The sequence below is a fragment of the Panthera uncia genome, chromosome F1 (genome assembly GCF_023721935.1).
Source record: "Panthera uncia isolate 11264 chromosome F1, Puncia_PCG_1.0, whole genome shotgun sequence".
Classification (NCBI taxonomy): Eukaryota; Metazoa; Chordata; class Mammalia; order Carnivora; family Felidae; genus Panthera; species Panthera uncia.
Window position 1 is genome coordinate 42,290,900 of NC_064813.1, and position 68,811 is coordinate 42,359,710.

Genomic DNA, 68,811 nt, shown 5'->3' on the forward strand with positions numbered 1-68,811 from the left:
ATAAACTGAGCAGGAGAAGTGGCCCTAAGCAGCTGAGGGCAACTCTCAGGAAGAGGGGTCATGAGATTTCAGCAGCCAGCCCACCCAGCAGAGGAGGGGGCAGAGAGGGTGGCAGGGGGCACACTGGGCCATGGAAGGAAATCTGGGCCGAGCACCAAAACAGCATCCATGGACACACTCTGGACGGGGTATACTCCTCTGTCTGTGTCTTTGGTTTCCCCACTGGGTCATGGGCTTCTGTGTCATTATAGCCCAGTTTGTAGCACGGGGCTTGGCAACTAATAGGCTGTCTGTAAATTTCAGCAGAATGATTCACTGGAGGCAAATTGCCCCTGCTTTCAAAGAGGCAGACGATAGTTTATCTGAAAAAAAAAATGGCCAGCTAAGTGAGGTATCACTGGGCTTAAGGTCACGCTGGACCACAAGGGAAGACAGACAGAAGACTCGTTGAATACGAGGCGGCAAACTTCCATCATGAGCCAGGTTTGCTGAGGATGCAGATCTATTCATCTGAGCAGTACTGCTCCCCCACTTTGGGAGGGCATATCACATCAAAAAGAACCTTTTGATGGCTTCTCAGAAGCAGGAGCCATATGTGCTGTCACTGAGAATTAATTGTAGAAATCCTAGCCTAAGGAAATGCCCACATTTCTCCTTTTTGCTACCGGATTTGGTATAAGCAAGAAGTAGACTGGCAGATGATTAGTGATGTGTTTCCTACACCTCTCCAAATGGCCTACTTTTGCAGGCAACGTCCCACCTTTAAATAAAGCTGCTGGCAAATGCAGAAAGCCGCCTGTGTTCTTTTGCCAAGTTGCAGTACTGGAGTTATAAGTGAAATACAGTACAGGAAATCTCTAGAATCTGCATGGCCGCCACTACTCCGATAAAGAGAAACCCCTTGACCCTGGGATCTCGCATCCTGGGATGCACTTTCACTTTGCACACTTGTCAAAAGTCAAGCAAGATGCATGATACTGTCCGACTCCTAAATACGGCTACGAGAATGGATGCCGGAGACCGTGGGCAAGTTGATTGGTTTTGAAACAAAAATCAAGAGATAGAAGCATTGAGAAGGGAACTGTTAAGGACTATGTCACCAGGTCTCCATTAAAACAAAGCAAAGTAAGGGTGACCATTAGTGGAATTTGGGGGATGAAAGTGACTTTGGGGCTAGAAAATGCACGAGGACCATAGATTTCAGATGGGCTCTCTAGAATCACCACGATGTTGATGCGAGCGCACCTGCCTGTTAAGTGTGCCTAAGCATGCTCTTCCCGTTCTGGCGCGTTCTGGTTGGGGTCTGATGGGCACAAGGGGGAAAGTCGAGAGGCTTATCCAGGTACAGCTTGTCTGGGCCACAACCTGTCGTTGAGAGAGAAGGGGTGGGATGCTGGCAAAGAAAGAAGAAAAGGACACCAACTGATACAAACTGGCACTTACACAGAGGGAGAAGGCTGGAGGTCCATAAGGAGAATGTAAACGATACATGTATTTCATTTTGTTGCCTTTTTTTTTTTTTTTTTTTTTTACAAATTTTGAATGTGTTGCCAATTTGAAGAATTCAGAGGTTTCACCTAAATATCCTAAATGTTTGTTTTTCTTGAAAAATCTAACATGGCAAATCTTGGCTAGGCTGGCGAACACTTGTCCCCTCTGGCGTGATGTGAGCTCTGCACTTTGCTGGGCCCACACCTCCCTTTATACACCTTGCGTGGCCCTGGTGGGTGTGTGAGTTTGAGACCCCCAAGACTGTGAGCAAATGCTGTGGATAATTGCTTTGTTTCTTTTTTCTTTTTACTATTTTTTTTTAAAGTTTATTTATTTATTTTGAGGGAAGGGAGGGGCAGAGAGAAAGAGAGAGAGAATCCCAAGCAGGCCCTGAGCTGTCAGCACAGAGCCTGATGCGGGGCTTGAACTCAGGAACCCCGAGATCATGATCTGAGCAGAAATCAAGAGTCAGACACTTAACCGACTGAGCTACCCAGGCACCCCTCCTTTTTCTTTTTTAAAAAATGTAGTAAAGTATACATCAAATTTACCATTTGCACCATTTTTCAGTGTGCAGTTCAGTGACTAAGCACACCCACATCACTATGCGACCATCAACCCCATCCATCCCCCAGAATGCCTTTCATCCTCCCGAACAGAAACTCTGTACCCACGACACAACTCTCCACTCCCCCTTGGCAACCACCAATCTACTTTCGGTCTCTGTGAATTTGACTCTTCTAGGTACCTCCCGGAAGGAAGTCCTACAGTGTTTGTCCTTTGGTGACAGGCCCATTTCACCTCACACAATGTCTTCAAGGCTCACCATTGCTTGGTTTCTGGTTCAAAATTCTGGTGCTCAGGGGCGCCTGGGTGGCGCAGTCGGTTAAGCGTCCGACTTCAGCCAGGTCACGATCTCGCGGTCGGTGAGTTCGAGCCCCGCGTCAGGCTCTGGGCTGATGGCTCGGAGCCTGGAGCCTGTTTCCGATTCTGTGTCTCCCTCTCTCTCTGCCCCTCCCCCGTTCATGCTCTGTCTCTCTCTGTCCCAAAAATAAATAAAAAAGGTTGAAAAAAAAATTAAAAAAAAAAAAAATTCTGGTGCTCAGTTTATGGTTGAAACTGAAGCCCCAGGAAAGCCCTCCATTCCTACAAGCGGCTGGGGGCAGAGCCGGGATTGGAACCCGGACCCTCTCAGTCCTGCTCAGGGCACTTTCCTCCACGTTGATCTTCTTAGACCAGATTTCCACTCCCCAGTAGTATAAGTGGGAAAGACGTGTTCTTCATAGCAGCAGGGTGAACCTTATTCACACGGGCGTGAACTTGCCCTTCTCCTGGCTTGCCCCTCGGAGGGGTTGCTCCGTATCAGTCTTGTGGAAGGGGAAAGCCCTCTAATCAGGACGGTGATGGACATTAATAGCCCAGCCCCCTCCTAAGGGTCTTAACACAGTCACAACCAGAAAAGAAAAAAAGAAAAAAAAAAAAAAAGACAAACTCACTCTGTCCCCTCCACGTACTTTTAGCGAATCCTTGAACTCCAAAGAGGATTTTAACAATGGCTCTCTAGGAAACTGTAGCTGTCACACCGTTCTCGTTGCCAGGAAATGAGAAGAGCCACCCTCATTCGTGTCTGAGTGTTTCTAGAATAACCCCCTTCTGGCTCTCTGGAGATTGATTCATTAGGTTACCTCCCCCCCGCAGCCCTCCACACACATGAGAACATTCGCGGGAGCCATTATTTCACAGCGAATGTGGTCCTGTAATGCCAAGAGAGAGCTCCCAGTGACAATACTAATTAGCACGTATATTTTCTCCAGCTCCACCCCTGCAGCACCTCCCCGTATTTTTCCCTGCTCTCACCTGCTTTGCCAAAACGCACCGGAAGGAAGCGTGAGCATCCTGCCTACACAGGCGGCCTGGGAGCCCTGGCGTTCTGTGCCCTCTTAACAGGTTCATTTCTTCTTGGGCAAGCTTGTTAAAAGTTACAGGGGGCTGAACGCAAGCTAACTGGCTTCTTTTTCATTTTCTGCCATCCAGGTTTCTTTGGGGAATCTTCCTCAGGATCAAATGCTACGTTGGTTAGGCACGCTCTTATTTTAGTCTTGAGATCATTTCTTGCTTCAGGACAGAGTAGAGTTTAATTTTAAAAACATCAGCCCCTTCACATTACTCTCATCGATGACTTTTCTTGGCTGGGGGTGGGGGTGTGGCTTGGGGAGAGAAGGAAAGAGAGAGGGGAAAGGAAAAAAAAAAAAAAAGGCAAGAAAAGGCAACCTCCCAAACGTCAATAATCCTTTTCCCTGCATGAGGAATTATCATCAGCCGCTATGGATGTGAATAATGTGGTCTAGCACTTCTTTATTTATGACTGTGGCAATGAAAATAACTTGGTACTTAACCAATTATTTTTAAGAGGTGGTAGCACAGTGTTTCTTTGTCGAGAACCAGAAATAGAACCTTTAAGAATTTCTTCCATCTGCCAGCTTGGATGTTGGCTGCGTAGAGATTTTAACAGCACACATGTGATAGAAGGGCCTCGTTGCCCCATATGCAGAACACAGCCCTGCAACCCAGCGCCCCGTGTGACATACAATTAGCTGAATTCTGCTTCGCCAGCCAGTGCTCCGTCAACAGCTCACCAGTGGGGTGGGGGGAGAGCCTCCCCTTCCTGGGAGGTAGGTCGTGACATTTACAGGAAGGAGCACTGTGATGCTCTGGGAGTGGCAGCCTGTTACGGGGGTAAACACTGCATAATGAGGTTGATTGGGAATGCCTTTTAGCAGCAGCTTGCTCATTTTAGGAGCTTCGCTCAGGGATAAGGAGGAGGCCAAATCTGGGGTATGGGTTTTGTGGTTTCACGTGCCTATTTGGGTTGGAAACGGCTTAAAAAGGAAGCGGGCTCATTCTGCATCCAGTGAAGCCGGCACTTTGAGAAGAGATCCAGAGATGATGAAGATACAACCCAAGGAGCCCCAGGATTTGCAGGGAAGGCAGACGAGCCGTGAGGGTTGGAAAACAACAACATCCTGATGGCTGGGAGTTTGCTCTCAATAAGAGGAGAATAGATCTCTAGACAGAGCCCCTTCCCATTTCTGAGACTAGCTGGGGAGGGAATCCTGCCTGGGAATTTGAGCTGGCCCAAGGTCAGGAACATCTCAATGTCATGGCTTCTGCTGGATCTGTGTGGAGCTGGAGGTGGGGTGGGGGCAGGTAGGTGGGAAAGGCACCCAGAGAGGCTCCGTTCTCTCCTGCCCACATCTTAGCTTCCTCGTTATGTCTGAAATTTCAGAAAAGCCTGTCACACAGCTTGTGTAATTCTCCATCATGGAGAACGTGGGGACAGGGCAGCAACAGGGAAAGTGGCCTTCTCCACTCCAGCCCTCTGCTGAAGTCAACTTGGTGGCTTGGTGGCTTGGTGGCAGTTTCCTAGTGAGGACCCTGGTCCGGGGAGGACAGTCAGCCCCACTCCCCAGACGCACTTTCCCCAGATTACCACGGGGAGGTGAGCCTTCCAGAGAGGGTCATGAACTACTCAGGTCACATCATAAATATTCACAAAACAGGGCAAGTGCCTTTTCAGTGGTTTTAACTGGTTCCTTTCATCCCCCACCCTATTTGCTCTGGGCAACCGTGGTCACTCCTTCTCTCCCTGGGCGTCCCATGAAGGTGCCCCACATCAGCTTGCCATGAGCACACACAGTTGTCTCCCGATGTCTGCTCGGCCGTCCTTGCTCCCATTAACATTGCTAAGTTTGCTCCCTCGGCTCGAGCACATGCGGTGAAACGCATGTCACAGTGTGCCGCCTCTCACGAACACTGGGCCACCTGCTCTTGGTGGGGCCAGGGCCCAACATAGGGGTTTGGACAAATGGCTCCTTTGGTTGGGCCGCCTCTTTAAGAAGCGCTCTGTCCCTAGCTCTCAAGGGAAGGCAGGGAAGCCTTGGGAACCAACTGGGTTGGTCCAACCAACTGGTTGGACAATCAGGGAGGCAGGGATTGTTAGTTCTTAGAGGCTCTCCTCTTGTCTGGATTTAGCCTCAGGAGTAAAGTGCAGACTCCTCAGTATGGTCCCTAAGACCCTCCGTGATTTGAATCCTGCCTTCCCTCTGGCCCCATTTCTCACCACGCCCCTCATTTTCCTTGGGGTTCCTCAGACTTGCCTGCTGTCTCTCACATACTAATTTCCCCTTGGCCTGAAGGCATTTTCCTTTAGCCTCAGCCACTTTTCTCTCCCTTCTTTGGACTGCCTCCTATGCTCATCTGGGATTCGGTGATGATATTTCTCCAGAGAGGTACCCACGGCCACTGCCAACATCTGAGAACGTTGCCCTCTCACGTGCTTTCGAGGCACCCTGTCCTTAACTCTGTAATAGCCAGACCGCATATGCCTGGAGAACAGGGAAATTCTTTATATTGATTTTATTTGTCATTCTATTGAAAGTATGCACGAGGTGCTAAATAAATTGCTGAATGAATGAGTAGTGAAACACTTCCTGGAATTAAACTTGTGTGCCTGCGTCTCTTCCTTTTAGACGAATTTTTCCCAAAGGGGGAAACCAGTCCTCAGAGTGCATAGGTTCCGAAGGGACCTGCCACACGGGTCCTCTGGCCTGACCCTTCGGATCAGCCTGACTGAGGTTTGAATTTGGATTCTTCCTACGTAAGCATCTGATGGGGATGGGCCGCAGGAGTGCTTCTTAAACCTTAATATGCATGGGAATCCTGGGATCCTGTGAAAATGCAGGTTCCAGCTTGGTAGGTGAGGGTAGGCCTGAGATGCTAATGCTGTTGGTCGGGGACCCACATCTTGGCACTAACCAGGTGCCCTGTGCTGTCTCTGTGAGTGATTCCAGGATTCTGATCTATAAACACTGGCGAAACCAGAACGTACTGAAGCAGCCTTTCTAGAAGATGTTTATTTGGTTTTTATAATGCTTAATTATATTAAGAACAGAAGTGTCTTTTGGGGGGCATCTAGGTGGCCTAGATAGCTAAGCGTCCAATTCTTGATTTGGGTTCAGGTCATGACCTTGCGGTTCTTGGAATCGAGCCCCGAGTCGGGCTCCGTGCTGATAGTGCAGAGCCTGCTTGGAATTCCCTCTCTCCCTCTCTCTCTCTGCCCTTCCCCTGCAGGCACACTCTTGCTCTTTGTCTCAAAATAAATAAATTAAATTAAATTCAAAAAGAAGTGTCCTTTTTTAAGCGCATGTGACCATCACTGTGGGTTGCTCCCTTCTATTCTTCTAGCCAATTCTCTTCTCCCTTGTCTGTCTCATATAGAGACCGCTAAACCTTCACATCCTCACTGTCTCGGCCTCCTTTAGTGTTCTGGATGAAATACAGAACACAGATGCTATGTGGTTAGCCCTTGAGTTCTGCCTCAATACCAAAGCAATGGCGGGAACTGCAGGACTACTTTCCCAAGTTCAAAGATGGCAGGCCAACGCCTCTGTGGTTCTCTCAGGCTTCCTCTCATGCTTTTGATCTCATGGTCACAGAATAGCTGCTGCTGCTCAATAAGATCAAATCTTTCTCTCTCTCTCTCTTGTTAAGTAATCTCTATACCCAGCGTGGGGTTCAAACTCATGACCCTTAGATCAAGAGTTACATGCTCTACCTTCTGAGCCAGCCAGGCAGCCCCACACATCTTTTAGTATCATTGAATATCTAGTCAGTTTCAAGCTTTTTTGTTTGTTTTGTTTGTAGAGAGAGAGCACACGAGCTGGGGAGAGGGGCAAAGGGGGAGAGAGAGAGAGAGAGAGAGAGAGAGAGAGAGAGAGAGAATCTTAAGCAGGCTCCCTGCTCAGCAAGGAGCCTGACTCTGGGTTCCATCCCATGACGCTGGGATCATGACCTGAGCCAAAATCAAAAGTCAGATGCTCAAAGACTGAGCCCCCCAAGCTGAGCCACCCAGGCACCCCTCAGATTTTTTGGATCATAATTTTTTCTACAGTCGGTTTATTTGAATCAGAATCATATTACATTTGGTTATTTTTAACAATACTACACGTCTTAAGCTCCAAATTTCTTTCTATGAGATAAAAATAAAATTCTTACTTGTTTAAGCCCCCTCACCAGAGTTTTATGTTGCTTGCAGTTGAAATGTAGAACGGTATTACCATTTTTAAATATTAAAATTTATTCTCTCTCATTAGCTTGCTTATAGAAATCTTTAGATATGTGGAAAAGGAGGAATCAGGAAAAGGGAATCAGAGTCGGAGAATCCTATCATTGAAGTACTATTAACATTTTCAAGTATTTTCTTCTGATGTTTTTTATACAGTTGTGATAACACGGTAATAACAAACCTGTGTCTTTTTTTGTGTGCCATCAGAAAAAAAAGTAAGTTTAGGGGTGCCTGGCTGGCTCAGTCAGTGAAGTGTGTGACTCTTGATCCTGGGGTTGTGTGTTCAAGCCCCACGTAGGGTGTGGAGATTACTTATCTTTTAAAATCTTTTAAAGAAATCAATCTTTTAAAAATAAAAGATAAATAAAATCTTTAAAAAATAAATAAAATCTTTAAAAAAAAGAAAAGAAAAAGAAAAAACGAATTAAAAAATATTTTTCTTTAATTTTAAGAAAATTACAGGTGGGACATCTGACTGGCTCAGTCAGTAGAGCATGTAACCCTTGACCTTGGGATCAGGAGTTTGAGCTCCATGTTGGGCATAGAGTTTACTTAAAAAAAAAAAAGAAGTAAATTAGCAGCGATGAAAATATTCTAAATATGAATATATTAAAAATCATTGTACGCTTTAGGTGAATTGTATGGCATATAAATTATATCTCAATGAAGTTGTTATTAAATTTTTATAAATAAGCATATTCTGTTGTGATAAATTCATTGTTAGTATTTTTAATTATTATATAATTATCTATCAAGAGGATGTACCTCAATTTATCAGACTATTCCCCTATTGTTGGATATATGGGCTGGTTCTACATTTTGGTTACCATAAAAATTGCTACAGTCAACTTCTTTGTACTTAAGACTTCTCTAGGGACACCTGGCTGGCTCAGTCAGTACAGCATGTGACTCTTAATCTCGGGGTCATGAGTTCGAGCCCCACAGTGCATGTAGACTTCACTTAAAAAAAAAAAAGTACTTCTCACTCTTAACTATAGAAATCAAACTGATGGGTGGGGAGATGGGTAAAATGGGTGATGGGGATTAAGGAGTGCACTTGGGATGAGGACTGGGTGTTGCATGGAAATATTGAATCACTGTATTGTACTCCTGAAACTAATATTGCACTGTATATTAACTGGAATTTAAATTAAAAACATTTTTCTAATGTTTATTTATTTTTGAGAGAGAGGGAAAGACAGAGCATGAGCGGGGGAGGGGCAGAGAGAGAGGGAGACAGAGACTCAGAAGCAGGCTCCAGGCTCTGAGCTGTCAGCACAGAGCCCGATGCGGGGCTTGAACCCATGAACCATGAGATCATGACCTGAGCAGAAGCTGGATGCCTAACTGACGGAGCCACCCAGGCTCCCCTAAATAAAAACTTTTAAACAGGGAGGGAAAAGACTTGTCTGTATCTAGAATTAGCTCCTCCAGGGAGTAGAAATATTGTCCCAAAGTGAACATTGCTTGAGCATTTCTTGAAGGCTTACTACCAATCAGTTGTGGACCACACTAAGTACTTTGTATGCATTATTTCTTCACATTCTTCATCCCCCTAAGAGGTCTATTCTATCCCTATCTTCAGAAGTTGAAACTAAAGCTCACAGCTTTGTGGGTTTGAGCCCCGCATCAGGTTCTGTGCTGACAGCTCAAAGCCAGGAGCCTGCTTCAGATTCTGTGTCTCCCTCTTTCTCTGCCCCACCCCTGCTTGTGCTCTGTCTCTTTTGTCCCTCGAAAAAGAATGAGCGTTAAAAAAAAATAAAAAATAAATAAAGAGTCTGAAAGTCTTTAAAAAAAGAAAGAAAGAAAGAAAGAAAGAAAGAAGGAGAGAAAGAAAGAAAGAAAGAAAGAAAGAAAAAGAAAGAAAAAGAAAACTAAAGTTCAGACAACTAACTCACCCAGGGTCACAGAGCCAATAAACAGAAGAGCCAGGTACCTACCCAGCCCTGCCCTTCTCCCAGAGGCCACGATCATAACATTCCCTCATCGGGCATTAATTTTTTCAAATCTTGCTACGTTCCAATGGCGGAAAAGCTGTCTTGTTCTAAACCGTTTGATGTTTGCCAAACCAGACACATTTCCTTTTTTGTTAATTACCTGTTGTGGCCTTTGGAATCAAGTGGGACCTATGGCTTATCACCATAGCTGAAAAGAAAAACACCAGGGGCGCCTGGGTGGCTCAGTCGGTTAAGCGTCCAACTTCGGATCAGGTCATGATCTCGCGGTCCGTGAGTTCGAGCCCCGCATCGGGCCCTGTGCTGACAGCTCAGAGCCTGGAGCCTGCTTCCGATTCTGTGTCTCCCTCTCTCTCTGCCCCTCCCCACGCATGCTCTGTCTCTCTCTGTCTTAAAAATAAATAAAACATTAAACAACAACACCAGGCACAGTTTCCTCTTTAGAAGTATGCCAACTGTGGAAGCATTTAATGATGGCCATCATCGGGGAAGTCCCTGTCATTACGCTTTTTCACACAAGTGCCTGGTTCTCTCCCTCCTCCCTTCCCAGCCTTGGATTCGGGTCTCCGTTCATTGTGACTTTTCGCACTTCCCTCAACCTCTCTGGCCTGTTTCCTTCTCTTGAAACATAAGTGATGAACTAGAGAGTACATAAGTCCCCTTCAGCTTTGAAATGATAAGCCTGGGTGCAGATCTGTGAGGGCACCATAGCGCAAGGCTAGCGGGCCATGGGGCCTGGCGTCCCCCTTTGGAGACGTCTTTCCTTTCCGATACTCAGGTGCTCACTCGTTGTTCTGTTCCTAAAGCACTTAACCAAAGAACGGTTTCCTTTCCACCGTTATGTAGACAAATAACACAATGATGAAGATGCCAAACACAGCAAGCCTCAAGGCCACCGGAAACATTTCTACGTTCCAGAACTCAATAATGTTGTCCACTGTGCAGTAATCTGTCTCTCGGGGGCTTCTCCATTCTTTGAATCTGGTGCTTGATGCTCTTCTCGTAAGCCTGCAAAAACATTAGTGGGCTTAGGGTTGTGGCTGGCTAGGACTGGAGCACCCCCTTAAAGTATCTGGCCCTTGGGCCCCAAGGGAGAACCATGGTGGGGCTTTCGGGAGCAGCCCTCTACTCATTTAAAACCTCTGCAGATTTCAACAAGGGATCACAGGGATGTGAGCTCGCTAAAATCCAAAAGGGCGTTTATTAATTATTATTATCACCCACCTGCATAACATCTTTCAGGGCTGGCCCAAGGCCTGACTCAGGGACTTACAGGGTCGAGATGGGATGTGCTTTTGAAATCTGCTAATGTCATGTTTAAAAGGACAAGATGGTGCTCTCTGAAATCTTTCAGCGAGAGTCTTATGTAGCCACTTGTCTAATCCTGGAAATCTGCCTCACTTTATTAGAAGTTAGGGAACTTTCCAGAAGACTTTACTCTCTGACCAACAAATAAAATGGCCCGTTTGGGGCTTTTATTTCAACTGCCTACTTCTTTTTTTCGCTCCGTTTTTTCAAGACGCAAAGAGGAATAAATGTCCCCAAAGACTACAAATCGAGACACTTGGATTCTGGTCTCAGTTCAGTTTGACTTTTGTCACCCTCCTCAACCTCCCTGGCCTCTTTCCTTATCTCCAAACATACGTGGTGAACTGGACAGTATACAAGGTCCCTTCAGCCTTGAAAGGTCCTTCAAGGTCCCTCTAGCCTTGAAATTATGAAATAATCCTTCTTTCTCCACAGATTCTTTTCAGCCTCAAGCCCTTCACAAAAATCCGAACAACAAAACTTTTTCCAGGAGTTATATATAAGACAACAATATGCTAAGAAAAGCATTACCTTATTCCCTCAGAATGCTTATAAGCCAGGCAGCAGCTATCTAGAGCTTTTGGTCTCATGGTGAAAGCCTCAGGTCTCTAATGAACAGAAAACAAGAATTTATTGTTGTTCTCTAATCAACAAGAATTTACTGTGTCCAATGTCTTCTACAAAGGACTTTCTTTTTTGATTCTAGAAAAAGTTGTATCATCTGAGAACTGATAGAAGTTTTGGTACCTCAGGTATTCATTACCTCAGAACACAAACTTTTAAGTTTGCCTTTCCTCAGTAGTTAGCAAAAACATCCAAGTTCCACGGCATAATATTTTGCTCGAGTGACTCACACTTTAACAATAGACACACCAGTAACTAGGGTCGCATGATGCAAGCAGCATTCTGGTCTTAAATATCAACTCTCTATTTTGTTCTTATCTGGACTTTTTTTTTTTTTTTATTGCTTGGAGCTTTTTTTATGAGCATGCACCAGTTTTATAAAAAGACTAAAGTTATTTTAAAACACAGGTCGGTGGGGCAGCACCTGGCTGGCTCAGCCGGGAGAGCATGTGACTCGATCTCGGGGTCATGGGTTCCCACGTTAAGTGTAGAGCTTATTAAAAAAATAATAGTAATAAAATAAACAAAAAGCAAGCTGACTGTGAACAAAAAGTGATCTCGGAAAATGATAATGTTCGGTGAGAGGGATAGAAGTCGGGGTAATCATGTTTTCTTTTATTTTCCCCAAAGTTTCTTTCATGTGGTTATTTTTCCAAACAAAGTGAAAAGCTATAGCTCTCTATGCCTTTGTTTCCTCCCTGTGAAATCGACTTGTAAAGATTAAGTGACTTAATATATGCAAAATGATTCAAAGCTCCCCTGGCACGGCGTAAGCATCCAATAAATGTTAGCAACGATGATTATGATCATGGTAATTATTATTAATTGCGTGTTGCTGGTTTTCCTCATATGTCTGGTTTTCCTTGACTGTCCATTCCCCAATTATGATTCAGGCCTCAGCATCCTCGAATTTCTGCAGTGTCCAGGCCGGGTGTCTTCGGCAGGTCCGACGGTCTCAGCCCAAGGTGGGGCGGGCAGGGCATGGCCTGTTGTACCATCACCTATGGCTGGTCACTCCCTTCCCAGTCCAGGCCACGGATGATGAAACAGCCGCAGCCTGCACCCCATGCCTCCACTCCCTGCCTCACCTTCTAGAAGATGATGTTCTTAACAGCGGTTTAATGATACCCAAGCGGGGCCTCTGTGGATGGTGGGAAGCTGTGGGTAGCGCGAGATGTCACATCCAAGGAAGCGCTGTGCCCAGCGTAGACGCTGCAGGTGTGCAAACCCCTACAACTGCCTGGAAGAGGGGGGCTGTTGAGGAAAAGGGGCTTTGAAAATTCTCACCAAGTTGCCACGGGGGCTAGTGGCGGTTTGCTCACCAAGAGACACTTCAAACTATTTCCAAGGGCGAAGGGAAAATCGTTTATAAGCACATTCTTTTTTTCAACCTTTTTAATTACAGAAAGTTTTGAGCGTATACAAGAGGAGACGATGGGATAATGAGCCTCTATGTACCCGTCACATGCGACTTCTTTTTAATTCTCTTAAATGTAAAAATAGATCTGTTAAAGAAAACATTTGGGGCAGAAGTCTTTTGCAAAATCAAATTATAGGATTTCACAGCTCTTAGGCAATCAAATACTCGTCCCCTCCTCTTCCCTCCTGCCATAACGAGATTTAAGTCTTGATTGCCTTTTCTTTTATCATTTCTTTACTATCACTCACATGTGGGGTTCTCCGACAGCATGTAACACGTGGGCATTTTGATTTTCAAAAACGGAATAATTATGGCCTCTCGACTGTGCAGCCGTCGATAATAATAATTATAAGGTCAGGGGAAAAGGTTATTGATCCCAATAAACAGAGTATAAAATTGTATGTATACAATGGCCACTGGGTAAACACACACCGAAACAAACAGAGTATAAAATTGTATGTATACAATGGCCACTGGGTAAACACACACCGAAACAAACATTAGAGGAAAATGGAAGCGATGAAATAAATCAGTTTTTGTGTCTGTAGCATGATTCATTTTTCATTAAAAAAAAAAAAACCTTTAATGTCGTTAAAATATGGTTTTCACTATAAACAGCATTTACAGTGGAACTGAAAAATACCGGTGTTCATTAAAGCAATGGCTGAGTGGGGGCGCGTGGCCCCCATGGGGGATGTAATGTTCCTTTCTCCCTTCGCCCAGAGCAAGAAACTGCAAAGCTGGCTTCTTTCGGCGCGCTCACAGAAGAGGGCCACGAGGGAATGCGTGCCCTCTTCGCTACAGTCCTGGCATTCGATTCAGAAAGTGACACCCATCCGCCTATTATCGATCACAGCTGTCATTAGGATGTAAGCAACTCTGAGATGTGCCAATGCAATCGACGATGAGTGTCTTATTATAATCCCAGCGGACGCTTCTATAGTATTTCTGTGCGCCGGGCACCGCTCTGAGCATTTTACCTCAACAAACTCATTTCAGTCTCAATACCACCCTGTGAAGGTGTTTTCGTTATGCCCATTTCGCAGGTGACAAAACCGAGGCGTGGAGGGTTTAAATCCTCGGTCACACAGCTGGGGAGTCAACCCAGGTAAGTGTAGCCTCAGAGTCCCTGCTCAGAATCACCCTGCTGTCCTCCAGAGTGGTAGATAATGCTGTTTTACTAGAAAAGAATCAGAAATACCGTGTTCTGCTCGTCTGTTATCTTGGCCATTCGACATGCCCCAGTCCATGGAATCTTCCTAACAACTCTGTAGTGACCATTTTACAGATGAGAACACGGGTTTATGGAGCGAAATTATTTGCCCAGGTTACACAATTAGTGAAAGGCACAACTATACTTAAACCCAGATAGTCTGGCTCTGATGCCCTGTGTTTTGGTTTTGTCATATTTCTATTGGGGAAACTCATCCTTTAAAATAGAGCAAAAACATATGTCTAAAATGAGGTTTTCGTTAATTAATAAGTGATCAAATCATTCATTAATTTCCCATGGAAGTAACACTTGTAGCCATCTGATCGCTTCTTAAATATTGTAGATAAATTGGTTTTTTAGCAAGATTTTTCTTGGTAGGCTAATTTTGTGCTCATTCTGGCCTACTTATTACATCCATTGAATCTGCAAGCGGATTGTGAATGAGATATTATGTCATACTGTATTATAGCGACTACAAAACGCGGGGCTAATATCCAGAACCGGAAGAACAATGATCAACAATCTCTTTAAGTCATTACTCATCACAACATGTATTTGGTTTTTGAAAAATGATCTACCTTGACGGAAGCCATTCATTTTTGTGCATAAGGAAACGCAAGCTTGTTTGCATTTCCGCGAGATGTATATTTTCCAGGGTAGACCCGAACCTGGCCAGAAATGTGCTAGCCTGACACCTACAGTGACAGGCAGGCAGAGGAGGGCGCCGGGCTGAGTGCTGGGTGCCTTTCCACTCCTTTCTCTTACTGTTCCAGGACTTCTTCCTGCCGGCCTCGGGGGAGTCAGGAGGCAGTGCCGCTCCTGGAGGTGGGGAGGTGACATCTTCTCCTAACTGCGATGTATTACACTTTCCAACGGCTCTCTTTCATGGATGCGGTTTTTCTAAAATGGCCTATCTGTAGAACCAGACATTTGTATCAACAACTTGGCAAACTGTCAGTTGTGACCCTACTCACGGGCAGAAAAAATCCTTTTGATTTAGAGCTCTTGAAAATTGAGTTAACCTCAAATCCCTTTGTTGACTAAACATGATTCCGTTCATAAAAGATCCTACAATAATTTTAGACTCTTACTTCATTGTCTATACGTCAACCTTGATTTAATAGAGCTCTCATTTTCAACATTGTGTTCCTTTAACCTAAGTCGCGATTTTGAGTTAATTAAAAGCCTTCTAAAATAATCTGTAGCACGTTAACGAAAGAAGGGTTAAAAACCTTATGATCATCTCCATTCCTGATTTTTTTTTAAAAAAGGCATCTTCTAGCAAATCAGAAATAGAACGGGAACTTCTTTAACTTGATAAAAAGTGTCTTCCACCCTACGACCCAGCAAGTGCACTACTAGGTATTTATCCACGGGATACAGGTGTGCTGTTTTGAAGGGACACATGCACCACCATGTTTATAGCAGCACTATCGACAATAGCCAAAGTATGGAAAGAGCCCAAATGTCCATCAGCAGATGAATGGATAAAGAAGATGTGGTATATATATACACACACACACACACACACACACACACACAATGGAGTATTACTCAGCAATCAAAAAGAATGAAATCTTGCCATTTGCAACAATGTGGAATGGAACTAGAGGGTATTATGCTAAGCGAAATTAGTCAGTCAAAGACAAATATCATATGACTTCACTCATATGAGGAACTTAAGATACAAAACAGATGACCATAAGGGAAGGGAAGGAAAAATAATATAAGAACAGGGAGGGGGCAAAACATAAGAGATTCTTAAATATAGAGAACAAACTGAGGGTCGCTGGAGGTGTTGTGTGTGTGGGGGGATGGGCTAAATAGGGAAGGGTCATTAAGGAGGATACTTGTTGGGATGAGCACTGGTATTAAATGTAGGGGACGAATCACCGTATTCTACTGAAATCATTATTGCACTATATGCTAACTAACTTGGATGCAAATTAAAAAATAAATAAATAAGTTATTTTTAAAAAATGACTTCCAACACCTACACTCAAAGGTAAAATACTAAAAACATTTCCTTTAAAATCAGAACCAAAGAAAGAATTCTTATTATCACTCTTACTTAACACTGTAATAAAGGGGTCTTAGGCGGCGTAGTAAAACAAACACAAAAATTAAAAGTCTACAAACTGGGCTAAAAAAAAAATCTACAGAAAAATTATAATTGCAATGAGTCATTATTAAAAGATCAATATGCAAAAGTCAATTATATTTCTATATGCTAGCAACAGGCCATTTAAAACATAATTTTTACAAAGATACTATTCCCAATAGCAACAAAAATTAAAAGTTTAGGCAATATAGCTACCTACGAAAGCTAACAAAAGATAAGCATGACCTACAGTGAGAAAATTATAAAATCTTACCAAAGAACATTAAAGAAAGTTTGCATAATGTAAAGAATGTGAACAGGAAGACTCAACAGAGTAAAGTGTAGTTCTTTCCAAATTAATGTATAAAGCCAGTAAAAATTTCAGTCAAAATTCCAATCTGAATTTTTCATGGAACTTGGTAAGCTTATTCTGAAATTTACATGGAAGGGCAAAAGGACAAGGAAAATAAAGGCACTGTTTCAAAACAACAAGAAGAGGGACGCCTGGCTGGCTCAGTTGGTTGCGTCTGATTCTTGATTTCAGCTCATGTCATGGTCTCATGGTTTGTGAGTTCGAGCCCCACGTCGGGCTCTGTGCTGACAGTGCGGAGCCTGCTTGGGATTCTCTGTCTCCCTCTCTTTCTGCCCCTCCCCCATCCTCTCTGTCAGAAGCTCTCTCTGTCTCTCAAAAAGTAAACTTAAAGAAAAGAAATAAAAGAAATAAAACAACAAGGAGGTTGGGGGCTTGCGAAGGTAATTGAAACATTCTGCTATCAGCACAGGCTAGACAAATTGATCAGAATAGAGACCGTGTTGTTCTCATGGCTTTTGTTTTCTGGGGTTTATGATGCTTTAACGTCGTCAGGTGATCAGAGCCTTGCTAATGCATGTGAGCAAGCCTTTCCTGGGCAAGCCAACCAACCCAAAACCCATAATCCCAACCACTTCCTTTTTCCTCCACATACTAAGCCAATACTTCCTTTGCTCTGGTTCAGTCCAGGGCCAGATACTGGCCAACTAGGAACCACCTTTGTAGCCTGGAGCCCACCGAAATCATTCAAATTAGCCAGTCCTAAAATGCTTACCTTGCCTGATCGATTTCTTCCTGCAAAACCCACAATAAAGTTGGGTGCCCATACTTTCCCCTCACTCTCATTCCCTGCTTGACCTTCATAATTCCCCATGCGACTCTGCATGGCATGAATTGGGAATAATAGGTAATAAACTCCCCTTTCAGGGTGCCTGGGTGGCTCAGTCAGTTAAGCACCCGACTCAATGACAGCTCAGGTCATGACCCCAGGGTCATGGGATCTATCCCCACATTGGGCTCTGCACTGACAGTGTGGGGCCTGCTTGAGATTCTCTCTTTGCCTCTCTCTCTTTCTCTCTCCTTCTCTCAAAATAAATAAATAAACATTAAAAAAAAAACCCTGAGATGACACAAATATTGGAATTATCTGACCAGGATTTTAAAGCAGCCTTCATAAAATGCTTCAAGGAACAATATGAAAAGGTTTGTAGCAAACAACAACAACAAAAAATTAACGACTTACAAAGAAGTAGAATATGTAGAGAAGAACCAACATATAGAATAGAATATAAGAGTAGAATATATAGAGAAGAGTAAATTTAGAAGTGAAAAAAATGCAACAGCTAAAATTAAAAAAAAAAACTCACTAGATAGGCTTGGCTTGACAGAAAAATTGAGAAGACAGAGGAAAGAATCAATCTACTTGAAGAAAAAACTGCATAAATCGCCCAAAACAAAACACAGAGAGAAAACAGAGCAAGCAAACAAACCAAACCAAAACAAAACAAATGAGGTCAGGCTGAAAAAGGCATTTGAAGAAATAATGGCTGAAAATATCCCAAATTTGGCAACAGCCACAAATGTACAGATTCAAGAAGCTGAGTGAATTCCACACAGGACAAACGCAAAAAAAATCCATGCCAAATACACGTCATAGTCAAACTTCTGAAGATCTTTGTGCACCAAGAGATATCATCAAGAAAGTGAAAAGGCAACCCACAGAATGAGAAAAAATATTTGCAAATCTCATATCTGATAAAAGCTTGGCATTCAGAACATACAAGAACGCTTACAACTCAACAATAAAAAGGCAAGCAACCCGGTCAAAAAATGGACAACGGGCCGGACTAGACATTTCTCCAAAGAAGATATAAAAATGGCCAATAAGCACATGAAAAGATGCTCCACATCGTTAGCCGTTAGGAAAATGCAAATCAAAACCACACTGAGGTACCAGTTCACGTCCTCCAGGATGGCTTCTAAAAACAACGTGGCGTAGAACGACAAGTGTTGGCAAGGATACGGTGCTACTGAAACCCTCAGACATTAGCGGGAATGCAACGTGCCCCAGCTATTGCGGAAAATGGTTTAGCCATTCCTCAAAATGTTAAACACAGAGCTACCTGATGACCCGGCAATTCCACTCCTAGGTGTATATCTAAAGGAATCGAAAACAAGTATTCAAAGACTTGTCCTTGAATTTTTATAGTATCACTTCTCCCAATATGCACGGGGTGGAAACAATCCAAATGTCCATCAACAGGAGAATGAATAAATAAGCAGCGGTGTATTCATATAATGGAACATTAGTCACTTGAGTGTCAATACAGATACAGGCTGTAATGTGGATGCACCTTGAAAACCTTAAGCTAAATGAAAGAGGCCAGCCACAAAATATCACATCCTGAGTGTGCCATTTATAGGAAATATCTAGCAGAAGTAAATCCATTGAAACAGAAAGCAGATTAGTAGTTGCCAGGAAGGAGTTGGGGAGTTACTGCTTAATGAGGACTGAGTGTTATTTTGAGGTGATGAAATGTTTTGAAACTAGATAGTGGTGGTTTCATAGCATTATGAATGCTCTAAAGGCCAGTGGATTGTGCACTTTAAAATAGTAAATTTTATGTGAATTTAATCCTAATAGAAAAATGTATGATTCTTGTCACTGTAGTATGAATATCCTTATCCTTTAGTCTAAGGACATACATAATGAGGTTTTGGGGAGGGAGTAAAAGATCATGATGTGTACAATTTAGTCCAAGAAAAAGATAGATAAAATTATAAAAAAAAAATGGTAAAATGTTAAAAATTGGTAAATCTGGGTGAAGGCCATATAAAACTCTTTGTTAGGAAGAGACACCTGAGTGGCTTAGTGGGTTGAGTGTCTGACTCAGGTCATGATCTCAGGGTTGTGAAATCGAGCCCCGAGTTGGGCTCTGTGCTGAGCATGGACCCTGCTTGGGATTCTCTCTCTCTCTCTCTCTCTCTCTCTCTCTCTCTCTTTGCCCCTCTCCCCTGTGAGCGTGCTCTCTCTGTAAAATAAAAATAAATTAATCCATTTTAAAAAAGAATTATTTGTTAAAACTTTCTTGGGATCCTTGGGTGGCTCAGTCAGTTGAGCATCCAACTGTTGATCTTAGCTCAAGTCATGATCTCACAGTTTGTGGGATCAAGCCCCCATTGGGCTCTGCGTTGACAGCATGGAACCTGCTTGGGATTCTCTCTGCTTCTCTCTCTGCCCCTCCCCTGCTTAAGTGTGCATGTGTGCTCTCTCTCTCAAAATAAATAAATAAACCTTAAAAAAAAAAAAAGAAAGAAACTTTCTGTACTTCCTGTAAGTTTGAAACTATCTTTTTTGTTACTTTTTTTAAAAGACACCAAGGAGAGAGTGAAAAGATAAGCCCACTGGTGGAGGATGTTTATAATGGGGGAAGCTATGCATGTGTGGGGTCAGGGAGTAGATGAGAAATCTCTGCACTTTCCTCTCAATTTTGCTGTGAACTCCAAACTGCTGTAAAAACAAAAGATAAGCCCAGATTACTAGAAGATGTGTGCTATAATTATGACTGACAAAGGATTAGTATCCAAAATATATAAAGAGATCCTGTAAATTAACAAGAAAAAGATAACCTAATAGAAAAATGGGCAAAAGACACGAACAGGCATTTCACAGATCAGAAAACACAAATGAGCAACAAACGTGTGGGAAGATGGTCAACCTTATTAACAACAATAAGCAAATTGTAGTTTTAGTGAAATACAATCTTACACCCACCACTTTGACAAACATTACATCCGGCAGTACTAAATTTTAAAGAAGACTGAAAACGACGGATCTCTTAATATGTTGTTGGTAGGAATGTAAGCTGGTGCAGTCCCTTTGTAGAGTGATTTCACATGATCTCTAAAGTTAAAGAGGTCTGTGTGCTGGACTATTGTAGCAATTCCATTCCTAGGTGTATTCATGCAATTAGAAAAAAATTCTTGCACGTGTACACAATGGATCCTGTATCACAATGTTTGCAGCAGCTCGTATCAGAAAAGCTTGGAAACAATCCAAATGTCCAATAAATAAGGAGTGGATCGATATATATTTATAATAACTACACAACAGTGAAAATGAATGAACTAGGGCTACAAATATTGCAAGAAGCCCAGGACATAATGCTGAATGACAAAGGGAAGTTATTCAGAAATACTTACGTGATGATATCATTTAAATAAAATGTAAAATCAGGAGACACTAAAGTTTGTGGATACTATAAAGAAAAGGAAAAGAAAGAAAAGTAGAGAATTCAGGGTAGTGGTTACCTTGGGGGCAAGGGAGGAAGGAGGGCTATATTGGAGTCTTGGAGTCTTCAACAGAATTGACTTATTTTTTCGATCTCTGGAGTGGGAATCTAACTGCTCATTATGTAATTCTTTTTTACCCTTTTAGATGCATAAGACATATTAGGATAAAATGTCAAAAATATTTTCAGGTTTGAGGGTTTTTTTCTGTCCACTTGGGCAAATCCGTCTGCATATGTGTCAACCCATTTGAACTGTGCTGATTTCTGCACCACAGCTTTTACGTGTGAATGAAAGTGTCACCAAAAAATGCCTCATAGGGACTCTCATTACAAAGCAATCATCGGAAAGTAAGCCTCTGTTTCCACGGGTGAACAGATGTCCAGGAGTCCTTCTGCGACACTGCGAGAAGAGACACTGGGGGGAGCTGTTTCACTACTCAGGTGCCTGGTTGGTTTTCCTCCCCTTTGGCAGCCTGATACAACAGAAAGGGCAACAGAATAGAAATTAGGAGGCTGGAATTCTTTTCCAGTTTTTCTGCTACCTCTCCGTGTGGTCTCTGTGGTCTTGGGCAAGTCATATCCACTCTCTGCCTTGTTTCCTCATCTGTAAGATGAGCCATGTAGCCTCCTTCAAGAAGCCTTTCAAGATAGGAAATCCCATGATCAATAATTATAATAAATCATGCCTGGGCTCATGAACAGTGATAAATAGTGCCTGGTGCTTACAAAACCTTAACAAGTTCCAGGGGATTAAAATAATCTGGGGTTCTCGTACGGGAGGTACAACAGGAAACCCCTCTCCCTAAAATAGCTATACCCCAAAAGCAAATTATAAATTAGCTCAAGTCAGTAAGGCTATATTCTGACCATCTTTTTTTTTTTTTTTTTTTTTTTTTAAATTTTATTTTTGGGACAGAGAGAGACAGAGCATGAACGGGGGAGGGTCAGAGAGAGAGGGAGACACAGAATCGGAAACAGGCTCCAGGCTCTGAGCCATCAGCCCAGAGCCTGACGTGGGGCTCGAACTCACGGACCGCGAGATCGTGACCTGGCTGAAGTCGGACGCTTAACCGACTGCGCCACCCAGGCGCCCCAGTAAGGCTATATTCTGAAATGAAAAAGAAAAGCTGAACTTTCTAAGTAAATTCATATTTTCTTTAGAAAGGGAACACTACTGCTCATAATTCAGTTTTATGAAAATAAATTACCTTTGTTATCACACTAGAAGCACTGTAACTAGAGTTTGGTTTCACTATCTCTTCCTGGGGCTCTTATGCCTCAAAAACTGGGTTCCGGTACACAGAAAGAATCAGCATATAATCAATAAGATAAAGACACATTGATCATTAAGCATAGTTAAGCATATCTACTAGGAGGTCAGCATTTTTATAGGGAGAATGTTAAATTACATTCCTTGTAAAGACAGCATTTATTCCCATTAGCACATGTTACAGGTAAGAACAAAGGGCTTATTAAGTAGTTATAGAATGTGTAATTTACTCTTCACTTTGACCCAACTAGAATATACAACTACTAGTGGGAATAGGGATGTTTTTCAATTAACTAAGAAATTATTATAGCGATGTTTAATGTCAGCTCTCCTAAAAACTTTACCTGCAACTCAACTGCACGCTTAATATATATTCCCTTTAATACATATTCCCTTGGCACACTGGGCCTTCTGATTGCAGCATTTGGGGTAGGCGATACACAGGCTAATTATAGGCTTACAAAGTATCTTATCAGCAATAATAGCAATGGAGACACAGAGAGTAAAAATCCTATTGAAGTCTTGGCACAAAGATATGGAAACAGACCTCAGAACAGGAAGCAAAAGGAGACCTGAAGCTTTCCTTACCTCTCTTCCCCTCTGCACTGTGTTCTGCACTGGTGGTAAGGCAAAGGGGACATAGACACAGACTGTCAGCATGTCCAGAGGCCAAAGAAATGGAGGTCAGGGGGCTGTGCATGTAGAGGGGAGGTACTGAGGTGCTCGGTGGTTGAAGAATGGGAGGGGCAGGAGAGGGGACAGCATGGAGGCATTAGTGTGACCTGTGCCTTGTGACCAGGGAAGAGAGACATGGCTGGCATGTCTAGTGGGCAAGGAAGTGGTGATGGGGGTTATGCAGAACTGGTGGCGGCTGTTATGACGGGAGATTTGGTCACACTGAGAAAAATTTTAAAAATTGAGCAAAAATGTAGATATAGGGGCGCCTGGGAGGCACAGTCAGTTAAGTGCCCGACTCTTGATCTCAGCTCAGGTCATGATCTCGGGGTCATGAGTTCAAGCTCCACATGGGGCTCTGTGCTGGGCAGGAAGCCTACTTAAAAAAAATTTAGGGGCGCCTGGATGGCTCAGTTGGTTGAGCATCCAACTCTTGATTTCAGCTCAGGTCACTATCCCAGGGTCATGGGATCAAGTCGTGAGTTGAGCTCCATGCTGAGCATGGAGCCTGCTTGAGATTCTCTCTCTCTCTCTCTCTCTCTCTCTCTCTCTGCCCCTCTCCTGCACTGGTGTGTTCTCCCTCTCTCTCTCTAAAATACATTTTTTTAATGTAGATATATTGAGGATAATGAAAGCCAGGTGTCTCACTGTCATAGGAAGGGGAAAGGTTATAAGGAACACTAAAATGTTGGATTGGAACTGGAGATCAACATGAACTCATGGCTTTTTAATTTTATATATATATATATATATATATATATATATATATATATACGCACACACATATACACGTATATGTGTATACATATATACATATATATATGTGTATATATACGTATATACATATATGTGTATATGTGTGTATATATATGCATATATATACATATATATATATACATACAGAGAGAGAGAGAGATGAAAATAGTTTTAGATGTGTATGTGTATGTGTACATATATATACATTTATTTTTTAGCTCTATTCACTGAGAGGGCCTGGAAGCAATGACTCCCCAGTAGCAATGAGCTCCCTAAAGTCCTAGATTTTGGTTTCCAAATACCATCCTGCAGTAAAAGGAACCAAGGCTCCTTGGGCAGAAAAAGCGCAAGAAGGGTCTGAAACATCTTGTGCCAGAGATTAAGAAAACCCTCAAGGAATAATGAGGACATGTTAAAAGGGCACAGTATCCATTTTGAAGGGGCTCCCACTAGCCAAATCTGGAACAACTTGAGCATTAAAATGATATCAATGAATACAACCTACTGAATCAAAAGGAATCAATGAGTCCATACTAATATATATGAATGAATGGATAAATGAGAAGGGGAGATCTTCCTTACAGTAGAATGTCAACTAATAAGTATAGAAGGAAGGATAGAAATAGAAAATCTTTGGGGCACCTGGGGGGCTCAGTCAGTTAAGCATCCGACTCGACTCTTGATTTCGGCTCAGTCATGATGTCACGGTTCATGAGATCGTGCCCCACGTTGAGCTCTGGGCTGACAGTGGGGAACCTGCTTGGGATTTCTTTCTCTTCTCTCTCTCTCTGCCTCTCCCCCTGGTCATTCTCTCTCTCTCTCTCTCTCTGTGTGTCTCTCTTTCTCTTCCAGAATAAATATACATTAAAACAAAGGAATAGAAAATCTTTTTCTTTTTCTTTTTAATTTTTTAAAGTAATTTCTCTGCCCAATATGGGGCTTGAACTCATGACCCCGAGATCAAGAGTCCCATGACCTACCAAGTGAGCCAGCCAGGCACCCCTAGAAATAAAAAATTTTAATGGGCCATCGTCGTAATGGAAGTTGAATCAGGCAGTCATCATGGGTGCTAGGGCTACGGATGAGATTTGATGAGGAACGTTATGTTGGCGTCATTTCAGAATATTTCCCCACAAAATACGGTTCCATTACAAAGGGAAAATGATGGTCTTTTGGAGAAACCTGACAAACACCAACTTTTCCAGGTGATTAAGGTTACCCTCATCACTGGGGAACAGGGTGACATGTTCCCCGGAGTGATGCTCCGAGAACAGCACAGCATCATGTCTGAGGAATTTCTGCCCAGAAAGCGAGGCCTCTATGAATAGTCAAAAGGAAAAATCAGGCAGAAAAATCACCCTACAGAATGAAAGGCCTGTACTTTTTAAAAATAGTCAAGGGCATGAGTGACAGGGAAAGACTGAGGCACGGCTCATCCAGACGGAAGGAGGCTGCAGAGAAGCCATGTGCATTTTTGGATTGCTCATGGATCGGAAAGCAAACGGGCGGTTTCGGGACAATTGGTGAAATTTGAATGGGGTCTGAAGATTAGACAGTAGCATGGAATCAATGTGAACGTCCTTATATGGAGCATCACGTGGTGGTTACGTAGGCATGCGTCCTTTGGGGGTGGGCGGAGACATGGCGGGGAGCTAGGGGAGGGACTTCCTGTCTCCAGTTTGCTCTCAACCGGTTCAAGGACGCGATGGCAGGGCGCGCGCGTGCGCACACAGAGAGCAAGTGTGGTAAAGCTAACACCCTGGACAATCTGGGTGAAGGCAATATGGGAGTTCTTTATACCTTGTATTAATCTCGCCACTGTCCCTACGTTTGAAGTTATTTCAAAATAAATTATTTTTCAATGTTTCAAAAGGCAGGGGAAGGATTATCATAAGGTGAAGAAGCGGCCTAGGAGGGCACATATGACGTTTTTTGTTTTTTTTTTTAAGGTTGGTCTGAGAGCAGTCTTTAATTCTATCTGTATATTTAATTATGTGAACATATCCGCAGGCACTCCGATATATCATTCTGCAGCACTTAGGAGTTCAATACTGAGGACTCGCTTGCCATTATATTATTTCTCATTAGGTATTTTGCTTTGTTTTGTGGATAATTAAATATCATGCTTTGTACATAGTATTGATAAGAGAGCCTGCATGGCTCAGTCGGTTGAGTGTCCGACTTCGGCTCAGGTCATGATCTCGCAGTTTGTGAGTTCGAGCCCCGCGGCGGCTCTGTGCTGACAGCCCGGAGCCTGGAGCCTGCTTGGGAGTCTCTGTCTCCCTCTCTCTCTGCTCCTCCCCTCCTTGCACCCTCTCTCTCAAAATAAATAAATAAACATTCAAAAATAGTATTGATGAGAGTAGTTCTTATTGTACTTACATAGCTCCTCTCGCATGCCGTCAGTACTCTGTTTTATATTTTGTAACTTAATCCTCGCCACGCCCTGCGAAGTTGAGTCCGTTATTAATTATCCTGATGTGTAGGTGAGGAAACTGACAGGTCAAGTGTCTTGTCCAACTGGGTGGCAGAGCTGGGATTTGAACCCAGGCCGTCTGGCTCTGGCGTCCGTATTTTGGATACACATACTTTTTGTCTCCCGAGCTCATTTTTAAGTTTCTTGGGGACGGGGACTGTGGCTCCTGTTACACCTCTTCTCTTCCTCAGAAAGGTCTAGCACAACGCCCAGTATAGATAAATAGTTGTTAACTCACAGGCTGAGACTCAGGGGTGGAAGTTCTCTTGCGACCATTCCCTGGGTGGTCATCAATTCACTGTGAGCTAAGCGTTGTCTCTCAGGAGAATACATTAAGGTATGTCTAAGATACAAAGGAGGTGGTACAGAATAGGAGGTCAGAGAGAGGGAGATCACCAACATCGGTGCACAACAAAGGCTCCCTTCGCCTCAGCCAACAAAGACTGGGTAACTCCCTCTCCCTCCCCCCGTATGCCTGCCATTGAATGCAATGCAGAGGATTCAAAGACATACGTTTTCACCCTCAGCGTTTTACACGCGAAGCAAAAGCTCTTAGGAGGAGGGTGGGAGTTGGGGCTGACTGAAAAGGCCGCCTGCGAGGTGCAGACCGAGGGAACACATTTTTAGAAGCTCCTAGTGGAATGTGTAGGCTAGGTGACAAGAGAGAAGAGAATCTTCCAGGCTGGGAGGACTGAGTGAACTGGGGTTCCGGCAGGAAAGAGCATGTTGTGTCTGGGAGGGAACAAGGAGATGCCCAAAGGGGCCAGGAGCTCTGGAAGCCTACCTCCCGGGGTCAGCTGCCCTCTGGGTATCCAGTCCTCGAGTTAGTCTGCGCATGCCAACACCTTCACCCAAGGAAACGTGCCTGAGCCAGGGCGTCCATATGCCCTGGTTCGCCAGGACAGTCCTGCTTGACTCCTGGTATTCCCAAGTCCCTTCTGGAAGCGTCCCCTTTCATTCTCAAGAGCATCTTGTTGGGGATGTAAATGACATGGTCACCTTACTCAAAGGCCACTTCATGCAACGTGACATTGTAGATTATTCTGCCTCCCTAACACCGCAAATCCCATTTTCCCCTCTTTAGTAGAAGGGACTTAGAGCCTGTGTTACACACACGGGCTCTATTGACTACTCTACCACGGGAAGCACTGGAAGGTGTGCCTGGAGTCCATGGGACAAAAAAAGTCCCCAGTTAAAAAAACATATATTGCCCTGGGGCGCCTGGGTGGCTCAGTCAGGTGAGTGTCCCACTTGGGCTCAGGTCATGATCTCACAGTCCCTGAGTTTGAGCCCTGTGTAGGACTCTGTGCTGACAGCTTGGAGCCTGGAGCCTGCTTCAGATTCTGTGTCTCTCCCTCTCTCTCTCTGCCCCTCCCCCACTAATGCACGCTCTCTCTCTCTCTCTCTCTCTCTCTCAAAAACAAACATTAAAAAATTTTTTTTAATTAGGAAAAATTATTGGCCTGGGGTGCCTGGGTGGCTCAGTAGGTTGAGCGTCCGACTTGGGCTCAGGTCATGACCTCACAGTCCGTGAGTTCGAGCCCCCCATCGGGCTCTGTGCTGACAGCTCGGAGCCTGGAGCCTGCTTCGGATTCTGTGTCTCCCTCTCTCTCTGCTCCTCCCCGGCTTGCACGCTCTGTCTCAGAACTATTTATTAAAAAATTTTTTTTGAAATATTGGCCTGACTTTCTGAGTGGTCTTAACCACCAGAGCAGTGGGGCTGCATACATGATTTGATACAAGACACACATACAGTATCACAAAGCTTCCAGAAGTTGACATAATCCAAATCTCAAAGTGGTTTGTATGCCACTGGAAGCCTAGGATGGGAGAGGAAAATAGGTGTTCATTTGTGTTTCAAAGAAATGCGGAAATACTACCTTTCCAGGTACTTAGAAGACTGTTAGGCACAGACCACTGCTCTTAAGTAGTTAAAGCCTATGGTGTTAGACAAGTATCTCAATAAACACACTTTTACCACCTTTTATGTGGAAATTTAAATGCTTATTTACATTTACTTTAGAATTTAAAGTTGAACAGATGTCTTGAGGCCCTTCTGAGAATCCAAGTGGCTAATATAAATCCTCCAGGGTCAAAACGTTTCATGCCATCACAGACTTTCTGCTTAATTCTATTGCCAATTCAAAATATTGATGTGGTTTTATTTCAGGTTTATGTAAAGCAAGGACTGAAGGGCATTGGTCCCATCCGATGCATTTTAAATACTCTGGTTGTTTTTCCCCCCTCCATGTCTTTGCCGGAACTATTACAAAGGGTGTGTGTGTGTGTGTGTGTGTGTGTGTGTGTGTGTGGAAATGAGGTTTTCTGAATGGAAAAGATTCCTTTGATGAACCATTTGGAAGATCTTAAAAATTCTTTTAGAAAACCTGATAAGATATCAGAATTACTTCATCAAATTTGAGTTATGTTCAAATGGGAAGCTAAAGCTTATGGCATACTACCAGAATATTTACTTGGGGGCTTCCTTTTCATTTGTTGAAATGCAGCAAGTAGTTTAAATATGAGACCAGGGGCGCCTGGGTAGCTCAGTCAGGTGAGTGTCTGACTTCGGCTCAGGTCATGATCTCGCGGTGGTCCCTGAGTTCGAGCCCCGCGTCGGGCTCTGTGCTGACAGCTCAGAGCGTGGAGTCTGCTGCGGATTCTGTCTGTCTCTCTCTCTCTCTCTCTCTCTGCCCCTCCCACGCTCATGCTCTTCCCCCCTCTCAAAAATTAAAATACTAAAAACATTAAAAAATTTTTTTAGAAGAATTACTAGACCATATTTGCAAACTAACCTATTTGTCACTAGAGCTGCCATGGCAGACTTGATGAGGTGAGCTTCGGGCTCCTAGTTTGTGCAAGAGCCTGTGACAGCTATTGAAGGGGATAAATGGCAATTTTAAGGGGAGGCCCAGGCATGGCCTTTGAGATCGTCCTTAAACCATCACAGGATTTTAACCAGAACAAAAATGGCGGGGGTGGCGGGAGGGGGGGGGTGGGGGTGGTGGTAATAAGGCATCAGATGAAGTTATGGGACCTTCATCGTGTGTGGGAAGTTTGCGTCTTGTTTCCAGGCATGATTCAGTCTCTGCTTGTAGATCTGAACTAGAGTCAGGAAAGACCAGAGGCCCAGGACACTTAGGAGGATATTACAATTGTTGAAATAAAATTAAAAAAAAAAAAAGTAATACGGTGCAAGTTAGGATGTAGCAGAAAGAAAGGATGGATTTTCTTCCTTTTTTTTTTTTTTTTTCCCCTCCAGTAGGCTCCACACCCAACGTGGGGCTTGAACTCAAGATGCTGAGATCAAGAGTCACGCGCATGCGCTCTACCTACTGAGCCAGCCAGGCACCCCTGGGGGCTGGATCTTTAAAACTCATGACTGAAATCCATAGGATTGGCAAGTGTTTACATGTGAGGGGCCATGGGGAGTGGGGGTTCCAAGATGACTCTTGAGGCTTTGAGCCTGGATGGGAAGGTGGTAAAACCATGAAGGTTTTACACTTATGTAAATACACTTATGTAATCCACGAAATGTTCATGATTATAAAATTTGTTGCGTGAATGCAGGACAGAGGGGAGGGATGAAAGGACAAGGAAGAGGAGGGGGCTTTCCAGGAAGTGGCTGGTTAGGCAGGCCTACGCCTCAGGGGAATGGGAGGCCAAGGGAAATGATGCAGAGCAGGAGGGGAGGGGGGCCTGCAGACCGATCTCCTTTAGAGGCCAAAAGACGAGTCAGAATGGGCACAGAGGTACAGAACCAAGAACTGGGCGAGCATGGTGTTGTTACAATTGAAGGAGGCGGGCGTCTCTAAATACAGAGGGACCATGGTCAGAGGACTGAGAGCTAAGTCCCTGGAGTTGACATCTTGGAGTTCATTATATGAACTAATTATGTGCCTCGTTCTAGCGCTTTCCCTGCACAGCCTTTCACTTGACACCCACCCTGTGAGGTAGGCAGTGCTTTCACGGAGGGGCTGGAGGACCGTGCTACTGGGGGGGTGGGGCGGGGAGAGGGTCTTGAGCCAGAACATGGAAGTCGTTTCACAAAACAGAAACCTGCATTCAAAGGAGCCTCTTTAAGCGAGGATCCTACCCGTCACAGAATGTAGCAACTTGCTATTTCCTTTCTTAATACGTGCGAAGAGTGCTAGTTCCTATATTTAATATATGGGTAAAAGTATTCATGCATTAGAATTGGACATACTTTTTTGGGTCCCTTGTGTTTTTCTGATGAGAGAAGGATATTTCCTTTCAAAATGATAGTGGTCTTAAGCTCTGGATCACGGGAAACAAAAGGAAAACAGGGCCATGAGAACATACGAGCGAGCAAAGGAAATAAACACCAATCGTCGGGGTGAATTCTCTCAAGGGGAAGAAAATTCACTTTGCCCTTCTGAGGGAAAAGAGCGTCTCTGCGGTGGCCTTTGTGCGATGCGCTGAGGCCTTCCCCCGGGCGGGGGGGGGGGGGGGACACCGCGGGGGCTCCTGACAGGAAGGCTGTCATAGGTGTATGTCTCCGAGAAAAACACATTGCTGCGTGCAAGCTGGCTGCTCCTCTGGACGGCTCTTTTCAGTCTAGTCAGTGCCCCTTCAAACTAGCTGCAAGCCTCATACATCCCTGAATATCAAGACAGGGCAGGAGGAGTTTCTCCTTCTGTGTCCAAAGAAGCCCCCCGCCCCCCTCCCCAGGAGGGAAGGCCAAATCTTGGCTAAAAGGCTTCAAAATCAGGGAAACTGCCAGGGGAAGGAAAGGTGGTTGGTTGTTCATCAACCCTTGGCTTCAGCCCGTGGAGAAGCATTTTGATAAACCTGGAGCGATCGTGTGCCACTGCACGTTCAGCAGAACCGTTGGAGGGGATTTTAAATGAGCTCTCCAACTCAAAAATATTTGGGAAGCTTGAAAAGAGGTGCAGTCGTTAAAGCTATGCCCACTGGGGGCCAAAACAATGAGGGGCAACGAGGAAAATCAAACCTAGCCAGGTTGTTTGGATAACCTAATGCCTAGCCTCAGGTCGTCACTGCCCCCTGCCGCACACTCCCCTCAGCAACCCTGCCCCGGGGTTAGGTGTTTCTGTGAAATGCCCAAGACGGAATCTCCCCGGGAACTTAGCAGATCTGCATCACCCCCTTCATTTGAATGGCACCAGGGTCTACGAGGCTCCTCCAGTGAGGGAATTCAAATGTCTGATTCAGACCTGACCCGGAGAAGCAGTCATTTCGTACTTGACCTAATCACCATCCACTGACACAACAGAATTGCATTACAAGGGTAGGAATGAACCAGAGCTCCCACCTCTGACCGGATCGCCTGCAGCCAGCTAACAGCAGGTGGACACAGTCTACGAAGCAATGGCAAAGCTTACAAACCGAAGGGCCCGTTTTCTCCTCGCCTGGGCGTAAATGCCCCTCCACGGAGGGCTGCGTGCCGGGAACCAGGAGAGCTTGGCCTGAGGCCACAACAGCTTGGCCGTGCAGCTTTGACCTGCAGCACTGGGCGGCTGTGAGCTGTGAGTACACAAGCCTTCCTTTCTGGAATCTTGCACGCTGGCACTGCATTTCATCAAAGGGCTGATGGAGTCCCTCCGGCTCCTGTCGAGGGCAGGAAACACAAGCAGTCCCAGGTCCGGGATAGGACTCAGGACACATTGCACATCCAGAAAGGGTCTGGGGTAGCCACTTGCCCTGCGGCACCCTGGTGCTAACTGTCCCACTCTGGGGTCGGTGGGGTCCGTCTCCAAGCCCTGCTGCTCTTTCAGATGAGGCCAGCCATGCCGGACTTAGGGAAAACCTTTAGAACCTGCACCTCTTCCAGTACCAGGCATCACAGGGGATTTTTCAGAAGGCCCAGGCACTTATCTTATTTGTTAAACTATTCCATTTGAACTGTTTGAAATTGCCTTTTTTTTTGTAGATCAAACGTGGTCAAAAACACAATGTGCTCATCCTCACGGTAGAAATTGTGGAGAGAGACGGGGCGCCTGGGTGGCGCAGTCGGTTAAGTGTCCGACTTCAGCCAGGTCACGATCTCGCGGTCCGTGAGTTCGAGCCCCGCGTCAGGCTCTGGGCTGATGGCTCAGAGCCTGGAGCCTGTTTCCGATTCTGTGTCTCCCTCTCTCTCTGCCCCTCCCCCGTTCATGCTCCGTCTCTCTCTGTCCCAAAAATAAAAAAACGTTGAAAAGAAATTGTGGAGAGAGTGTAAGGCACGTGGTAGAAGGAGCCCGACGATGAGAACCAGACCTGGATTCAAACGTCGGTTCTGTCACCCTCTTTCAACAAACATTTCCTGAATTCATGCTATGTGCTTAGTACTAGTAGTACTAAGCACCTAGTACTTCCAGGATCTGGACGTGTAGTGGCGACAGAGACAACGGACCTTGCTCTTCATGGCCCACTCTGGGGCTGCCTCCTAGCTATTTGATGTTGGGCCGGTCACTTGGCCTCTCTGGACTTCAGCTAGAAGCGTGGGGGTTGAATGAGATATTGCGCATTAGAACAGAGATGCATTGGTGGCCTTCAGTACATGGTAGTTCTATTATTTGACTGTGGCTCATAGAGGACTCCTAATAACTCTTTATCGAATGAAACAGCCTTGGAGTTGATCGTAGGAGTCTTCAAGCCCACCCCCTACGATTTCAAGCCAGACGCCCCTACAGAAGAATGCTGCACATGGGGCAGGGGCCACTGGAATGGGAGCCCCGGGATCCCAGAGACCACAGCTCTCCACCTCCCCTGGGGCCCGGAAGAGACCAGCTGTGGTCAGCGCCTACAAAGTCGGGAAGGCAGTAGGCATAGGAATTCAGGAAGGTACAGTTGGCTTCATCTTTCTGAATGCACTTGAAATCATTTAATGCGAACAAAATCATTGCCAAATGTATTGATTGAGGCAAAGCAGAGGTTGAGACCTCAAAGGAGACGGGAAAACTACCTGTAGGAACTTCTGGTTTTAGAAATCAAACCCAGATTTGGTTCTGGTTAATAAGAGGACAGTGCCTCCCCTCCGGCTTTCCTCCAGTGGGGTCACCGGCATGGACAATGGAGTATTGGGTTCCTTTGGCAGCCCAGGGGCCTAGTCTCCAGGCTCCGTGTGAAAACGGGCCATATGGATATTTCGCAGGCCACCCTGCCGCATAGATCATACCAGACAAGGTTCGAATAAGTACACAGTCGCTCTCTAACAGCGCAGCTTCCGACGGTACCTTTAGCGTCATCATCCTGAGCTCTGTCCAGCTCTCTGGGTCCATTCATCACAGGTGATGCACTGGGAGGTGAGACCAAGAGTTGCACCAACTTTTTTTCATACGCTTTTCTGGTGGAAGCTGAAGAAGAATGCAGAGAACACAGTCAGTTGTCCTGTTTGTGTATACGATCTCACTGCGTTCAAGGTCTTTCACAGAGAAGGCGCTTATTCTTGTACCTTACGTTGTTGGTGAATCATGGCTTTTACAATCGGGTGGACCCCACAGCTGCTCTCCTTTCCTTCCACAAACACTTAAGGTGGGGCCTCTGTGGATTAGCCACGGAGGCAGGCATTGGACACATCCGAAAGTAAGACTGACAAAACCGTACATCCTATCTATGGGGAATACGAACAATAAATACACAAAAAGCTAACATGGCACACATACTAGAAATGAAACAAACAAACAAACAAAACCCCACCCAACAGGGTGATATCATCAAGAGTAACTTGTTTTTCCTTGTTGGAAAAAAACAATCCTTTTTCTCTGCCTCCCTATTTAGTAATCCATACGTAGCATTGGGACGTATTTATCACCTCTTCCCTGTTTATGGTTTTTTGTTATAAAAATTTGTTTTGTATTTCCATTTTGAGGGCTTTTATTGCATATGTTCCTTCCATTGTAAATGATTTTAAATCTCTGGAGGTAGTTTGTAAGTGATAAACGACTAGTCTCTAATATTTGCTGCGTACGTACGTAATATCGGGCCAGGTGAATATCCAAGCTTATTAAGTTCATTCTGTAACTCATAGTCACTCAGACACTTCACATCCACCATGGTGATAGATGTTTGGTCTCTCAGACAGTGGAATCTTTGAAAGAGGAAAACATTAAATTCATGAAGACAACTTCCAAATAAGCACGAAAACTTTACCGAAAGTCCACAAAAGCGCTTCAACCCAACGTCTCCAGGCTTGGAGGCACAGAGGCAAGAAAGCAAAAATCACCGTTTTCCGCCATAAATCTCTCTTGGGTTCAATTGCCTCGATGCGAAGCTTTGGGTAGGTGTCACTTTCCCCAATGCCTTTGGGGTTCAATCATTTCTAACTTTGCTACTCAACTCATGTGAGAGAAGTCTTCTGCACAAAATGAGCAGACGAACAAATGTTTCCATTCCTAGTTAGGAACTCTGAGTAAGACTCACGCTCTGAGAAGACAAGAAGTTAATTAAATCCGAAAGAGCTGAGAGAGATTTTTTTAGTGAGTTAAATAAAAGTTATTTATCCCTGCCCTCCTTTTGATGAGAGTACAGAGAGTCCAGAGCATTCAGTTCCTGCTAACAGTAGTAGTTTTCACACTTGTAATTTAACTCTGAACGTAACGAGATGGTAGTTTTTAATTAACCGCCAACAGACTTGGTAATTGCTGAATTGGCATTTGGAAAAAGTCAGCTATTCATTCTCTGGCACATAAATTGATTTATATAGGTTTACCCAAGTCTTGATTGGCTTTCCAGACCTACACTAGCCTCAAGTTCAATCACGTTTATTCACTTGATCCCTTCATTCCCACCCCCCCCACCCCCCCACCCCCCGCCCGAAGGACCCCTCCACCTACTTAACAAAATCCTGAAACAGATACGTCTGTCAAACCTTTTAACAGAGATTTATAATTTAGGAGCTTGTTTATTGTACCTCACTTCTATCATGTTTCTATGCTTTTTAATACTGCAGTGAAAATGACTCAAGACAATTACTCAGCACAAGAGGATCTGGACCAATTTTAAGTAATGACTTTGCCTTTATTGGTGATCAATCAATGTCCAATTAGGAAGAACATTGTATACAAGCTAGAAGAAGCTGTGAATTGTCATGTACATCAGGGTTGTCTGAGAATGCCTAGTTTTCCAGTTTTCCACTTTAAAACTATACTTTTGACCAGAGTCACATTCTGGCACCACAGTAGGTGCTTCGTAAATGGGAGTTTTCTTTTCTATGTGTTGGGGAAGCTGAATTAAAAATTTTGGCTACCAGTAAACAACCTAATATAGAAAGGAAAAGGACAATGCGCCCCAGACTTTTTTTTTTTTTTTTTTACTAGAAGCTAGCTTAGGCAGATCCTGTGACACTTGTTCCCAAGAACAGCTGTCTGTTGTTTCACCAACTTCCCCAAAATAACCTCCAAAAGAACCCTCATCAATTTCAAGTGACACTAGACAATTGCCTAGAGGGAACACACATATGGAAGAAAAATATTCAAATGGAATCCAACTGGATGATTAATTCACTTACCCCTTTACATGGTTGTCTAAAGTCTATGCAGTTGGGTTGGTTACTAAAGCCGGGTGAGTTTCACCCAAGGGTTTCTACTAGCAACCAACCCCTTTTTGCCTGTTAGATATCATGGTGATCATAATACAGACAGTGTGACATCAGTCAACCCCATAGCAACAGACTGATGTGGAAGTCAGATGATTAATTTAACCTGAGTTCAGACAGAAGGAGGCACTGGTTGATTTTATGGGCAGCCTGCCACGATGAAATGTCAAGAGATGCAGAGAAGTTATCATTATGTACAGGAAGTGAAGGGAAGGAGATACTATGGCACCAAACAGTGCCAGGAAACTGGGAAGATAAAGGAAATATCAAACAAACTCAGGTGCCAAGGTCATCATCAAAAGATCGACAGTAGTGGATGGGTGATTTGGCCATGTACTCTAGGGAAACTGAGAAAGTGGGAGAAGCTATATTAACTTGTCAAAGAATCCCTCATTTAAGAATGAGGAGATCCTTCAGACCATTAGATTGAGTCTTTTTAAAAAGACCGCTGAGACTTTAAAAACAATTATGTAAGATGAAATGTAAGTACGGGAAAACACACTGTCTTAATTAAATGCCAGGAGTGGGAGGGAGTCACCTGAAAGGGTTACACGGACAGCGAACCAGCCTGTCTGGAGTCAAATCCCGGCTTTGCCTCTTACCAGCGGGGTGACATCAGGTGAGATAAGTTACTAACCTCATTATGTCTCCTTTGCCACCTCTGTAATGGGGATGACAACAGACCCACCTTACGAGGTTGTTACTGGACGTCAAGGAGTGTACAATACACAAGATATGCCTAGCACATAGTAAGTCCTGTCTAAATGTTTCCCATTGTTCTAATTATTCGTGAGCCATATCCTCAAAGTTTCCACACCCAGTCCCTTCCTCAGGAGGCGCCATCCCATTTACACTCGCCCATGGGACTCTACCATTTCAACACCATCCGGATTCTGGGAAAAGATTAAGCAATTTTGCGTGTATTGTCAGGGAGGCTCATTGAATGATTCCAGGCTGTGGTTCTGAGGGCTACAGCTCCAGAGTTTCTGAATAGAGCATCAGTTTCCAAACAAACATGTAATGCAAACATTTGCCAACATCCAAACATTGGATTCACCAAACAAAGACTTGGAAAATTGACACATTTGTTTCAATCAAAGCAAATAAATGATAGGCTTGGGTTATTAGGATGCATACGCATTTTGTTTACATTTCCCGGAATTGCTTTCGACAAAAAAGCAGCCAGCAGGTGGAACTGCTTCCATTTAAACAGTTAGACTATTAGGATGAAACAGGCATTTCTAGAATATTTTCTTAGACCTCTGCGGTTTCAAAGAAGCTAGGTTGACAAAGGATTCAATCAGATGATCTGATTGGGTTGAGCCTCCTATTATGCACAAACTATTCTGTCTGAAATTATTCCCCTGTAGATCCCACCCAGCATATCCGTGATTCTATTCTCAGCATTATTCTGTTTAAGAAATCCTGTACTCTGCAGTATCCGGAAATACTCGGTTTTGATGGTTGCGGCACCCATTTCTCTTGGTTTTATCTGTGAAGTCCCGGGCATTAGCTTGTTTTTTTGTTTATTATTCCTCCCATGGCTGTAAAGATATTTTATTCCATTTCTTGAGGGAAACAAGTTTTAATTGCCAATTGACGAGGTATTCAACATGATAAGGTATCTAAACCCCGAGAGCTTCCTCTTTTCATTAAAATGTAGATCCAATTTCTTTTCCCTTAATGCCACATGCTGTTATTAAACTGAAATAACGGAAATAGTAAAAGCCAGATGTCACTTCGGTCTCAGGTTTGACGTGGGGCACAATTTCCTCTCCTCAAGTTTAATCTGCCGTTATTTACTAACCCCATCCTTTGGAAGAATGCACAATTTAAATGTAAATGCAATTTACATAGGGGAGCAGATAGTAGATTTGCAGTTTCAATTGCCAATAACCATTTGCAAAGGGGGAAATCAACTAAAGCAAAGATCAGCAGCTGTCAGGCTGAAGTCTGCATCACTTGCCATTATCCTAGACTTTCCTCCTGAAGACACCTGCCTCTGAGCCTCAGCTAGGCGGGCAGAAGGAAGTGGAGAACCGAGGCATTTCCCCAGATATTTCAAACTGCATCTACTATTGACTAGGGGAGAAAAGAGGACGTTTGGGTTTCAATGTGCAAATTCAATTGGCATCATCATTGGAGTCATTAACTGAGTCATCTCTTTCAACAAATATTTATTGATCATCTCCTGTAGGACAGACAACATGCTTGGCCTAAATTAGAAAATGGTAGAGGGGCGCCTGGGTGGCTCCGTCAGCTGAGTGTCCGATTCTTGATTTCAGCTCAGGTCATGATCTCACGGTTGTGTGATCGAGCCCCGTGTTGGGCCCCGCGCTCAGTGTGGAGCCTGCTTAAGTCTCTCTCTCTCTCTCTCTCTGTCTCTCTCTCTCTCTGCCCCTCCCCTGCTCACTCTCAAAATAAATAAATAAATAAATAAATAAATAACGTTAAAAAAAGAGAAACTGGTATAAGAGAAGACAAAGATACAGCCCTTCATTTAAAGAGCTCATTGTCTCCTTCAAGAGAAACAAATGATTTCGAGAAAATAAGGTAAGCTGTTAACAGAGTGCTCCTGTAAACCCAGATTTGGAAGCCCTTAGGGTTGAAAGATTCATTTAGACTGAGACTTCCAGAATGATCGGTCGTTTGCCCTATAACAAGGGGGCTGAGGACAGCCTGTTCTAAGAGTGTGGTGATAGAAGAGACAAGAAGAAAATGAGTGGGGGGTGGGGGGGGCCGGTAGGGGAGCGGATGGGTCAGGGCCAGCTTCTGAGCCGTGCTGAGGAGTTAACCCTTCACCTCTAGGCACATTTGGAAGTTTGTAAGTAGGACTTGGCAAGATTACATTTGTTGGACGCTGGCTGTAGGGCTCTGTGTTTATGCATCCGATACGATTTAGGGTGGGTTCGGAGTGGATGTGAGTTGATAGTGCAGAGTCTGGAGGCTATTGGGAGAATTCTTACAACAGTCCAGAAAAGAGTGGATTCAGACTTGGACCAGGCCAGTGTGGGGGAGGGCGGCAGAGGAAGTCACATGACTCATGAATGATTTAGGAGCTGGAAGAGCCAGGGCAGGGTGTCTTTTTGGATGTTTCGCCCCTTGACCTCACTCTTACAGGCACGAACTCCATCTCAATCTTTTGTCTCAGCCATGAGCCCACTTGGAGTTTGGTCTACACAGCACTGATGCTTTAATTATTCTGTATTCATCTAGTCAGTGCTTGATTATCCACACTACTTGAAGGCAGCAGCGTTGCAGACAACCCATAACTCTTCTATTTGGCTTCGGAATTAATGGCACCTTTTAGAGCAAATTTGCCTTCCTAATTAATCTTTCTTAGGCTAATATTAAAATTAACTAAGGGGCACCTGGGTGACTCAGTCGGTTAAGCGTTCAGCTTCGGCTCAGGTCACGATCTTACGGTTTGTGAGTTCAAGCCCCGCATCGGGCTCTGTGCTGCCAGCTGGGAGCCCGGAGCCTGCTTCGGATTCTGTGTTACCCCTACACACACACCCTCTCTCTGCCCCTCCCCCGCTTGTGCTGTCTCAAAACTAAACATTAACAAAATTTTTAATGAAAAAAAATCAAATGAACTAATACTCCCCAAGCCCAAAACAGCTGGGCAGGGGAAGGGGCGAGCAGGGCTGAACAGCAGGAGAAAGCCACTTCACCTTAAAATTCAGGGTGAATCATCCACAGGGGCCATGAGCTGGGTCTAGCTCATTGAGAGGTGGCCATATAACTAGAGACTTCAGTGCTTTGGGGGTTCGGTTGCCAAGCACCTACTATGCACTGAGCACCTGGCTGAGCCTGAAGATGGGAAGATAAACACAGCGAAGTCTCTGCTGTTAAGGAGCTGCCTGTTTAACGGGGACAACGGAGGAGTAAACAGATCGTTTAATCAAATGCAGTCAGGGCTCTGGCAGAAGCATCTTCTCAAGAGAATAAGGCATGAGCAAGGTTAATGGAGAAAAAACAAAAACAAAGTTGTATGAAACAAAGGGGGGTGGGGCGCCTGGGTGGCTCAGTCGGTTAAGCGTCCGACTTCAGCTCAGACTTCAGCTCAGGTCGTGATCTCGTGGTCCATGAGTTCGAGCCCCAAGTTGGGCTCTGTGCTGACAGCTCAGAGCCTGGAGCCCGTTTCAGATTCTGTGTCTCCCTCTCTCTGACCCTCCCCCATTCATGCTCTGTCTCTCTCGGTCTCAAAAATAAATAAACATTAAAAAAAAATTTTTTTTTAAAAACAAAGGGGGGAAAAGTTGCCTAATTGCTGTTTTATAAACACACTAGCAAATATGCTTTTAATAAAATGTGTGCATGTAGTTTCTTCTTCCAGTAACTCAAGTTTGCAAATTTTGGTGTGATCTTCCCTAGTGATTAAAAAAAAAAAAAAAAAAAAAGTTTACTTCTTTTGAGAGAGGGAGGGAGGGGCAGAGAGAGAGGGAGACAGATAACCCCACATAGGCTCTTCACAGGGCTCAATCTCACGAACTGTGAGATCATGACCTGAACAGAAATCGAGATGCTTAACCCACTGAGCCACCCAGGCGTCCCTTCCCTAGTGATTTTTAATTATACTATTTCAGCACCAAGATTCCCTCCAAGCTGCCATGGAGGGGTGGGGGCACAGAGCAGCCCCACTCAAGGGCAGCCAGGACAACTCCACCCCTGCCTGCTTTACATGTTGAGCTCCTGTGAGGACTACCTTTAAAGGAAGAGAAAATGGCCCTAGACCCAACATAGGTCTAGCCTCTAGCCCTGTTACGAAGACAAAGCAAACCTTGGATACTGACAAATCATGATCCGGAGGGCTCCCTTCCTGGTGTCCTGTAAGTCCTGCCTACAGAGATTTATTGTGCATAAACCTGAAAGAAATAATCTGTGGGTGACAGAGGGATAACTGAAATGTGTTTTTCGTCCTCAAAGGGATCAAGTTCTAGGTGGAAAAACCAAAAACACGCAAGGGAAAAGGTAAATCAAAGTTCATAATCGAATACCAACACAGTGGTACCCATGGGTGCCCCAGGAGTTCGGAAGCAGAGAAGAAAATCACCATTGGTTGGGGGGTGGTAGGCGTTCAGGGAAAGCTTCCTGGAGGAGGTGGAATTCAGAGTGCAAGCTAACGCGTAGGCAAGGTCTAGGTAGGCAGGAAGCACGAGGATGGGCATCCTAGGCGAAGACACATCGTGAACAAAGGAAAATGGAGAAGGAACGGAGTAGGCTGGCCACCGCAAAGGATTGCTTTGAGAAGTGGATAGATACAGTTGAACCAGAGAGCCCTAAGATTTCATAGTAAGGTGTAGGCCCCCAGGACCCTTCTTCCTCCAGGATCCTCCCATTCTGGGGCCCGCTGATGCCAATGATGGGTTGCCCCTCGAGGCCGCTGACAGAGGGCGCTCAGTGATGACAGCAGGGCCATCAGGAAGACGAGCCTGACAGTGCAGGCCAAGATGCATTTTGGAAGAAGAGACACCCGCAGGGAGGGAGATGCTGTGGGTTCTTGGCCCTAGTCTCTCCATGAAATGGTCATGAACAGTAGTGAAGGGAAGGCAAGGAGCCCTGGGAGTGCCAGAGTCCCAACTAGGAGCTCAGAGGCCACCAGAGGACCTTGAGAGGTAAATGCAGAGTGGTCAGGAGTGTAGACTCTCCGGTCAGACTGCCTCTGTGCCCTGGACCTGCCACTTACTATAAGCTCTGTTCCCCCGGGCCCTGGCTTTCACGTCGATAAAGTGGAAATATAATAATAGTACCTTCTTCACAGAATTATTGAGGACTGAATTAGTGCATCTCAAGTGTTTAAAACACTATTTTCACTAAGTGCCCACGGGTAAGTGCTCCAAAGTGTGAGTTGTAAGTAAAGCCCTGTTACTATGCCAAGGCATTAGGGTCCTATCCCAGGGCTCTTGGTGGGGAGGGGACACAGGTGTGACAGTGTCCCAACCTCATTCAGCGTCCTAGCCCACCTTTCCTCTGGAAGCCAGAGAAACGGAAAGCAGCTTGTCCTACTGTAAAGAACCATCAGGGATCTGCTCTTCCTCCAAGGAACACTTGAGAGAGAACGAGAACATGCTGGAGGGGATGGGCTTACAGCTCAGGAGGGGGAGAGGGTTCATTCAGCACCAGGAACACTCACTAAGGAGCAGCCACAGTTAATAAAAGACAAGACAAACCGGGTGGAGAGGGCATGGTTGGAGATCCAGTCCTCTCCCTCAAACCCAGGAAAGGTCAATACCCGTGGCTTAAAGGAGGCTCTGCAGGAGTTTAGGACAGCACAGAAAGATAATCAAGGTGGAAGCAAAAGAAGAAAGAACAAGCAGGAACATAAAACAGAGCAAAGCACGAGGCTAAGGGAGAAGGGAGCCCTAATGGCCTGTATACACGTTTATCGTATCTGCAGGAGGGTTTCTAATTTGACCTAGCTTTCTAGCAGCCACGCAAAAATTGTCCATTCCATACTCATAAAATAAAAACAAAATAACTGTTCCAGAGAATTCTATCTGTTCCTGGTACTAAGAAGCGTAGATGTTTCCTGGGGATCCTCTGAGTGTGCAGAGCAATGGGGTGACGGCTGCGGGGCAAGGCTGCAGGTTGGCAGGGGTGGGGGGCGCTCAGCGAAGGGCCCCGGAGGCATCAGGAGCTCTCAGCTTTATCCTGAGGACAGCGTGGGCCAATTTTTATTTCCATAATTTTTAAACCCAATTAATTTTAAACAGTTTCAAGCAGAAGGAAATTATAAGCAAATATAAAGTGAAAATATAATGAAAGTCACACATACCCTTCACTCTGCTTCAATAGCTGTGAACGCTTTGCCTGTCACCAAAGGGCTTTGAGCAGGGGAGTGACATGATGACATTTATGTCTGAGAGAAATGCCTCCAGAAGCTTTGGAGAGAAAGACAGGAGTGGTGCAGGACTGGACATGGGTGTCATTAGGTTGAGGCTGCAGCGAACGTTCATTCATTCATTCGTTCATGCATGCATTCATTCATTCATCCAACAAATATTTCCTGAGTCCTACCACATGCCTGGCAGTGTTCTCAGTGCTGTGGATTTAAAGGTAAATAAAGTAACGGGGTTCCTGCCCTCCTAGAGCTTATGTCCTAGGAGGAGAAAGCAGACAAGCAAGTGAAGCGAACAAGAAAATTTCGGAGTGTGACAATGAGACAGACTGATGTGACAGAGAAGGTCTTGGGGGGGGCGGGGGACTAATTCAGCCTGGGTGGTCAGGGAGGGTCAGGCTTGCGTTCCCGCAACAGGAAAGCCAGCTGGCTGCAAGAGTGGGGGAGAGAGGAGACCAGAGGGGCAGGGCGAGAAGGGGTGATGGCTTGGACTGAGGTGGTGGCAGTGGAGGTACAGAGAAGTGCATTTGGGGGGACAGTTAGGAGGGAGAGCCAACAGGACTTGGCGATGGATCAAATGCAGGGGTGTCAGGAATCACTCTCTGGCTCCAATTGAAGGATGATTCCCGGCTCCAATATGTAGGCAGACAAGGGTGCCCTTTACTGAGACAGAGAAGAGGGGTAATGGGCAGAGCTCGGATCCCCAGGGGACCCCCTCACAGCCTTTCAAAGTGAGAGTCTGACAAAGCGAAGCCATTTCTATCACCAGCTCCAGTCAAGAGATCGATTATCCATGCAGCTTCTGGATCAGACGGTTGCCTCAGGAAATTCCACGGGATCACCACCGTCACCCCTAACCCTCCAAAGCTGGTAGTAAGCCACCGCCACTTCCGATCACATAGAGAGTATGGAAGGCTGCTTGCCTGGGCAGTGGACAAGGTGATGGAGATACCACAGCCTCTGGGGGAGGGTGGGAACATTGAGCTGAACCAGAGGGCTATGGTCTCCATGGTGATGTTTCTATCATGATAGCAGGGGTCCTGTGAAGCCACGTCTGTGTCTCACGCCATTTTGGGGCTTGGCTGATCTCAATGCCCCCCATCTCAGGCGGCTATGAGGGCTGAGATTCAAAAGGAGCAGGGTTTTGCTGCTTTTGGAATATGCAGGACTACGCAGGTCTGGCTACAGGGAAGCCCAGCATTAGAATTTCAATCCTGTGACTTTTGCATGGTGCACAGATTAGAAGGGACACAAAAGGTGGCCTGTGAAGACAGTCGGGGCAGGGAGGAGAAAGATGCCCCCCAAAGCAATCTAGACAGGAGACCACCGTGGCTAGGCGGGTGTCTGTTTCTGGAAATGACTCCTCCAACTCTCCTTCGCCCCATTTTTAGCTATTATCAGTCCTTGCAACACCTTGCCCTAGAAGGGCATTTTTTTTTTCAGCTGTCTATTTTTGGGGGGAGGGCAGGGACGGGCATTCGGAGTCATTGTCTGGGAATGAATCCTGGACAGCAGGAGGTTGCTGCTCTCACTCCTCGTCCCCATCACCCCATCATCTGTCACCCAGCGAGGGCCGCGGGCAGCTGGGCTGCGGACTGCCTAATGAAGACAGAGAGGTGGTTCCGGCTGTGCACAGGTGCCGCTTCCCCATTACCAGAGGTGACATTCCGAAACACTCCTCATTACAGAGCAGACATTGGACAGGGCTGGGACACATATTGATGGCAGCAGGGCCAGCCAGCGTCTGTCTCAAATCCCACTGCCCCTGAGAGAGCAAGCGAGAGAGCCAGAAAGGGGCGTCATGAGTGTCAAACGCACAGGCCCCTCACTTTGCAGAGAGAAATTCATTCTTGCGCGCGTTTAGGGCTAAGTCCTTCTCGCCGCTGCCCGCACACCCAAGGGTCCCTATCTTCAGGCACCCCCAGCGCCGGCCAGCTCCTGAAGAACCTTCAGCTCCTTGCGTTCTGGGAAAGGCTGGTGGTGGGAATGGCTGTGGGTGGGTGGGGGCTGGTGCTCGGAATCAGACCTGGATGTGGAATGGGGCCCACGATGTAGCTAGGGGCGATGCAGGCAGGCCAAGGAGAAGAACTTGCAGACTGAGGGCGATCGGGGAGGGCGCAGGGGGAGACCCACAGCCGTGGCGTCTCCTGTGCAGCAGACAGTAAGTGGACAGATCTCCAGCTGGGCTGGGCTGGGCCGCGCGGTCCCCTTCGGGGACGGCCGGGAACGGCACACCCGGCCCGCGCTTACGGCTCCCGCTGCCGCCGTAGCCGCGAGCGAAGTGGCTGACGCCGGCGAGGGGGCGGGGGGGGGGGGGCGCGGGCTCCCCGCGCTCGCCGCGGCCCGGACACCCCCGCCCGCCGCTGTGCGCACGCGCGCTCGGCCCCGCCGCCCCCGCCCGCTTCTAAACCCGCAGCAGACGGAACTCGACTTAAAAATAACTATTTTGACAGTTCAGATGTAAATATGTGAACGACGCGTGGGGCTGTTTTTCCTTCACACTTCCCCTCACCCCCTCGCTCCCTACCCCAGCCCCCCCTACTCGGCTGAGGCTGAGATGATGGGAGAGCGCCGCCTGCAGGACGCGCCCCAAAATGTAGCGGAGGGCGGGGCGGCGGTGGAAAGTGACCGGTCCGAGAGCACTAGGCCCCTTGCGGGGGGGGGGGGGGGGGGGGGGGAGGGGTAGGGGGGAGGAAGAAGGGGGGAGGGGGAGGAGATGGAAGAATCAGAAGTTGGAAGATCCCCAGCTCGCTTGGCCACGCCCCACGACACTGCATTTAGGGGCATCCATATCTATTTCTCGTCTGTTACCGGAGAGAGGAGAAGTTATCTAGGATACAAGTGAGCTAATTTATTAATTCCTGACCTCACCATACGCGTCTTCAATTCAGCTTGAATTGTGTTTACTGAATCTCTATCGTGTTTACCGAATCTCTGGCTCTATCCGGTACCGACACTGTGCCGGACGCAGGGGAAGATGTGAGATATGCAAAACTTTTTGCCATTTGTAACTCTTGTTTCAGGTGACCCTTTGGGTTAACTCATATTTAACCCCTGCTTGGTGCCGGGCCCTGAGCTAAGGAAGCGCTTCAGCACATGCTGTCCTATCGATCCTCACAAAAACTTGTGGGATGGGCGTTATTATCTGCATTTGACATATGCCAAACAGAGGTTTGGGGAGATTGAGTTCTCCAGGCTACCACAGCCAGGGAAGAGAATTGAAATCAGAATGCGAGTCTGGTGCTGTTTCCCCCAGAGCCAATTGAGAGGAAGGGAGGCAGAGGTCCACCCATCCTACAAGCAGGGAAACCGAGGTCCAGACAGACAAAGACACGTGTCTGTCTTACCACCAACAAGCACCTTAGCTGGAGCAGAGCCAGGACAAAAACACAGGAGCTTTAGGATTGCCAGCCCAGGTTTTTGCCAGAGGTTTTCTGACTGTCTCCTTGGAAGGAGGGTAGAGGAAAAGGTAGTTGGAAAGAGAAAGGAAGGAGAAGGGAAAAGGAGGGAGGAGGTCTGGAGCATAAGCAGGCATAGGCTGGGCAGAGCCGTGAGATAGGGGCAGTTCCTTGTCAGACCCCCCAGCTACACCTTTCTTTGTTCCCCTTTTCCCCACCAGGTCATCCCCAGCCTGATGTACCAGTGATGCTGTGGGGCAAATGCCTGATGACTGCCCAGTCCTTGCCTCCCTCCTGGATTACAAACCCTAGGGGATCAAAGCCTAAAGCAAAAGAGAGGAAGCACTGATGAAATTTCAGGTATCGGACTCTTGGGGAGGAGAGACATTTGGGAGCAACGGGGCTTGCCTGCAACAGAAGAGGCTACGTATAGCTTTTGCTTGCAAGGTCATGGCTGGCTCTGGCTGTGCATATGACTACGGGCAGATGTCTGTAGCTGTTGGCAAGGAGAGAAGGGTCCCTGGGATCTGTGCTTTGAACGGTTTTTTCCGCTTCATCTTTCAAGGCTCAGCTGAAATTCGCCTCCTCTGTGAAGCCTTCCCTGATCCCTCCCCACTTTCCAAACAGCTCCGCTCTCTCAGGTCCCTGCAGCCTTAAAGCACTTTGCTACATTCTTCCTAAGGTTTCTTGCATCCCTCAAGCCTTGGCATGTTGCTTTTTATTAAATTGTGAGTTCCTCAAGGAGCAGAGCAATGTCTGATGTCCCTGTTTTTCCTGCGGCTCCTCCCACGGGACTTTGCACTGAGTCAGGACTCGATCTTGATTGAAAGGCTTGAGTTGACAGCAGTACAGGGCACACTCTCTCCACACAAGGAGGTAAGGACCGGTGCTGACAGCAGAAGGGGTAGGGACAGACGTCCCTGCCGACTCCTGAAGGCTGAAAGGTGTGGGGCACTTGCCTGCCCCAGACCATTTCACAAACACTTACTGAGTGTTTACGTGCTAGGCAGCATGGTAGCCGAACCAGGAGAAGGGGCAGCCACCCCTTTCAGGAGCAGCGAATCCACTGCTCTAAACTATAGATTAGCCTCATCCCGCCCCAAACCACTCCATGCCTATAGGATGCTGGCTTTGGGGTTAGACCTTCTGGTTCTAGCTCTCCGAGCCCCTCTCAGGGCCCCTTATTTCAGTGATAATTTGGAATCTCTGTCCCTCCGATCAAAGTGGAGTCATGATATAAGAATTCTTTTTAGGATTTTATTTTTAAGTAATCTCTACACCCAATGTGGGGCTCAGACTTACAACCCCGAGATCAAGAGTCACATGCTCTGCCAACAAAGCCAGCCAGGGACCCCAAAGAATTATTTCAAAAAATACTCTTATTGATGTATAACTCACATACCATATAATAATTCTTATTCTTAATGTGAAGCCATCTTGCAGCATTTTGCTCTCCTTGTAAGTCTGAAACTTCCCATTTGTTCTGTCAATAGCCCTGAGAAGCCCAACTAAAGGTCTTTATTCTGTCTGTAAAAATAAAAGCATTTTTCAGACTATGTGATCCTACTATAATCCCAAACCACCTTCCCTGTTTCCCCACCCCACCTCCTCTAGCCAGCTTGATCCCACTATTTCTCTGAGATTCCAGGAGGCAGGAGCCCTGGATGTATAGGAAGCTCACAGCTCCAGGGGCTCGGTGGGTCTCCCCAAGCCTCCTTCTAAGCCCTGTCACCTCACTTGACTTCCATGACCCTGACTTCCTCCCAGTCTCCAACCTTCCTTCTCTCCCCAGCAGAGTCGGTAGAAATAAATGTTTAGCTTCTGCTGCCGGAACGTATCACAGTGCGAAATAAACACGGATGCCCCATCTACCCTGACAACATAATTCATTTACTGCAAAGGGATATAATAAAGTCTGTTTATTACAGCAATTAACAGAGCAGCATTTGCCGGCATGCTTTTCAGAGGCAACCAGAAAAGTGCTTACTCCAGGTGCATAGATTCAGGAAACCATGCAACTTGAGCCAAAATGAAACCAATTAGACGCTTAGTAAATGCATCCCAGCCACCCTAGAAAAATTAGCTATCCTGGAGTCAGTTCAGCTGAGGTAGAATCTCTGTACAGGAGTCCAACACAGTATGAGTGCTACTTTGCTGGGTTTAGACCTGGACCAGTCTCCAGGGTCATGGTCTCGAGGATGTGCATGAAATGGTCCCCCCAACCCAACAACCCCAGCTGCTGGGTTCAAATCTCACTGACGATCAGAACATACAGGTGGGGAACATTAGCACCGTTGACTTTCAGGGTACCATTGGGGTGGAAATGGGGACATAGGGAGAGGACCAGAGGCTGGGCCAGGGAAAAGGGACAGAGTATGATCAGCTCGAAGAAATCCTTTCCTCAAACCCCAACTTCAAGAGCATTGTCAAAATTTAAGACCTCAAGCACCTGGAGAGAAACATGGCTGTATGTGGGGGTGGGTCGGAAGGAGAGGAACCCAGGAATCTGCTTTCCAGCCTGGAGGATGTATGCTAACTTGCTTTGGGTACAAAGACTGGACAAAGACACGAAGTCAAATTGCCCTAGTTCTTTGGTGGAGGGGCAGAGGCGAAGGGAAGTACCGGTTTAGATTTCCCAGTGATGGTAAGTGTATCTGATTGTTAATTAATCAAACTTAGCTCTCCAGCACTTTCAAGGGACCGGGGGTTGGCCTGTACCAACAGGACATTCGTTGGAACCAGGTCTGATTTTCCCAAGAGGAGCAGCAGCCACCCCCCCCCCCCCCCCGACCAATGTCATAGCCGTGTAGGAAAAACTCATCTAGAGCGGCATCTCTTTCTTTATCCTCTGGAGCAGCCTCTCAGGTAGACCATGGGGAGTTTTGATCTCCCTGAAAATATGAAACAGAGCTCCTAAGCCAGCTCGAAACCCAATGGCTCACAAGTGCAGAGGCAAACCACCGCCAATTCCCCTGGTTGAGGCGTGCATGACCCAGTGGGTTCCCCCTTTCCTCCATTACTCTTTTTTCTTCTCAGGCCTCTGGGAGAAGATGCGGCATTGAAGGATGAGGGCAGAAGCCCGCCTGGCCTCTCTGGAACAGAGAAAGTCAGAGCTTTGAGCATCATGAACAACGGGATAAAAATAGCAGCGTTGCCATGGCAACGGAGGCTGGGAGAGTCCTGAGGATCTGGCTGGGTCCTGCCATCTCCCCTGCAGCCTTCCTCCCGCCTGTCTGATGGAACACAGGAATGACTGAGGGAGGAGGACAGGCTGCCCGAGAAGGGCGGGGAGACAGACCAGTAGCCCACTAGGAAACCCTTGAACTTCAGAGCCTCGAGTTGCTGTCGAGGTGCCCAGCTTTGGGGGCTCCGGGCTTTTGGAATGCCTTCCTCAGGATAACGAGTTCCTCCAGGGATGGGCTGGGTAGTTCCCCCAACCTCACCCTCCTGGCGGATGGTCCTGGCTTCCCTGTGGATAGCCAAGGTTTCTGTTTCTTCTTCGTGATCTGTGGCTCTGATCCTACAGGAATTTACAGAAGGGAACCCAGACTGGACTGGCCACACAGCCCAACACAGTAGGCACTGACCTAGGGGGTATGGCCTGGGGAATAGAGGACTCACTCGGACCAGCCCGCCCCCTGCTCCTAGCTTTTTTAGCCACGTAGGCTTAGGATGCTGTTTGTATTGGGAACAGGGTGATGGTGGTGACAGCTCTCTCATGCTCTTGCTTTTGTGTCAGAGGGATGGAGCGTTTGTTCTTTGAGAACAGATTCTGGTTCTTGGTTTTGATGGTGTTGTCAGCCCCGTCACCTGCTGGGCACAGCAGCCACCTCCAGGGTGGACACCAGGCTTTCTGGATCAGCCTACCGGGAGCCCCACAAATGCAGCAGCCAGAAGTTTCCTTCTCTGGTGAAAGCCCATCTTCATCGTTGTAAACCAAGTGTTTGCCTCCAAAAGTTCAAGCTCATCTAGGCACATCTGATACAAAGTGCCCTTGTAATGAGTGCCTTCCTATGAGGTGGGGAGGAAATGAGTCTCCATACCACCTTTTATAGAGTCTGGGAGAGAGGAGGCAAGTTACTGAGGTCAGGAGCCAGCCATGGTGGAGCACTGGGAACCTGCGGGTGGCAGCTGTCCATCCAACGACGGCCAGTCATCAGCCCATCCCACCACGGGCACATCCCAACCCACCGGAGAAATGCACATTCATTCTGCAGGCCGGGCAGATTGCAGCCTGACTTCCCCTTGCAGAAGGCAAGGTAGTGAGGTGGGGTGGCTCGAGCAGCTTGGAGACGGGCTCACCAGCAGCTGGGTAGAGGGGAGCCCATGGGTTACAGAGCCAGGGCCCCGAGCTGGTCCTCTGAGATCCCATCTGCCAGGGGTGGAGTGTGTGTGTGTGTAAGAGAATGTGCACAAAAGCGGCACCTGAGGTGGCCTAGACAGGCCCGGCTGCAGGAAGGAGGAGAGGCAGAACTGCTCGGGGCCCTGGGGGAGGGTTCGAGCGGAAGTTATGGGTGCCTTGGCTGTCCCTGTCACCACCCCCGCCATTGCCTAGACCTGCCATACGGCTTCCACCTGCCCTCCCCACACGGAGCTGCAGACACGGAGCCCAGGAGACTACAACCCCTGTGCCTCCTCAGCCCTGAGCCCCACTGAGGCTCGACTGCCCAGGGCCACAGAGTCCTGGCCTCTGATGGGGGGTACTTAGAGGATGTTGGTGGGAGGAGACTGAGTCCCAGAAATAGGACATGATTAGCCTAAGATCACACTGTCATCAGTGTCTAAGCAGCAGGGCCGGAACCCAGGAGATCTGGCTCCCAGCTCAATGCCCTTTGCATCCACTGTGGTACTTCGTGCATATTTCAGTTAAATTATTGCTCTTTTTATTTGTTTCAAAAATAATCTCTGTATATATTTCTGTTGACTCCTGCGACATCCAAAAAGCCCTTCCCTGGGAGTGGAGAAGGAAATGATATTCTACTAAAATAAAATAAAATAAAATAAAATAAAAGACTTCAAGAAGCCCTTTGGGGTCCCCAGGGCCCGGCCCCAGACAACATTCGAGTCACAAGAACCTCATGCACCCCTCACGTTTCTTTATCCCCCATTCAACAGCCCGCAGCACAAGAGGGGAAAACTGAGGCCCAGAGCCTCCCGCCCTCCAGCAAGGACTCAGTGCCACACAGCAAGGAGAGGCCCGCCTCATTCCAGAACCATCGACTCTTGTGCCCCCTTCCTCCACCCAGGAGTTCCCGTCTTCCTCCTCAAGGTAGAGTCTGGGAGATAACTGTGGGGTGGAGGGAATTAGGAACGGGGAGGGCAAAATGGTCCAACCTGTCCTCTGGGGAGGAGCCTCAGGGCAGGGCAATAAACGGGGTGGCCAGACCTCGATGCCCCAAAAGAAACAGAAGAAAGAGAAGCCTGGACTGTGAGCCAGAGGCCTGGGGCGCATGGTCTGTGGACACGAGGGCTGCTTCTGCATTTTTGGATGAAACCTCTCCCCTGGGCTCACCCAGAGGCAGACGGGCAGGAACAGGTCTCCAGATCGGCTCCAGGCGCTGAGAGGAGCCAAGTCACCATTTCCCTGAGAAGGAGACCGAGGGAGGGACGGTGGGACGAGGGGTGGGTATGGCTCAAAGCTGTTGCCGCCTCCTACTCAGCAAGGCATTTGCCCCCACCTTCACCCTGGATGAAGGAGGGGCCACGGGCTGCTGTCTGCAGGCACCGCTAGCCCTCCGCTCAGACCAGTGATGCCCTGACCTTGGGACCTCTCCCATGCTCCCCTAGCAGGGGCTCCAGATATCCGGTATCCCTTTGGAGTCAAAGGAGTTCTCCCCGGGGGAAGAAGCTCTCTGGACGAGCTTACTGCCAGACCCCTGCAGCAGACATCGCTGCCGAGCCCCGAGAGGTACGCAGGGGCAAAACCCTCCTTCGCCACCTCTCCTGACCTTTCCTCCGGGTGAGCCCATGTGGTCAGGACCTAACACCCAACACCTCTGAGGTTCCAGGGATACAATTTCATCCTCCACCGCAAGAGTGGCTTCTCTAAGCCTGCAGCCTCACAGGCCACCGCTAGGGACACACATGCCCTCCAGGCGGGCTCCCCTGCCGCCTGATCAAGGTACCCTTGAAAGCGTTTTCTGCCCGTCTCTGCCTCTTCCAAGGCCTCTACCGTCCAAGAGGCCAAAGAACCGGGGAGCTTTTCCTCTGTCCCTTGTGACCCCACTGGCCTTTATTGCTGTTTCCTTGAGGGAAGGACTTCTGTTTATAGTTCTTTGGATATAAAAGGAACTAACAGATTGTACAGGTCTGGGGCTGGGTGCTAGGGGCAAAGGAGGTGGTTGGAGGATGGGAGGAGAGGGATCCTAAGCGGTGCTCTGGCTTCACAAAGATGACCTGTCTCCCACCAAATCTGCCGGAAGCTCAGGAAATGCCCCTGAGCATGGGGCATGAGCTGGACAGGCAAAGAAAAGCTGCGAGGACAGGATGTGCCTTTGCTTCTCCCAGGTTCCGGATGAACCAGCACAGGTGGTCGTCTGCCCTCCCCGACTGCCCAGAGAGGCACATTCCAAGGAAAAGGGCACACAGCCCCACCTTCCGTCCTGGGATCCTGACCTCCTCTCCCTAGCCCACCTGTTAACTGTCAGAAAGAATATTCTGTCCCCGGAGGCTACCGGGCATCTGACTCTGTTCCTGGGCTGACCTGTTCTGTGCTGAAGGAGAGGGCAGACTTGCTAAAGTTACTGAATCTGCCCAAAGTGTCTCTGCCACTGCCATTGCTGCCCGTGTGACCCTCTAGCACCCGAGAGGTTCGGGCACTGTGACAGAAGGGTAAGTTAGATCACATGGGAGGAGGGAGGAGGGAAGGAAGGAAGAAGGAAAGGGGGTTTTGTCTGCTTCTTACCGGCTGGAAATAGGCTGGGAGAGGGGGCTGAGACTGACCCTGGAAGACTGAGGGGAGTGGAGAGATTAGGGGGAAAAGGCGAGGCAGGTCCTAGAGGGTCCCTCTACCCTGTTTCCCCCAAAGGCACAACATGCAAGCCCTTCCCTCTCTATGGCTTCTGAGAAGAGAAAGTAGAGGCAGGTGGGCAAGGTGAGGAGACAGGAGAATAAAGGGAGGACACGGCACAGTCCAGGAAGGGGGCCCCACAGTCTGGTCCTGGATGACAGTTCCCAAGAAGGAGAGTCGGGGCCTGGGAAACAGGCCCCCACATCCGTGCTGCTGCAAGGAGGCGTGACAGGGGTCAGAGGGTCTGCGAGGCCAGGCCTGGAGAGAAAGCTGCCTTTTGGAGTGCAGGAGAGGGAGGCGCCCAGGGGACACCGAGCTGGCCTCCTGCCACGAGGACGTTGCCTGCCTCTCCCTGTCCCGACTCTGCCATCCGACTCCCAACCAGGCTGCCCGCCTTGGTCCTGGCTCCACCTGGCCCAGGAGAACGCTGGGAGGGGACAGGAAAGGACCCCTCTCTCAGGGATGCTCCTCCGGAGAGGCTCCTGCCTCAAGTCCCGGGCTCCCAGGAGAGACTGCATCCTGGCTTTGGAGGGGGGCTCCTCTTACACCTCCACTCGGCCCGGCCTGCCTGAGGCCTCCCCCGGCGTGGGGGCTGCCGGGAGGTCCAGTTTCCTATCCAGGAGCAGCGCTCCTAGCCCACCAAGGCGGCACATCCCTCAGCCGAAGAGTCACCCTGAGTGGAGGGCTTGGAGCCCTGAGGGCAGGAAAGAAGTTTCACTCCTGGGGCTGCTCCGAGGCTTCTCGGCCAGGAGGGTCCTTCCAGAGGTGGGCGCGCCCTCAGGCCTGGAACCTGCTGGAGGCTGCAGAAGGGGCCCCGGTCCAGCTCACACGGCCGTTTCCCGCTCTCTGTGAACTTCCTCCTTCTTCCTCTTCATCTTGCAGAAGCCGTGGAGGCCACAGAAGCAGGCAAAAGTGAACTGGGGCATGCCCTGGGCCAGGCTGGGGGGGATGCTCACCGGAGAAGATCTGCAGGGAGAGGCAGGGGAGGAAGAGGGGCAGGAGGAAGGCGAGAGAGAGAGAGAGAGAGAGAGAGAGAGAGAGAGATGCAAGCTGGGGTTAACGTTCCCAGAGCCCTCCGGATCTGGCCAGCCACCACCACTCCCTGAGCCTGCCAGGCCCTGCCAAACCTCTCACACAGGTTGGGGGGGGTGGGGGTGGGGGTGGGACAGGCATCAAACAAACAGCCTCTGTGAAAAGTTCAGCATTTCCAGATCTCTGTGGAGCTGATGTCATTCCTCAAATCGGAGCCTGGGTGAGTCCTGGGTGGGGAAGAGGGAGCCCCAGCTACTGCTGCCTTTGTTCCTCTCCTGCCCGCTCTGCCTCACCTCGCCACCACACACCTGTGGTTGGGGAACAGGAAGCAAGCCGGCCCAAAGGAAGCTCCGTGCCACCTGACCCGGGTTAGGGGTGGGGGCTTCCACTCGCTCCTCTAGGTCACACAGTCCAATGATCCAAATGCGGGACTTTGGGGGCACCTGGGTGGCTCAGTCGGTTAAGCGTCTGACTTCAGCTCAGGTTACCATCTCACGGTCCGTGAGTTCGAGCCCCGCGTCGGGCTCTGGGCTGATGGCTCAGAGCCTGGAGCCTGCTTCTGATTCTGTGTCTCCCTTTCTCTCTGCCCCTCCCCGTTCATGCTCTGTCTCTCTCTGTCTCAGAAATAAATAAAAACGTTAAAAAACAAACAAACAAATGCGGGACTTTGTGGGCCTGCATCCAACAGCCTTGACCTTGACACCTGGAACTGAGTCACGGGGTCCCCCCCTTTCCTCGCAGCCCCCGTCTGCTTAATACCCTTCAGGAAACCTATAGAAAACAGAATGGACTTTCTTTGCTCAGAGCAGCACAAATCCCGGTCCTCCTCGTGCAGAGAACAGACGGCGGAGAATTCTTTCAGCCAACAGGCTATTTTATTGAGCAGCTATGCTGGGCAACGGGGTGGGGAGGTAGGTACATAAGGGTAAAGATATAGTTTCTTCCCTGGCAGGAAAGTAAGGCTGAGATAGAGGCTGAGGCTGGGTTCGCCCCGGCTCGGCATGTTATCTCCACTCCCGGCTGACACGGTGCCCGGGCACCCAGCACTGGAGGCGGGCGCCCCTCTGGGAGCGGGGGCAGTCTGGCTAGGGCTGGGAGCAGGCTTCAGGAGGTGGGTGCCCACCCTGCAGAGTCCTCCAGCTCGCTTCTCTGCCCTTCCTCTGCCCCTAGCCTGCCCTGGAGGGAGCAGATGTATACTCAAGTCGGCCGAAGCAGAGCAGCTGGGCACCAAGAGAGCACTTTGCGTGGAGGTCAGGCTCCCATCCTAGGCCTGGTTTGGATCATTTTTCTCTTTAGGAAGAATGTGGGGGGCAGCCCAAATGCTGAGAGGAAGGAGGGAGGTGTGGGGCTATGCCGAAGTCAGGAATCAGGAAGCGTGAGGCATGTCCCCGGCCCGGCCCTGCATCGGGTGGTCCCCCTGTATTTGAGGAACCTAGCAAGGCCCAGGCGACGGCTCTCTGGACAGTTCCACAGGTTTGGCCAACATTGCTCCTTTGGACAAACTTCGCGTTTCCGCAGGCCGAGCAGAGGGCCCCGGCTGGCAGGCCCTCACCAAGCGCGGTGCCCACAGTGGAGCCGGGTCCTATCAGGATTCTCCCCTCCCTTACCCTCCAAGTGTCCTGGTAATACAGCTAATGACTGTAATTAATAGGTGCAGTGCATTTCCAATGGCCAGCTGGGTGGGCAGGAGGCCCAGCCTGAGTCAGCATGGGTAGGTAGACTGGCCATTTAATCACCCGATTTCCAGCATCCTCCACATACCCACTCTCCTGGAGTATATATAGAGAGCAGAGAGCAATCTCCAGGATATATATAGACAGAGCCGGGACGCAACGACCATATTTCTAGATCTATCTCCTGCAGCTATCTCTGGATTCCTCCCGTGACAAACCTAGAGAGACTGGGATCTAAACTGGGGCTTAGATGGCCTGGGCTCTATTCTTGGCTCTGACGCCGGCATGCTGTGTCACCCTGGCAAGTGGCCGTGCCTCTCTGGGCTTTCACTTCCTCATCTCAGTGTACCAAGGGGTTACCTAAAGGGCCAGAAGGGCACTAGAAATCCTGGTCTGATCAGGAAGACGGGAGGGAGAACAGGTGGGTTTCCTTGTAGTCAGTAATTGTAATGCATCCACTTCCTTTGCTTAGGGGGATGTATGTCAAGGGTACTATCAACACAGCATTTCCTCTACAGGAAAAAATACGTGGGGAGAAGTCAGTAGGCCCAACAAAGCTGATCTGGGGAAGGAATTCGTAGTTAAAACAAGCCAGGCAAGTCGCTTTGACCATGACTCTCCCACCCCAAGTCTGGGTCCGGGCGCAGCTCAGGGTCTCTGGCCCCAAGGTGCATAGATCCTCTTTTCTCCCTACCATACTTCCCCTCCAATGTCTGCTCTTTCCAAAAAAACAATAAAAGTGGGGGTGCCTGGGTGGTTCAGTTGGTTAAGCATCCAATTCTTGACTTCCGCTCAGGTCACGATCTCACGGTTCGTGGGTCCGAGCCCAGAGTCAGGCTCTGCACTGAACAGTGTGGAGCCTGCTGAGGATTCTCTCTCTCCCTCCCTCGCTTGTGCACATGCATGCGCGTGTTCTCTCTCTCTCTCAAAATAAGTAAATACACTTCAAAAAAATCTTTTAGAAAACCCCAGCAAAGTGTACCTCCTGAAGTGACTGTTCCTCCCCAAGGTCCTTTGGGAGAGATGAGAAAATCCTGCCTTTTTTGCTAACTGTAGGGAAGTTTGGGGCTAGAGTTTGGAGGAACAGGACCTACACATCAGAGTTTCCAGAGGGTTGGATGAAGCCAATATATATATCTTTGATATATAAAGTGCTCTGATTGTCCTCTGCCTTCCCTACCAGGGCCCGACAAGGTCGTCTTCCCTATAAGGAGTGGGACTCCAAGCCCTGAAAGCAGTCTGGGCTCTGTGCATGATACAGGTCCCTGGGATGGTCCCCAAAGTGGGGAGCTGTGGAGTAGAGAACGCCTTCCCATTCCAGGGTTATCTCTCCTGCTCGGGGTCCCACTCAGCCTTCAGCATCCCTCTGCGATGCTGGCAGGTACCTGGGGAGCTGTCGGGGCTGTGCCTCCACGTCTCTCTCTGCTTTGCCCACACTGCCTTGATCCCTTCACACTTTGCAGAGTGTCTCAGCACCAACAGGAGGGCTTCCTGGAAAAGGTAGGTCCTGATGAACTTCCTCCTGCTCTGTCTACTTGAGGAGAAAGGGTTTTGAGTGTCTGAAATGGGCAGAGTGCAGAGTTTCAATGAAGCAAGTGGACCAGCGCCTGGAGGCAGCCCCTACTTATCAGTGTTCATGATGGAAAACTTCCCCTCCCATCCTGCAGCTTCCCCTCCGGCCTCAGCTTCCGTGCCTCTAGCCCAGGAGAGGCTAAGGGATAGAAAGATGGCCCCCATCAACTCAGCATAGGAAGGAAAGGAAGGTGGACACCGGACAGACCCCCCCGCTAACTCACAGTTGGCTGCATCTGACTGCAAGCTGGTGGCTTGGATGTATTCCCCATCCTCCTCTCTGGCCTTTGTCCCCAGCTCAGATCTGAGATGATCTGGGGTATGGAGGCGAGAAAGAGCCTCTGCTTGGCCAGCTCTGTGGGAGCCGAGCTGAGGTGTGAACCCACAGCTCATCATCCCCAACCACCAGGGGGTTCCCAGCCTTCCTGTTGACCCCTTCCCCTGTCCCTCAACCCTGCTTCTCCTCTCTATACCAGGCACCCTCCCGGGGGGGGGGGGGGGGCCCCCAGCCCTAGCACGTCCAGCCAAACTGGGGCAGTGGGTCAGAGACGGCTTGAACACGTTGGAGGGACCAAGAGAGAGAGGGTCCCAGAGCAATCTAGACACTAGGGGAGGAGACAGCCACGGCTTCATGCTGGCAGACCAGGAACTCCTAAGTGCCTCGGATTTGGGCAATGTCCTCCACCAAAGTGGACGGCAGTGGGGGCTGGAAGGGTAGGGAGATATTTACAAGTGTTGGGACATGCCTGGAATCCTCTGCCAAACAAAAAAGAAGGGAGAGAGAGGTCTTCCCTCCCACCCCCCTCACCTCACCTCCCAAAGCAGAAGCAGAGTGGCGGCGGCGAAGGCGCCCCCCAGCCTCACTCTGCCCCACCCCCACCCCAGGTAAAGGGCAAAGGAGAAGTGGCCCAGCGCGCCTCCAGAACAATGCTGAACCCCCGCCCCCTCCCCAGCGCCCCTTAGCACCGCGCCTCAGTAATTAAAATATGAATTCACCTTCCCTCCCCGAGCCATTCATCACTGCGAAGGAAAGCAGCTGCGGCTTAGGAGACCGGATTTGGGGGATTAGCTCGGGCGGTGGAGCAGACACACCAGGAGAAAGAATTAAAAAGGAAGGGGGTGAATTGGGTTTTCTCTCCCCACCTCCTCCCTCTCCCTCCTGCTGCCACCGAGCCTCACACCCCACCCCTTCCCCCAAAGCCTGGCCTCTGCAGGTTTCTGGGAACTGTAGTCCCCAAGACGTTGTTGATAAACAGGCAGGCCAGGGGTGGGTGGTGGCACAAACTACAGATCCCAGGACTTCTTCCCGGAGTTGGCAGAGGCGAAGCTGGGCACAGGCCTCCGGTCTGGGAGAAGCCCTCATTCTCCTTGGAGGTTAACTCCTTCTTGGCCTGCTTGAGACTGACTTCCAGCCTCTGGCTGACTGAACTCCTTGGAATCTGGAGCCAAGGTCCTCTCTGCCTTCGAGGGCTTCCGGGCCAGCCCCCCTCATTTCTTGCTTGCCCACCTATGGAGAAAGCGGGACGCTCCTCCCCCCTTTCCGAGACTTCTAGGACAAACAGGCATTCACGGATGCTTCCGGGGGACTCAGGCGCCATGGGAGCTGGAAGGGTCAGAGCACTAACAGTCTTGACGTGTTTTTATGCCCTGGGCCTTCCAGGAGGCCCACCGCTTGGCAGAGGCTGGCCTATCTAAAGAGTCATCGGAAGCATGACTAGGGTCTTCAGCTTAACATTCAGCAGAAGCTGGGAACGCGGCGGTCCGGGCCATCAGTGCTAGAAGGTCTTCCAGAGGCCAATGGTCCGTGCTATCCCCTTCTAATGATGGGACAGAGATTTTTTTCTTTCAACAGTCTGTGCTTAAAAGGAGCAGACTTTTAGCAGTGAAACTCCACTTCCACTAAAAACAGGGCAAATACAACCGAGAGATTCACTTGAATCTGTGTTGTTAAGTGTGGGCCCACTCTCTCAGAGGGGGAGGGCTTATGCTGGGGTAGCTCTGAGGACTGTGAAAAAGACTGAGGTTCAGAATATTTTTGGTTTCAGCTGTCTGCAGGCAGGGAACAGGATAGATGCAGCCCTCTGATCCGTGAATCCTCCAGGGAGAAAGGGCATGAGGCCAGCTTGCCTATTCAATGCAGTTTAACAATTATGTGAAACATATAATTACATATCTCTGCCAGACCTGCACCACGGCAGTGGCCAAGAGGCAAAGAACAGAGAGAAGCTGCAACCTTGTAACCCCAGAAGCACCCTAGGCCCAGGCCCAGGAAGGGTGGGCTTGCTCTGTGTCCCTGTTTGTGGCAACTTACTGCTTTTACCCCACCCGCCTTTTCTCCCAGTTCACAATTCATTCGACAAACGTGTGCCCAGCAGCGGCTCCTCAGAGCCTTGCCTTGCTGGAGCTTTTCGGAGGTAAAATCTGGCATGGTCCCCTCTTCCCTTCCTCTAGGCCCAGCCCATTGCGGGGGACTCCCTGGCAAACCGTGCAACAGGATTCCTGTGAGGGACCCAGTTGCAGAGACAGGAAGGGGGCGCTGTTCCAACCTGACTTGCCCATTAGATCCGGAAGCTAAGGGGAGCAAGTCGGGTGCCTGGATGTCCTCGCACAGAGGAAGGAACAGAGGATAGGCTCATTCGGAGCCAGGGGCAGCTGGATGAGGAGGGAGGTGGGGAAAGGTGGTAGCCACCTCTGATCTCTGGGCAAGAGGACCCAGAGGGAAAGTGAGAAAGCCTGGCAAGTCTCATCCCTGTTCCTTGCACCACCGAAGCTGGGGCGAGAGGGGAAGTGGCTTGGAGCAGCCCCAGCAAAAACCCAGCTGGCTTGGGCTTTCTCTTTGCTTCTCCTATTGTTTTGATTTTCTCCCCCTCTGCTGTTGCTGGAAAAGGAAAACCAGCGATGGACGAAGGATGGTTAGGGTTGGGCCACGGAGCCAGTTTGTGGACATGCATCCAGCACTTTCCAGCTTCCAGAGTGCTCTCCCATGCCAACTTGTTGGCTCTCCCCACATCCAGCACGATGTGGTAAGAATCCAGGTTCAAATCGCTGCCTCTGCCCCTTACTAGCCCTATGAACTTGGGCTCGTTTCTTGGCTCCCTTCTGCCTCAGATCTCCCAAAGTAAAATGGGATAATCACAGTACTTTGTTCTTAAGAGTTGTTTCCAGGATTAAATGAGCACAGGTAAGACGGATAGAATCTTGCCTGGCACAGAGCCAACACTAGGCGAATGCTGGCCAGGGAGATGAAGGGCTCCGAGACATTGTAAGTAACTTGCCTCCTGGTTCTCAACACCAACTACCGTACCCTCTGATTCTTTAGTGGTCTGTCTTAGACAGACTGGGGGGCTTGGAAGGGAGGCGAGGGTGCTTTCACGGCTGCTCCAGCCAGATTGCCCGCCGTATTTCCATCAGCTGGAGCCTTCCAGGAGGGCTGGGATGGAGTTAGGCAGATGCAGATCTGCATGGGAGTTAGGGGGTAGGACAGGAACGGGAGAGGGAGAACGGGCCTGGGAAGTCGGGCAAGGTGAGTGGCAGACGGTGCGGGATAGGGAGAGGAGGTACTTGTTCCCAGATCCAGGGAGAGGGTGACAAATGCCAGGATGGGGTAGCAGACCAGGCGCTAGCAACCCCAGACTCCATCTCGCAGCCCACGGGGAGAGGCTGCCTTCCTAGTTTCACGCTACTGAACCTCCTCTCCCTGAGTGGCCGGCCTGAGTTCTCCCGTTTCAACCACTGAGAAGTCCCGAGATCTCTCTTACACAGAGAAGGCTGTGGATTCCGAGCTGACCACAGAGAAGTGAGCAAGGCCGAGAAGCACAGGCTGTCCTGGGGGCACTGAGTGAAGGCCGGAGGGCTGTGTGGGCCCATGCCCTTGACTCCAGCCCCCAAATCTCTGAGCATGAGCCAGTCCTCAATAACATGGCAAGGGGGTGGGGGGGAGGAAACCAACTTACAGACCTCAGCACCCCCTGAATGTGTCTCCATCCTCAGAAGGAATCTCCCTCTGGAATCACCAGTTCAGCCTCTTCATTTCGGAGTGAGAGACCAGGCCCAGAGAGGGGAAGTGACTTGGCCCAGCTCACACAGCCTTGGCCCCAGACCCCAGGTTACCAGATCCCCTGCAGGCCCCATCCCCAAGTGGAAACCTCTCCTGGTGCCCCCTTTGTGGCTGGCTCCCAGCCTGGTCCTGTGGGGAGGGAGGTGCAGATCTCAGAAGGAGCACGCCCCTCACTGTAGCCCATGGCTTTTAGCCCTACATGAATTAGAAACAGCAATCACATAGGAATGAAAAGCCATAGGCCACAGCAGAGCTGAGGGGGTCCAGCGGTGGGAATCTCAAAAGGATGCGGGGAGCTGGGGGTACCTGGGGAGCCCTCCCTCCTCTTCCCACCAACCCTTCCCACCCACACTGCCACCCTCGAGGTACTGGGCCCCCCAGGTTACATTCTCTCACCATCCCCCACCACCTGCCCTGGCCCCAGCATTAAAGCCTTCCCAGTAATGAGTTTCCAGTTCTGGCCCCACAAAGTCCCCACACAATGGGCCTCACTCCGGGGTATGAGGAGGGGTAGCTTCCTGGCCATAAAGGACCTCCTCAAATTCCCTTAATTAGCCTCCAGCCCCCTGCTCCGGGTCCTTAACTACCCCCTCCCAGAGAGAGACAGTAAGGCCGGATCTTTTCAATGATACTGCAGCCAGTGCCCAGGGCCAGCCCCATATTAGACTCTCTCCTTACAAAGCTTAACCCTTCCTAGTCCAACCACAGGAAGCAGAGAGGGCAAAGGAGGGTGTGGGTAAAGGAGAGCTAAGATGAAGGCCTGAGTGTGGGCTTTGGGGGCCCCCGGGAATGGAAGGCAAAGGAGAACCAGAGGTTCTATTCTTCAGAGGGGCGAACAAGTTTCTTGAGCACCCCCAAGGTGGGGGGCTGGCCCACACTGCCTCGAGTGGTCAGCGTGACTACAACTATACCTGTTCTCATGTGGTTTAGAGGAAAGCAGGGCCTTCTTTTCAGACCCACGTGGAGGCAGGAAAAGGGCCGGAACTTGAAATCCCCACCAGCTGAGGGCGGCCTGCTTTGGACCCATCCCTGGGCGATGCTGTGGGAGCGGGTGCTTGGTGCTCTCCCTCTCTCGTTGACAGGATATACCTGGGCATGGCCAGGGCTCAGGGCAGAGCTGAGTGGAGGGGAACCAAGGTCTCAGGACCCTGGAAAAGACGTGCTCTAAACATAAGGACTGTCTCCTACTTCCCTGTCCCTTGATGGGTCAGTTGTGGGCAAGCATCAGCCTCGGGGGACAGGAGTTCAGGGGACTCCAGGTTTCAGGAAGCCTCAGGGGATTTCAGACCCCAAGGAGAAAATCAGAGGTCTTAGGCCCACATCAGGCCGTGTCCCTGCCAGGGAGCAGCGGTGTCCTTCGCCCCAGGGGCAGGCTCACTGTTCTCTTCAGGACTCCAGCTGGACCGACCTCCTTTAACTGGGCTTCCCACACTCCAGCAGCAACAGGGTGTATGCACACACTCACTCACACACGTCTTATCCAACCTACGGGTCAAGCTGCTGGACACCCTCCAACGTCCCTGAACTTCTGGTCACCGCCCCAACCCCAGAAATCTCTGGTTCTCCCTTGCCTCCCTCTCCCGTGGGCCCCCACATCCCAGACTCAGGACCTGCAAAGAACCATGGGCTCCAAGCAGAATGCCCTCGGTCCCCTCCCAAGGGCCACTGGGGCCGGGGTCCAAGGGACGGCTCACCTGGCGGGCCCCCTGGCCCTGGCAGTCTCCCTGCCTTCCAGGCAGCCACTCACTCCTCCACTTACCCCCAGAAGCTCCACACCCAGCCAGGGCAGGCCTCCTCCTTCTTCCCGCCCACCAGCCGGGGTCTGAGCGGTGCCCAACTCCCACTTGACTCACTGAGAAGGCCTGGCTCGCCCCTCCCCCAGCCCGGTGGCCGGTAGGGTGAGGGTGGGCTGGGCCGGCGGGGGAGGTCAGGTATTCCTTCAACCCTGACTTGGGCCTGGGTAACAAAGGTCTCATTGAGCCTCTGGCTGTCTGGTCGGTGAAGCACAAACCTCTTGTATCTACTCGCTTTTGATCTCACTCCCTCTGAACCAGCCATGTATTACTCACGTCCCCCTGCCGGGCTATTGGTGTGGAGGGGCTGTTCCTCCCCTCCCTTCCTCCCCATCTCCTTTCTCTCCTTCCTTCCCCTGCTGCTCCCCTCCAGCTTTTTCATGGTTCATTTTTTTGGCAGGAGACCTGAGGCGGCTCCCCAGAGGCCCCCTCTCCTGCCTCGCTGCCCCTCCCCATCTCTGAAGCCCCTGTTCCTCCCCTCGCTCACGCCCCCACCCTGTGTCCCTCCATACCCTGCACTCCCGCACTTGTTTGAAGGTCCACGCACCGGCTCAGATCTGGCCCCTCCACCCACCCTCACCTGGTTCTTCCCTCAGATTCCCTGAAAGGCTCAGCGCCGCCAGCCCCAGCCCACCGACAGGCCCCAAGTAAGCCCCAGAAAGGGCGGCGTCTCTCCAAGGTGTTTCTGGGGCCAGAAACCGGGGAGTGAGGGGAGAGAACATCCGTCTGGTCTTAGGCAACGGCCAGGCCAGATCTCCTTGGAATGTGGAAGAAGGGGAAGCAGGTCAGGTAGCCCAGCCTCCTCTGCTTCCTCCAATCCTGAGAATTTGGAGGCGAGAACCCTAAGTGAAAGGCGAGGACCCTAAGGACCCACCTCAAGCTGGGGCCACCCCCACTATTCCTGTCTCCTCTGGAGTCACCCCCCAAACCTTCTGCAGCTCTGCTGGGGGGCTGAGAGCTAGGGCCGAGGCAGCCCACTGGCACATTCTCTCTCTGGCTTCCCCAGCCCTGTTCCCAGGGAGAGAGGCAGTCACCTTTGAGGTCTGAGCTCTCCCCCAAAATGCCAGCAGATGCTAAGAATTTCCATGGTGGCCGGCTCCAGAGAGCTCTGCCAGCCCCCCTCCCCATGCCCCCCACCTGCGGCCTCCTCCCCACCCCATCCTGGCCCTCAGGTACTCCCACTCAGCTGAGCTCAGAATTGGGGAAAGTTTCTCTTGCCCGGACAGAGGCCCCATTCTTCCTGCCGCTGGCTCTCATTGTCCCTCATGACTCTACACATTCTTGGGCCTCTAATGAGAAGCCAAGACAGCCACCTTCCCGCCCCGTGCTTGCAGCCTGGCCCTGCCACCTGCCCCTGGCAGGGGGTGGGGGAGGGGCAGGGGCGACCAGGAGAGAGTGCGAGGAGGAGGTGGGAGACCGAGGAGGAAGGAGCCGGAACTGGGAGAGACAAGAGCAGAAAACGCTGACAGTGAAAGGGGCATGGAGTTGACAGCAGATGGAAACATAAGAGAAATCACAGAGGAGAAAGGGACAGGAACTGATACTTAATGGAGTGAAAAACTATGTCACGCACGGGCTAGGTCCCTGTTGCGTATAACCACTCAGTAATGTAAACACTATTATTCCCATTTAGTACATGAGAAAACTGAGGCTTACAGAGGCAGGCAGGCGGGGAGGGTTGCTCTTAGAGAGGTATCCCTGGCCTCCTATAGTTCCCCTCAGGGTCTGTCTGCATGACTGGAGGGCAGAGACACTCCCCAGCTCCTGCTGCGTGCCCTCCCTCTCCAGTAGTAGCCCCTCCGTTCCTACACACCTACGGGGGAACAGAGGGCCAGCCTGGATACTGAAGCCTCTTCCACTGGGGAACAGGCTGCAGCGACTGCCTTTTTAGGGTCCTGCTATGCCCTTCGAGGGCACGCAGTCAACCTGAACCTCAGCCTAAGTCTGGTCACTGAGGTTGCAGATGGTTCCGGCTAAGGATGAGCCCGATGGGGGAGCACTCCTTTGCAAGGAGAGGAGTGGGGATGGGGCTAGCCAGCCATTCACCCTGCTGTCCATAGAAGAGAAAGCCACAGATGGAGGGAGTCAGGGGACCAGCCTGGGCTCAGCTCAAGAAAGGACTGAAGACCCAGAGCTACTCCAAAAGGAGCCAGCGGGCTCCCTGACCCCGGAAGAAGTCAAACACAAGGTGGTCAACCCCTTCTCAGACCCACAGCCAGGCGCACAGGAGGTGCCCAATAAATGGTCTACTAGTGTAGAAGGGATCTTTGCACCCGGAAGGAAGCTAGATAGAGCAAATCTAAGGTCTCATCCCACTTCAAGATTTCACGAGTCAGCATTGGAGCTGACATCTCCTCTCAGAGCTTCTCAGACTTAGGTACCTTTTAGGGATGGGGGGGGGGGGGTTGGAGCCCAGCAACTCTGCGTCTTTGCTCACGGGGGCAGGAAACCAGGATGTTAGGAAGATTCTGAATGGGAGGCTCTCATCACTCCACACCAACCTGAAGGAGATTAAACTGGAAGTATATATCACATTATTCTAAGGATGTTGGCTGAATGATACAGGTATGCATTTGTTGAATGAATGAACACACAGATGCGTGAATGGCTGATGAGCTTAGAAACAAGGACAAGAGATCCAGGTTCTCCCATATTCCAGGCTTGGTGTGCCTGGAGCCCCCTCATGCCTGTACTCTCCGGGAGGAGGGTTCCTGTGCTGCTGCAGGTTGTGGGTGTGGGTGGCATCTGACTCCACTCACCACGAGGAGGGAGGCGCTGCTGAAACTCCCGAGGAGCCTCAGGGATTCGGTTCTGCTACCTCTGCCCCAACAGATGCCTAGATTTGGAGTTGTAATTAGGATGGACCAGTGGGTGTAGTCTCTGGCCCAGAACCGACCCAGGAGAAGACTAGTTCCAGATGGGTCTGCCAGTCTCCCGTGCGTGGTCCTCCAGACCTGAACCGGGCTAGCGGTGTGCTTGTACTGAAACAGGATGAGTGCCCTATTTCTGGACCCTTCAGTAGCCTCCCCCAGGGCTCAAACTCCCACTGCTCCTGGCTCTATACTCCAGAGCGTAACCAGCTCGGGTTCCCTCTTAGTGGCTGGCTCCACTGAGCAAGAAAGCACAGAGAGGTCAGGCATGAATTTTCCTTTTTCCCAAGGGTTTTCTAGAATTGTCTCAGGAGCCTCAGCTCTGAGCCCTCCCGGGCAAACAGAGGGAGCTCCAGGCCTGGCAGGGTCCCTGGGCTCTTAGGGAAGAAGGGAGAAGGGAGACCTCATGCTGTCTCAGGAAATCAAGGCAGAGAGAGACCAAGGGGAAGGAGCGTGCAAGAGTGTCTCTCCAGCCTTGACGCTTCCTGCCCCTGCATCTGATTTCTACTAAGCTCCAGGACCGGGCTGTGGGAGGAAGAAGAACCCAGGGAAGTGCTTGTGTCACCAGAATCCAGCCTCCCCAAACACAGGACCCAGGCCACAGTTTTGCCTCTCAGAGCAGTTATGCTGTTAAAGAAAAATACAACGGGTCATTGGCAAACTCAATGCATTTCAACCTGAGCAGTTCATGAATTCCAAAATGTTCTGATGTTCTCCCCAGGCCCAATTCCTCCCCAACTCCTTTCCTCCGCTGCCCCCCTAAACCCACATAGGGCAACGGCAGCCCAGCCTAAAGAATTACACAGTTGGGCTCTCCCAAGCCCTTCCGGAGTACCTCTCAGAGGAAGAGGCAGGCAGAAATAAAGGGTGGGGAGAAGGTCCGTGGGGACGGCCGTTCATTTAGCAAACGTGCCCTGGGCATAAATAATGGGACAGGCACTGTGCTAGGCACCAGGAGACAGCACTCAGGAAGTCAGCCACCAAGCAGGCAGTGCAGTGGGAAGACAGGCCCATAGGCATAGGATTGCATTCAGGGCAGTCGCTGCCACCCTGATCCCTGTCTCTCCCACCACCCAGAGCCTTTATACCACCTCCTGGGGGTTACACTGAACTTGGTTCTCCCTATTTGAGGGTTCCTCCTTCCTCATAGTGCTTTTAGGAGTGGCCCAGCTGGATAGATATTCACTTCTTCGTGTGTGTGTGTGTGTGTGTGTGTGTGTGTGTGTGTGTGTGTGTAAGCGGAATCTTCCTCTTTCTCCTCTGCTGGGCCCCAGTAGGGTGATGGGAGCTAGAACCGAGTGACAGATAGAAACTGTTCCCAGTCCCAAGCCTTAGCCTTGTCCTCCTGAAGGATGCAAGCAGGGTTTCCAGGCCACCAAAACTGGCCCCCAAGGGGGCTTCTTAAAGGACAATCAATTCAGAGCTCTGTGATCTTAGGGCTCCCGTCCCAGCCTCAGAGGGCTGAATTTCCCTCTGAAGTTAGCCCTTCTTTAAGGCTTAAGTCGGGCCAAGTTGTTCACCAGCAGAGAAAGGTACATTGAAGAATCACCAGGAGAGAGTAAAATCAGCCCTGAAGAGGAATTTGTTAATGACCGTTGAGGGGAGGAGGGCAGGATACTATGTTTTCAAAGGGAGGCTGTGGAATGTCGGTCAGGAAGGGAGGGCTCTCCCTTGGGCACCCAGGCGCCCTCTCCTGACAGGTTTGGTAGAGCCGGGGGCTGGTGGCCAGCCCGGTTCCCTAGGGGCACCCTGTCATGGACCCTTTCTTAGGAAAGGGAGCAGCTATCCTCTCTACAAATGCCTCCCCCGCCCCCACCCAGCCAAGGCTCCCGCTCCCTGGCGGGCCTCCAGCTCCAGCCCCTCTTAGATGTGCAAGGGCCCTAGGGTTGAGAAGGGAGGTGGGCAGAGGACCCAGGGCCAAGAGTTGGTGGTTTTTGCTCATAGAAATGGCTTCTCTCAGCCTCCCAGGCTGGGGTCTCCTGAAGACCACTGTCCCAGGGGTACCGGACACCTCGGCTTTTCCCTTCTTAGTGCTAAACAAATGCACAGGTGTCACAAAGTCCTGATCCCTGCCTCATTTATAGCCCCGTCCCCATCCAACCCCACACCATGGGGTGAAGGCAAGGGGGGAGGCACCCAAAGCGGGTTTCTCTCTAGCTCCCTCTCATACTCCCCCCCCCCCCGCCTGAATCCTACCAGCTGCAAAAACCTTTATAAGGAACAAAGGCAATGGGGGCGGGGTGGGGGGCTTCCCTTTGGCGGACCTGGGGCTGCGGTTGACGCAGCCCGCAGCCGGTCGGCGCTGGCGCTGGCTTTCAGGTGAGTGCCTGAACCCGCATCCCGGAGTCCGCCCATGCCTCAAGGACCCCTCATCGCCCAGCCAAACCCCTCGGCGAAGAAGCAAGTCCTCCTCAGCTGCTCCCGGCCCTCAACCCGGCCGAGGGGGTCCCCGACTCGCAGCACTTTCTGCCTATTTGGTTTCGCTCAGTACTCACAGTTCGGATGCTAAGCCGTCTCCTCTCTCGCACTCACTTCCTTTGTCTCTTTCTCTCTCTCTCCCTCTCCAACCTCTCTCTCCCTCTCCAACCTCTCTCTCTCTCTTCCCTCCTTGTCTGATTCTCTGCTGTAGCTTCCAGTGGAGAAAAATAATTATTCTTCTCAATGGGTTCGCACGGGGCGCACGCACACACGCGCGCACGCGCGCGCGCGCACACACACACACACACACACAGACACACACACACACACACACACACACACACCGCCGTGGTACCCAATCAATGCACAAATCTTCGGGGTCCCTTTAACCTCTGCGGATGACTCCGGGAGTTAATTATGAAGCCTATTTCGGCGCAGCATAAATATGCATTAAGGTATGATATGACAACCGATGCGCTGAACTTCAGGGAACTGGCATTTAGACAGACTTCGTCTCGCCGCCGCCACCACCCCCCCCCCCCCCCCCCCCCCCCCCCCCCCCCCCCCCCCCCCC

At 49.0% G+C, this 68,811-nt stretch overlaps 2 protein-coding genes across 3 annotated transcripts; both read right to left on the reverse strand.

Annotated features, from left to right (window-relative positions):
- Positions 1-9,997: 9,997 nt before the first annotated feature.
- LEMD1 (LEM domain containing 1) lies at positions 9,998-35,811 on the reverse strand. Of its 2 annotated transcripts, XM_049634493.1 has the most exons (7): positions 35,488-35,811; positions 34,204-34,403; positions 33,953-34,068; positions 33,215-33,334; positions 30,223-30,293; positions 11,410-11,486; positions 9,998-10,578 (listed from the first exon to the last, which is right to left on the reverse strand). In XM_049634493.1, exons 3-7 carry the CDS (start codon positions 34,032-34,034, stop codon positions 10,380-10,382), a joined length of 549 nt encoding a protein of 182 aa, XP_049490450.1. In that variant the 5' UTR covers positions 34,035-34,068; positions 34,204-34,403; positions 35,488-35,811; the 3' UTR covers positions 9,998-10,379. The 2 variants fall into 2 exon arrangements, with proteins under 2 accessions (XP_049490450.1, XP_049490449.1); XM_049634492.1 differs by lacking the exon at positions 34,204-34,403 and having other exon boundaries at positions 35,488-35,810.
- A 17,738-nt stretch (positions 35,812-53,549) lies between these two features.
- Positions 53,550-53,755, reverse strand: BLACAT1 (BLACAT1 overlapping LEMD1 locus). The gene has a single exon (XM_049635286.1). It carries the CDS (start codon positions 53,746-53,748, stop codon positions 53,647-53,649), a length of 102 nt encoding a protein of 33 aa, XP_049491243.1. The 5' UTR covers positions 53,749-53,755; the 3' UTR covers positions 53,550-53,646.
- Between the last annotated feature and the right edge of the window lie 15,056 nt (positions 53,756-68,811).

Coding starts and splice junctions, on each gene's coding strand:
- LEMD1 (XM_049634493.1), bottom strand. CDS start 34,034: ATGGTGGATGTGAAGTGTCTGAGTGACTATGAGTTACAGAATGAACTT. Junction 30,294..33,214: donor TCAGGATGATGACGCTAAAG/GTACCGTCGGAA, acceptor CCCGTGATCCAG/AGCTTAAGACCACTATCATT. Junction 11,487..30,222: donor AACACAAGGGACCCAAAAAA/GTATGTCCAATT, acceptor TCTGTTCATTAG/AGACCTGAGGCTTTCACCAT.
- BLACAT1 (XM_049635286.1), bottom strand. CDS start 53,748: ATGCCCCAGTTCACTTTTGCCTGCTTCTGTGGCCTCCACGGCTTCTGC.